Source organism: Podarcis filfolensis (genome assembly GCF_964270895.1).
Source record: "Podarcis filfolensis genome assembly, chromosome: 8".
Lineage (NCBI taxonomy): Eukaryota > Metazoa > Chordata > Lepidosauria > Squamata > Lacertidae > Podarcis > Podarcis filfolensis.
The window spans coordinates 21,761,164-21,830,870 of record NC_139611.1 but is presented as its reverse complement, the minus strand read 5'-3'; the positions used below and the strand labels follow the sequence as shown (position 1 = coordinate 21,830,870).

The 69,707-nt window shown below is 46.6% G+C and overlaps 4 protein-coding genes across 6 annotated transcripts in view; 3 read left to right on the top strand and 1 right to left on the bottom strand.

Annotated features, from left to right (window-relative positions):
- The window catches only part of LOC310767652 (transcription factor HES-5-like), a 3,309-nt gene extending 3,240 nt beyond the window's left edge, over nucleotides 1–69 (top strand). The window contains exon 3 of the mRNA XM_083624813.1: nucleotides 1–69. This exon is cut by the window's left edge and continues 1,038 nt beyond it. The gene's annotated coding sequence lies outside the window, so the exon portion shown is untranslated.
- Nucleotides 70–9,341: 9,272 nt separating this feature from the next.
- On the top strand, nucleotides 9,342–11,827 carry HES5 (hes family bHLH transcription factor 5). Its single transcript, XM_083625774.1, has 3 exons — nucleotides 9,342–9,433; nucleotides 9,730–9,895; nucleotides 10,232–11,827. Exons 1-3 carry the CDS (start codon nucleotides 9,380–9,382, stop codon nucleotides 10,486–10,488), a joined length of 477 nt encoding a protein of 158 aa, XP_083481900.1. The 5' UTR covers nucleotides 9,342–9,379; the 3' UTR covers nucleotides 10,489–11,827.
- Nucleotides 11,828–15,198: 3,371 nt separating this feature from the next.
- On the top strand, nucleotides 15,199–46,550 carry PANK4 (pantothenate kinase 4 (inactive)). Of its 3 annotated transcripts, none has more exons than XM_083628640.1 (19): nucleotides 15,199–15,428; nucleotides 20,704–20,786; nucleotides 21,487–21,695; nucleotides 23,071–23,254; nucleotides 23,754–23,846; nucleotides 24,123–24,276; nucleotides 25,174–25,355; nucleotides 26,762–26,843; nucleotides 28,005–28,105; nucleotides 28,397–28,552; nucleotides 30,428–30,540; nucleotides 32,594–32,681; nucleotides 33,624–33,775; nucleotides 36,841–36,896; nucleotides 37,857–37,906; nucleotides 40,065–40,169; nucleotides 40,520–40,620; nucleotides 41,135–41,203; nucleotides 43,215–46,550. In XM_083628640.1, the coding sequence occupies exons 1-19, from the start codon at nucleotides 15,293–15,295 to the stop codon at nucleotides 43,426–43,428; spliced, it is 2,328 nt and encodes a 775-aa protein (XP_083484766.1). In that variant the 5' UTR covers nucleotides 15,199–15,292; the 3' UTR covers nucleotides 43,429–46,550. The 3 variants fall into 3 exon arrangements, with proteins under 3 accessions (XP_083484766.1, XP_083484768.1, XP_083484767.1); XM_083628642.1 differs by lacking the exon at nucleotides 15,199–15,428 and adding an exon at nucleotides 15,931–18,243; XM_083628641.1 differs by lacking the exon at nucleotides 15,199–15,428 and adding an exon at nucleotides 16,880–17,002.
- On the bottom strand, nucleotides 44,472–68,805 carry LOC310769425 (putative glutamate receptor). The gene is made up of 12 exons (XM_083628774.1): nucleotides 68,474–68,805; nucleotides 68,123–68,187; nucleotides 65,566–65,673; nucleotides 60,333–60,364; nucleotides 59,452–59,514; nucleotides 58,141–58,320; nucleotides 56,250–56,476; nucleotides 54,238–54,329; nucleotides 53,844–54,061; nucleotides 51,322–51,547; nucleotides 47,690–47,937; nucleotides 44,472–45,905 (listed from the first exon to the last, which is right to left on the bottom strand). Exons 3-12 carry the CDS (start codon nucleotides 65,636–65,638, stop codon nucleotides 45,810–45,812), a joined length of 1,455 nt encoding a protein of 484 aa, XP_083484900.1. The 5' UTR covers nucleotides 65,639–65,673; nucleotides 68,123–68,187; nucleotides 68,474–68,805; the 3' UTR covers nucleotides 44,472–45,809.
- Between the last annotated feature and the right edge of the window lie 902 nt (nucleotides 68,806–69,707).

Genomic DNA, 69,707 nt, shown 5'->3' with positions numbered 1-69,707 from the left:
TGCATTCATCCCCATGTGGTGTTGAATATAATTTGAATTTCTTTGATGGAAATGTTAATAAAGAAATCATTTTTTCTTCCACAATGAATGAATCCTTCCTTTCAGCTCTGGAGTAGTATACTTAATAACCTGCACAATAACAACAACAGCAACAACAGCAACAGCAGCAACAAGAAAACAACACACACCTGTTCAAATCTTAAACGAGCCCATTAGGTATAAGCCACTATAAAATCATAGGGTTGTAATCCAACTACCGTAAGTTCTACTTGAGACAGACCAATTGAAATTAGTGAAATTACTGAAATTGACTATCTTGGATCCATTATTCTCAGTTCCATTCTGAGCAAAACTTAATTGGATATAATACATTGGCTGTGTTCACAAGGCAGTTTTCCATTTTCATACAATCCACAATCTACTCAGAGTAGACCCACTGGCCTTCATCTGCATGACTAACCTAGCCCATTCATTTCAATGGGTCTACTCTGAGTAGGTCACAATCCGATACCTTCCTCCACTAGTCATTTGCTATTAAGCACCACGGCTATTCACTTGCTAGCCCTGCCTCCATACATATTTGCTTTATTTTTTCATGGCATTTATACTCACACACACATAATTTTATTTGCATGCTGCCTTTCCACAGTTCAAACCATGCTCAAGGCGGCTCACGGCATGACAAAGAATGCACAACTACAACCTAACAAAAGTAATCATAAACAATATCTAAAACATTAAAAGATATGCAACAGAATTGAACAATTTCCACATTAATAACAATATCTGAAATAAAGGTACAAAAAACCAACAGCAACAACAACTGCAAGAATGTCCCCCCAACAACAACAAAAACCCAGCAACACCCCAGCCCAGGAATCGCAGCTTTTGTAGCTGGAGTCCATCCCTCCCAGGCCAGGTGGGGAAAAGCCTGCAAGGCAAGGGAGCAGATCTTCCAAGGCTCAGAGCCAAGATGACAGAGTGGAGTTACTTAGCTAAAGTATTTGAATAGTTCAATATGGGTGCAGAATTCAGCAGCTGGATTGCTATTAAGCACACTTGTGTCCAAAGGATCTGTCCAACATCAAACTGTCTAGAGAGGCTGGTTGTGCCATGCGGTCCTAACCATCCTTGCAGTGTACCAAAACTGAACTCTGTCTGCTACCTGAATAGCACCTGTCAAAACATGCTAGATAAGTTTGAGCCAGTGGGTTTGTTGCAATCAAAGCTTGCACTATTTCACGGGGTGACTCTAGACTCGATACCCAGTGGGATTTTTCTACATGAGGTGTCCTTCAGCTTTTTCAAGGATTTGTGCGTGGCATGAATATTATGCATATCTAGAGAAAGCAGTTCAGCATTGGGAAAAGCAGTTCATCATCCCTTTCATACCCTCCTCCAGCTGCCTGATTAGCTGCAGCATTAACACTGCGTCTTGTATCACAGATAGTTCTGGATGGAGCCATTACAATACTGGAGTTCTGCATCGGGATCTGAAAGCAAAAACCTCCTTGAGATCATCATCTGTGGCATTGTATGGCACTACCAAGAGGAATGGGGAAATGTCACGCAGTGCATAACGTTCATTGAGAAATAGTCTCCTCCACTGTTTGTTAGGCAGACCTTGTCTTCTGTATTCAGCCATGGGAATTAAAGACAGCCAGCCATTTTCAGAAAACTTATCTTCATTTGCGAATTCAAAAAAATATGAGTTATGACCCTGGAAAAGCACCTTTGGTCAGGACCTCAAATCCATCTCTTCTGCTGTGGCCATCTTGTTTCAAGGCAAAGCGTAAATTTCTCCTGTCCTTACAAATAACGTCTAATCCATAGGAATTCTGTCCTTTGCTTGAAGCGCCTTCCATTTTCTCAGTCCTTTAAACTACAACCAAAGGAACATCTAATACCAATGGCCCCAAGTTATTGCTTCTCAAATATGGTCTGTAGTAGCTTGTTCCTCCTTTAACAAGGCCATTAAATGGGCACATACTGTATAAATGACTTCCTTGTCTGTGCCTTCATTTTCCCCTGCTAGATGATGTATTTCTTCATTGCTTTCCCAGTTCGTTCCATCTTTCACAGACTTTTAAACTGAGGAGCTTTCTAATGAATTTGAGTTACATCCCAGCATTAATTAGCAGGCGGTGGTTGTGGAAGAGGGGATAAGGATGTCTATTGGGTGAAGGCACTTCCAGCTGAAGGCAGGGGCAGGAAAACCCTCCCTCCTCCTGTGACTCCAGTTCCTGCTATCCCATCAGCCACTTGGTTACAGGACACCCCCTGTCACTCATCCCCTGGGTCCCTCGTTAGCCCTACAAAAAGGTTCAATAATCAACCTTACAAGATATGGCACATGAGAAAAATGGAAGCTCAGGCACAACTTCTGAAAATTAACTTTCTTGTAACACATTCCAGCCATGCAGATTCTGGCTGTCTCGAAGAGCAACAACTCCTTACCAATGACAGTGGCTGTTCGCGCTGCCTTGCCCTCTCTGAAAGCACTGTCTCCCCCCCCCACCCACCCAACCAAAAAAACCCCACATCAGATCCAGGAACAGTGTCCATCTAGAAGGCTACAGGTTTCCGACCCCAATCTATCCTATTTGAGAATAGTAAGGAATTAATGTGCATAAAATTTGCACCTGCTATTATTTATAAGAACACATATGACACAGTAGTAATAGTAGTAGTAGTAGTAGTAGTAGTAGTAGTAGTAGTAGTAGTAATTCCACCCTGCACTTTCCCCCCAAAGAGTCCCAGGCACAATTAGAAATAGCTGCTAAAATTGAAACAGGCATGCAATCCATTTCATCAGATTGGGGGACATCAAGGTCAGTGGTCTTTAGCAGGTGGGTCAGTCCCACTGCTGGGTCTCAGCCTAACCTAAGTTGGGTCACAACAGCAGCATTACCAACATACATATACATGTCGGAAAATTAAGAAGTGGGTCCCCAAATGCATGTTTGGGTTAAACGTGAGCCCTTGGTCTGAAAAGGTTGAATACAACTGGTCAAGGTGACCAGTCTAGTGTGCTGTCCAAGGTGCTTAACTATTGAAAACTAGCTCTCCTGCTCTCCCTTCTTAGGTTTCTTATATTTTAAGATGCATTTAGTCCTGACAGCCCTTCTCCCACCAAGAGCAAGAATTCACTTCCCATCAGCCCTGACCACACTGGGCAACAATATCTTGAGAGGTTGCCTAACCTATGCCAAAAAAAAAAAAAAACCCGGACACAGTCACACCAAAGTCACATTTCAGCCCACCATCTTGGTTCAAAATGGCATCCAGCACCCAAATGTCAACATAGACCACCACCACCTCAGGAACACTCGAAAGGCAGCTGTACCCATGCCAATAAGAGGAACAAGCCATACCAAAGTCACACCAAGTTCCGGTCTGCCATCTTGTTTCAAAATGGCAGCTGACGGCCCAGCATTGATGAAAACCAACACACACACACTGCCTTATGTCAAGTTTGGCAATGGTCTATCGACAGGCTTCTGAGCTCAAGGAGGCTCAAGGAAAACAAAACTAGCAAACGGACGGACAAATAATTTTGCGAAATATATAGTTGGCTGTTGTTGTTGTTGTTCCCTTTAACTCTGAATGGCTTTCCCCAATGCTGGCAGCTTTTCTCCTGGGAGACCCGGGTGGGGGTGATATTTATTATGTTGATCCTGCGGCTCAGGGGGACTCTTCCGACAATGCCCCTATTAACCTCCAGAGTGTGGGGCTGGGTTTCTCGGTGTTTCCCACACTTTCGAGCCCATTGATGACATTCATGGGGAGGACAAATGAAGTGTGCCTGGGCCACAGCGCCCATTAGTGCCGCTGTGCAGCTCACTATTGTGCTGGGCGGCAATTTCTGTCCTGATAGGCCATCTGGAGAGCTTCGCTTTCCCAGAGACCACATTGAGCGATCGGCATTATCCCCCAGACTCTCTCTCTATATATATATCAACAACAACAACTCTGGGAACTTTATGCTCTCTGACACCAAATCGCTGGCATTGGGGAGGCCTTCCCAACTCATTTCAAACCCTCTTTAAAAGGTCTAGAAATTGAGTGGGGTTAGAAAGGGGGCTCAGAGAAGGGGAATAATAATGATATTTTATTTTATTACAGTTCAGCTTGCCCCATATTGATACATTTGACGGAATCTATGGGAGGCATTTGGGACGTGGGTGGCGCTGTGGGTTAAACCACAGAGCCTAGGACTTGCCAATCAGAAGGTCGGTGGTTCGAATCCTGCGACAGGGTGAGCTCCCGTTGCTCGATCCCTGCTCCTGCCAACCTAGCAGTTCGAAAGCACGTCAAAGTGCAAGTAGATAAATAGGTACCGCTCCGACGGGAAGGTAAACGGCGTTTCCGTGCGCTGCTCTGGTTCGCCAGAAGCGGCTTAGTCATGCTGGCCACATGACCTGGAAGCTGTACGCTGGCTTCCTCAGCCAATAAAGCAAGATGAGCGCCGCAACCCCAGAGTCAGCCATGACTGGACCTAATGGTCAGGGGTCCTTTATGGGAGGCATTGGGAAAACAAAATCCAGAGTGTGGGGTTGTAGTCAATGATAACCCTTCTCAGAGTAGACCCATTGAAATGAATGTCCATCATTAGCTTAGGTTTGATAAAGTCAGCGGGCCTACTCTGAGTTGGATGCAGCTCAGGGAAATTCTGGTTCAGACCAGGCTCAAAATACTTGGGGAAATGTGGGGATTGAGGAATCGGATCGGGTCGAAGCCAGCTGAGCTGATTCCCCACTGAAATCAATGGGCCAGGAATGACTTGCCCCATTGACTTCAACAGGACTCAGACTGGATGAAGTCCTATATGTTCTTACCTGGGAGCCAGTGCCGCTGACGTCACTAGGACTTATATCTGAGCAGACCTCTGCAACATCGCTCCATAAAGGACATGGCAGTTTGGGCAGAGGGAGGGAAGGAGGGAGTAAGCAGAGTTCTGTGTGCTTGAGTCAGAGCTCTCTCCCACCCTGCAAACATCCAAACGATTAAAAATCGGCATCAGGTGACCTGGGAGGCCAGGGTTCAAAAGGAGGGAGTAGAGCCATGCGCAACACTTTGAGTTCCTTGGAGAGGCATATATGTACATAAATTACTGTTTTCATGTAGAGCAGCGCAGGCATGTGGCTGTACGGACTATGACTGGTAGTGGTGTGGTGTAGTGGTTAGAGTGTTGGACTGTGGGAGGCCAGGATTCAAAGCCACCACTCAGCCATGAAACTCACAGGGTGACCTTCAAGCCAGTCGTTGCCTCTCAGCCTAACCTACCTCACTGGGTTGTTGTGAAGATAAAATGGGGAGAGGATACCGTGAGCTGCTTGGAGGAAAAGGCAGCATTATTAAGAATAATTTTGTTTGTTTGCTTGCTTGCTTGCTTGCTTGTTTGTTACCTATCATTCACTTCCTCTGTCTCCTAAGCATTGCATATTGTATTTCTAAAAAGAAAAAGAAAAAACCCAATACAGTGGTACCTCAGGTTACAGACGCTTCAGGTTACAGACTCTGCTAACCCAGAAATAGTACCTCGGGTTAAGAACTTTGCTTCAGGGTGAGAACAAAAATCGTGCGGTGGCAGTGGGAGGCCCCACTAGCTAAAGTGGTACCTCAGGTTAAGAACAGTTTCAGGTTAAGAACGGACCTCCAAAACGAATTAAGTTCTTAACCCAAGGTACCACTGTAAAGTCATCAAATAAATTATCTAACAAAAGGAACAGTTGTGTTCGAAAATCTTCAAACTTAAAATGTTTATGTGTTTATTACGTAAATAAATAATTGAACATTTAATTATATAAATAAATAGGATGCGGAGCAGGACTCCTTCTACCAGCACTGCTGAAAGACCAGCTGCACCAGGAGCCTCCTACCCCTGAATTGCTATGTTTAAGCCTTGGCACCCGAGTTTGTGGGGGTTTTTTCTTCTTCCTCTTCCCTCCTTGTCCTTTCCCCCTTGCATATCGTGTCTTTCAGGTGCTAAGCCCACAGGCAGCGACTGTCTTGTTTTAAAATGATTGTATGTAAAAGCCACCCGGGGTGCATTTTTGGCTGAAGAGCAAGGTGCAAATGCTCTTAATAAACAAATATAAATAAATAAAACCTTTACCCAACAAATTTATCCAAACTTCCACCAATGAGCTTAGTGGCTGAGGTGGGAATTCGAACCCACACTGTTTGTTTTTTGGCACGCCTGCTAATCACTTAGGTAAGTTTACCCAGATATACAATGGGAACATCTCTTTTAACATACCATTTTATTTTATAATGAATATTTTTAAACTACTGACCTTTTTATGTCCTGTAAAATTTAGGTTAATTTTTTATTAACTCTTTTAACCATAAGTTTTAATGGTTTTTATATTAGGTAAAAGCCCTTACAGTTGTTGTTTTTTGCTTATTTTTACAAAAGGGTTGTATCCAACGCCAGGCCTACTCTGAGTAGACCCATTGAACTGGACATGTTACTTTCGAGGGGGTCCACTCTGAGAAGGGCTTCGTTGGATACAACCCAAATCCAGTCACACAAATTTAAAAGAAGGGTCGAGTTGATAACGACAGTGCCTCAGAGCATGGACAGAGTGCAATCCCTCCAAAGGGAAAAGCTAAACAAAAAAAGATGGAAACGAAGCACCACTTTTTTTTTTACTTTTTTTTTACCCTGGGAATTAACCGCCAGCAGATGGAAGAGCAGAAAAGCTCGTTGGTTTAATGGGCCTATAAAGTGAGTGTGGAAAGGAAGAGATTTTTGCAGTGGCGGGAGAATTGGGGGGGGGGGGTTAGGTGGGAGTGTGTGCAGCCAACCCACCCACCCCCCACTCGAAAAAGGGGGTTGCTGTTTGGGGCATGACTGCCTGGTTCACCTCAGATGGTGTGAGCCCGCAAATCCCTGTTTCCCACACATTGATCCATTCATGCTGTTAAACTGCAGACAAAAGACGTGTGCCTCATGAGTCCTTTCATGCCATCTGGCCTGTACTCCGGAGGGGTGATTTGGAGAGGAGAAGGAGTTGGGGGGGGGGAGAGAGAGATGATGGAGAGAAGGAAGGAGAGTTATTTCATGAAGAGGGGCGAACCCACCCACACACCCACTGCCCCCTGCTCGGGAGTCCCTAGGGGTCTTTGTGACGCGGGTGGCAGTCGTTGCTGAAATCCACTCATTTCATATTTCCCCCCCCCCCCCAAAAAAAACCTGTACATCCGATTTTTTATCCGAACCTCCCGCATCGCCACCAGACTTTGTGCAGCCTGCCTGCCCAGCTGGTGTGCCCTCAGCACCATGCCAAAGGCAGCGGTTTGTGTCCGAAGGCTGCAATCCTCACCCCACTTACGACGGGAGTAAGGCACCTGCCTGGATTCGATAGGACTGGCTTCCGAATGCATAGAATTGCACTGGCAGAAGCAGTAAAACAATGTTATTGCAAAGGCTTCTGCCCGTGCTGGCATATGCAAGCTTTTGCATCACACAGGATTCTTCGTCAGGTGGCCTGGTGTTGAAACTGCATGTGTTAAGCTAGGGAAGTGTAGCCTTCTGTGTTGCACAGAACTCCATCACCCTGCTTTGGTCAGATTTTGCTCCATTTGGCAGGAGGGACACACATTCTTTAAAACCAGCCAAGTCCCCAAGGTATACAGGTTTCCTGACCTCACAGGTTCGAGAATATACATCACCACTGCCTTCACTTAAGAACCTGTCAGCTATAACTGAGGCTTCAGAAAGGGGAGGCAGGTGTGGTCTCTTTGCTCTTCAGAAGCAGAGAATCACAGAACTGTCGAATTGGAAGGGATCCTGAGGGTCATCTAGTCCAACCCCAGGCAAAGGAGAGACGCAGTTCAGTGGCTGAGCATCTATTTTGCACACAGAAGGCCCTAGGTTCGATTCCTGGCCCGGAGATCTGCTGCTAGTCATGGTAGACCTTTTATTTGCCAAAGTACTAGAGACAGTGAAGAAACATTGAAGGGTGATTTCGTTTAACCAAGTGGAAACCAAGGGAGAGGCGGGAGGAGAATAAAGTGCCTCACTAAGGACTACCTGCTTGAAGGGACATGGTACTTGCTAAGTGCTACTTGCTTAAAATATCATGACACTTACGAATTATTTCACCTTTTTATCACTGGCAATGATCACATTATACTCCCCCCCCCGCCGCCCCCGTCTCTCCCTCCCGCTGCTTTTGTGAGTATTTTCCTCTCTTTTCTTTGATTTGGGAACTGAAAAAATAGGTGTATTTTGACCTTTGTGGGCTTTTGTTTTTGTTTTGTTTTTAAGGCTAGGTGACTTTGCTTGCTTTGCTTTTAATGACACAGCAAGGCTACCTAAGCGTGCAGTATGGCTGGGGATTCTGCTTGTGCTAATTAGCCATTATGAAAAAAATAAAAATGAAATTGTTGAATAATTCCGCAGAGGAAGGGTGGGGATTTAACACTATGTAAGTACCCATTGCATTGCGGCCTGGGGATGAAGGGAGGCACAGCTAAATACAAGAACTGGTATGTGTGATTTTGAGAGGGGGGCTGGGAGAGATGTACCCGACCAAGTCCTACTCACTCAGCCTAAACCCATCAATGGACCTAAACTAGTCAAGTTCATTAATTGCAATGGTTCTACTCTGAGGAGGCCTATAATCCAGGGTGGATGCCAGCCAGATGCAAACAGAAAAAGAAAAAGTCACAGTCCTTGTGCACCTTTAATAGAAGATAATTTTTGCTGACCAACTTATGTTCCAGAACTCCCTGCACCCTCCCCAGAACATATGTTTTTCCTTTTACATTTTGGTTGCTATTCTTTAAAAATCGACCTCACTGTATTCATTCAAGCACACTTTGATGTCAATGGGAAAGCTCCGGGTCTCCTAAATCCTGCTAGCCCCCCACTACAACCCCTTTCAAGGGAAGCTTTTGGAAACGGGAAAGTTGAAGGGGTGGGGGGAAGGTGTGCGCACACACAGAGTCTTCCTGGCACTTAATTTCGCTGCATCCTGGGAAAAAGGCAGCATATTGAGATGTTGACGTCCCTCCGGCTCCCAAGGCCGAAGATAATGGCCGTTCCCACATTCCCATCCTCCTCGAAGCTGGTCTCTGTTGTTACGCGCCCCCCACCCCACCCCAAGCTCCCCAGTCCACCTGCTCCTTGGGGAACAGTGGTATTATCCCAAAGCGATTCACAGTCAATTTACCATGCTGTAATAGATGCCTCCCCTATTGTCCCGGAGAAACTCCCCCATTGGCCAGGGAGTGTGGGAAACTCCAAGACGCTCTGGACCCAGGCATTTGGAGGAGGCTGGTGGATATAAATAGAGGCCCCCACTCCCTCTCGCTTCCACACAGCAGACCTGAAGCCAAACAGTTTCCTCGCTTTCCTGGGTTAATCATGGCAACAGCCGGCGCTTTGCTGGAAATCCAGCCATCCAAAGCGAAAAACAGAGTAAGTGTTTTCTTCTGTTGTCCTGCTTGGAAATGGTCAGATCCTGCCCCGTCAAGAGAGAGGGGGTTGTGTGGAAGGCTAGCAAAATGGACTTACTGTACTCAGCTTCCTTATACTGAGTCAGACCAATGGGCGCAAGAGTCTCCCCAGACTTACCTGGCAATGTTTGGTGGGGTGGGGATGTTTAAACCTGGGTTAAATTTTGCACGCAAGCAGACGCTCTTATCGCTGAGCCATGGTCTTTCCCCATGTGCGATTTGCTAACTCTCTTTTCTCCTTTCCTTGTCCCCTCACAGCTGCAGAAGCCGCTGGTGGAGAAGTTGCGCCGCGACCGCATCAACGGCAGCATCGAGCAGCTGAAACTGCTTCTGGAGAAGGAATTCCAGAGACACCAGCCCAGCTCCAAGCTGGAGAAGGCTGACGTCCTGGAGATGACCGTCAGCTACCTAAAATATAGCCAAAGTGAGTGCTGGTCTTGTTTATTTATGCTAGAAACCTGTATTGGTTTAATGCCACATTCAGTGCATGGATCTCTACCACTACTGAATTCTGGGAGGGGTAGTTTGGTCAGGATTGCAGCGAAGATCCCATGTGCCACTCAGAGAATGACATTTCCTATGGCTGCCTAGGTACCTTGGCACAATGACAAGTCCCCTAGGTTTCCTAGGGAGAAGAGGTGGCTGTTAAGCTAGGTTTAATGTGTTGGGTAGCTATGCCCTTTACATAGCTAGTGTGTGTTAGGTCAAAACACCACTGTGGGCACCCTCACCTCTAAATCCCATCTCTCTTTCTTCACAGCATTGGCGACATCGTCTGTAAGCAGAACCCAGGATTACAGCAAAGGCTATTCCTCCTGCCTGAAGGAAACTCTGCAATTCCTGGCCATCCACTCAACGAACTCCGAAACCCAGAGCAAGCTCTTAAGTCACTTCCAGAAGCCTTGGGAGGTGGCTAGCAAGGACACCTCTCCACTTTCTACCCCCGCTCTGCTTCAGAAGGGGTCACCCCAAGGCGCCATCTCAAAACCAGCCTACAAATTGTGGAGGCCTTGGTAGGAGAGAGCTCTGATTCTCAACATGTGTTTAAGACACCCAGGAGGAGATGGCAATTTGCCATGCAAATCCTGCACCGCTCCTCGGGAGAATATGTGCGGCTTAATATGTATTGATATCTGACTGACAAAAGCCTTCCGCATTCAGAAAGGCAAAGTGCTCAGAAAGGAAAAACCATTCTGAAAGAATGAACCAATGTCATCCTTTTATTGGGAGAATTCCGAGCAGCTGTTCCAAGGGGAACAACAAATCATTATAATTGTGCTGTGTTCGGACTATGATGCTTATTATTAATTGTTAGAAAGTGTGTGTGTGTTTGAGGTTTGTTTTGTTTGCAAAAAAAAGAGTAACTTCTAAGAAGTTTTTGGGCCGTTTTCTTTTTTTCAATAGTCTCTGTGCTTTGTGTGGCCTCCTTGCAGCTACAGCAACAGACTGGCCAGATTTTGGTGGCCAGGGTGAATACCAATGAAGGCTAGGGAACTGAACAAATCCTCAGCTTGCTTACTTCACTTAATTCTCAGGGCCACCTTCTCTTTGTGGGAAGCCCTTGGGGGCTGCAATTCAGCGAGGGGTGGGGCCAGAAGTAGACGGAGTAATGGGGTGTGAATGTTGCCTTTGCATGGCAGGCTACATTCCAGCCCTGCAAATACTAGGTTTCGAAACACACAAATATCCCCACGCTTCATCCAAGAGGGGCTATTACGAGTTCATGGACATATTTCAGTCAGATGAAAGAACTCAAGGAAGGTGTGATGAAAGGCTGCAATGAAGTTCTGTAACATTTGTAGATTTCCAACACACATGTAGCCTGTGAAACAGCTATTTAGCTGCGCCCACAAATGCAAGAGGCTATTTTGAAAAGAGAAAAAAAAAGGCCTTTGAATGTTGCTGCTGTGATGAAGTTCTATAACATTTGTAGACTGTACAGAGTGTGGCAAGAGAAAAGCGTTACCCTGTGACGATAACGTGTAGAGGATGTTCTTCAAATTGGTTGACTCTCCAAGGCAGAGTGTTTGTGTTCGAGATGCTGAACGAATGCTTTTTATAAAGGCAGAAACATAGTTTTCTATCCTTATAGGAAGGAACGTAACAGCCCAGAGTGCTGAAATATGTATAACATGAATTGTTTAATGATGTCTTTTATGAAAGGCCAATTGTACAAATTGTATTTACTTTTCTTTCGGTACCATAACTGTTTTTATGGTAAGTTAATTTTTGCTGGCTACCGTCCTTGGAGGATGATGTAATGTTGTTGGGTGTGACGCACCGAATCTGTAATCCGTTGGAAACCACTTTTGCACAATGAATGAGAAACAAATAAAACTAGCTTGCCTTACATGCATTTCAGTGTATCCAGTGAGTTATTCTGATTGAAGATGGGACATTCTGAGCAATCGGCCTCTAACATCAGGGGAGTGTGGAGAGTTTTCACTTTGCTTTACAGCCAGATTGTTACTCGTGAGTTAAGGCTGCAATCCTAACTGCACTTACCTGAGAGAAAGCCCAACCAAGTTCAATAGGACTTACTTCCCAGGAGACATGGTTACTAGGAACAAACTGTTAATCCAATTGTGTTCAATGGGGCAGACTCCCCAAATCTGCTTAGGAGAGCAGTTTTAGTGAACTGTACGCACACATAACAGAGCATTTGTTAGTGGTGTTGAGAATTATTTGGAAAGGCCCCTATTCCCCTCAGAGAGCTACAATATCCAGAGTTCCCTGCGAGAAGAGATTGACTGTTAAACCACTCTAAAAACTGTAGTGGGGGGAATAGGGGTCTCCTAACAACAAGACTACAGCTCCCAGGAATCTTTGGGGGAAGCCATGACTGCTTAAAGGGGTAGGACACTGCTTTAAATGTACAGAGCAGATGTAGAGGAGCCCTTGTATCCTAATCCCAAATGTGTGGAGGTGTTTGTGGTTCCCCAGGGGTGCAAAAACGACATACTGCACATGCACGAAAGCTCTCCCTTCTTTCTTATTGCATTGCTTGTCTAGGCTAGGGCAAAGCCCGCTTATGACTCCAGGAAAGCCTGGCTCCAATTGCAACCTGAAAGAAGAAACCCGAAAGAAATAATCAATTAACCAAAAACCTCTCTGTTTCACTTATTATTTATTCAGTTTCTTACTTATCCTTCACTAAAAGGTCCCAGGACAGAATACAATATTTAAAATTCATTACTGAAAACTCTTTAAAACAAATTAAGAGTCACAGGACGGATGCATCTCTGCAAAGAGGGAATTCAACAACCTTGGAACTGCCACAAAGAATGTCCTCCCCTGGGCCACTCACCCCCCTCCAAAGACCACCCATCAGGTAGAGTGTGTTGCAATAATCCAATCTGGAAATCCAAACTTGTTAAAGTGCTTCCATGTTCACTCAAGGCATTCTCTGTGGCAGCCTTTAAGTTGTGTAATTCCCTTCCCAAACACATATGTCGAGCATCTTAATTATGCTGAAGATTTACCCTGTCCTTTGAAACCTCAGGTGTGTGTTTTTAGGACCCACCTTATTCCCGTGACTGTAATCTGTTTCAATTATCTATCTAGTCATTCATTCATTTATTGAATTCCTATACCACCTTCCATCTGAGGATCACAGGGCAGCTAACAATATAAAAACACAAAAATACGTAACATAACAAACAAAACAATAAAATAAGAAACAAAACAATAATATCCCCTGCCTCCCAACACCACTATGTTTTTATATGTGCTGTTAGCTGCCCAGAGTGGATAATAATGGTAGCCGCCCGCTCCGTAAGATTAAGAACATAAGAAAAGCTCCCACCAGCCACCCCCAGAAAGGAGGAACAGCAACACTGTCAAGCTACATTGCACCACCTTGTGGGCATTTCCCTTTTAAAACAAAAACAACCCTGACAAGTGGGAGCTGCAATGAAATGTAAGGTCATTTGCTAGCAAGGTTGTCCAGCCAGTCATGACCTCCACCAAGATATTTATTCTACCCTCCTATCACTCATCTTTTCTCCTTTGTCAACGTTTTGCGGCTATAGAGCATGCTCGACTCCAATTGTTACTGTGGGTTTAATTGTCAACATCCAACTGTATATTTTAGTGTGATTTACTCTGTATTGTTCACAGCCCAGGGAACATTACTTACTGGACAGTGTACAAGCATTGTTATTAAATACATTCTACCGGTGGGGGGGTGTTGCCCTTTATTATCTCAAATCTCAAATGTGCAAATCTCAAATGCATCATTTTTCAGAGGCCTGCTCAGCTAGTCCTTAGGGGAAGGGCCACATCGAGGTGGTTAGACAGAACCAGCCCACCCGTGAGGCCGGGTGGAGCAGCTGCCTCAGGCGTTGCAAACGCAAGACACAGCACCCCACCTGCCGCACTGCTTCTGTCGTCACTGGAGAAGCAACCCAGGCAAAGGAGGCAGAGCAGTCCGCCACTCCACTTTGCCACCAGTCACCCCCCACCCAAAGGGGTGGCGGGAGGCCCTGACAAAGCTCTCCTGAACATCTCCCTATCGCCAAGTCGTCATGAGATGTTCCAGACATCCTTGCAGTGTTTACCCCCTTCTCCACCCACAGGCAAGGATTTGCAAGGGGTTTTCCTTGAGGGAAAGTACTTGCAGTGCCTCATGCCTGCCCCCCATATCACATGCATGGCCGTGAGACATCTTGCCTCAGGAGCAGAAACGTTTCAGGCCGCCCCTGTGGCTAGAGCATCTGTTTTGCATGCAGAAGGTCCCAGGTTCAATCCCTGGCATCTCCAGGTAGGGCTGGGAATGTCCTGTCTGAAACCCTGAAGAGATGCTGCCACTCAGCAAGTACAATCATAAACCAGACGGATCTGTGGTTTAATTCAGTGTAAGGCAGCTTCCTACATTATTATTTTTTTTAATGCACTCTCCTCTGGATTTTGTAATGCATTTCTCCAGCCAAGAAATGTGGGCTAAAGTGCATATGCCATCATAAAGTCTCCATAAAAATTCAGAAGGGCTTTTTTTTCCAAATCCAAACTCTCCTCTGCAATGCATTTCTCCAACCAAGTAACGTGCACAGAACTGCATATGGTACTCTAAATTCTCCATTAAAATGCATGTCTGTGAAAACATACAAAACTGCCTTATGCTTTGCAAAATAAAAACAATAAGAAACGTGTATGCTAGGAATAACTGCATACAAATATGTGCAGAACAGGACAAATTCACACTAAAATAGTGAAGAATATTCAGGAGGCCAACCCTTTTTTTTCTTGTGAAAACTCTTCTCTGAATTTTGCAATGCAATTCTCCAGCCAAGTAACGTGCAGGGAAATGCAAATACTAGCGTGAAATCTCCATTAAAAACGCATACATCATACAAAAAATGCAACATGCTGCAGGAAAGTGCTTTGCAATACATATATATATATGTGTGTGTGTGTGTGTGTGTGTATGGAGAAAAAACTCGCTAAAAAGTTGAGTAGTATAATTTTCGGGAATGCTTTACAAATAGTAATGATGATGGTAGTGGATTTGCAAATCTAATGTAGAAACGTGGAGAACCGAACTGAAGGAATCTGGCAGATCCATCTGTCCCTACTCCCGAGTAAGCGCATTTCCAGTGGAGGCAGCCTAAATCGTTTTCATTCCCTGGGCACGAACGGCGAAAGGGAACAAGAGGCGTGGGCGGAGCTTCTGGAAAGCGCCGCCCAGTTCCCCCCCTTTAGATGTATGCGGAGCCTCTTTCTCCTCCTCCTCCTCCCTGGCATTTAGCACGCAAAACATATGCGCATAAATTTGCATGCCTAAAGAGGCCGGGCACGCAGAGAGCGGGTCGATGCGTCCAAAATGGCGGAGCGGGGCGGGCGAGGCGGTGGTAGGAACAGCGGCGGCGTCAGCGGCAGCCTGGACAAGAGCATCACCCTCCCGCCGGACGAGATCTTCCGCAACCTGGAGAACGCCAAGCGCTTCGCCATCGACATCGGTGAGCCGGGGCTGGCGGGGAGGGACGCCGCTGAGGGCGGAGAGGCGGCGGCAGCCAGCGCCGCTCCTCACGGCCACTTCACCATCTTCATTTGAGAGAGCAAAAGGGAGGCGGACGCGCGGAGGAGCTGAGGCGCCGCCGCCGCCGCGCGAGGGACGCCGGGAACGGTAGTCCCGCTTCCCATAGCGGCCCGTGGCGGCAGAGGGAGAAGCGGACGGCAAGTCCCGGCGTGCCCCGGGGCCAAGCGGGCGGCGCGGTGCACGGCGGGAGGTGTAGTGCCCGCTCTCACCGCGGCCGGCGCTGGCTAGCGGCGAGGAAACTACGAAGCCCAGAGTGCCTTGCTCAGGGGCCGGGAGGGGGCGGGGGAGAGGTAGAGAAGAGAACGTATAAACAAGGTTGCCTGCTTTGGCTGTACCTTCCCTGCCATTAGGGGTGGGAAACCCCGCTAGGGTTTGGGGCTGGGGGCTGCGTGGGTATTGCCCCCATACTTGGGGTGGGGGAATTGGAAAGGAGTTTGACCTTGTTTTCTCCCCAAGTGAGGACTGGGAAATGTGCTACCCTTGGAGGAAGGGGAAATAGGATTGGGCAGGTTTTCAGAGGTGGCCCCCAGGGCCTTTCTCCCCGGCCCTCATGGCTCTCCTCAGGCTACACCAGCCCAGCATTGCACACATAGGATCAGAGAGTTGGAATGGGTCACGCGGGTCATCTAGTCCAACCCCCTGTGATGCAGGAATCTTTTGCCCAAGGTGGGCTTTCGAACCCACAACCCTGAAATGAAGAGTCTCTTGTGCTCTATTGACAGAGCTATCCTGAGTTCTGTTTTTTGCTTTGCTGGAAACGTGCCCTTGAAATGCGCCTCTCATTCATCTTGTCAGAGGGCAGGCGGATGGGTGTTTTGTGCGTGCCAGTGTAGAAACTGACCTGTTGTGTAAAGTTAAACTTTGCATTCGTTGCTCTGCCCACTTTCGCTCCCTCGGCCCGTCCATTGCTTGAATGTGGCCCTCAGAAGGTTGCCTGGGAGGGAATGTGGCCCTCGATCGGGGGGGGGGGAGTTCCCCACTGCTGATATGCAGGTGTATTATTACACAGTCATTTTATGTAACATGCTTTAAACATGTTCAAAGCCAGTGCACTGTGGTTGTGGTGTGTTGGAATAGTACCTAGAGGACCAAGGTTCAAATTCTCCCTCACCCATGAAGCTTGCTGGATGACCTTGAGCCAGGTGCTACATATCAGCCTAACCTAGCTCACAGGATTGTTGTGTGGATAAAAGAGAGAGAGGGAGAGCTATTTTAAGCTCCTTGGAGGAACGATGGGATACAAATGCAATAAACAAATAATAATAATAAAAAACTGAAAGTGCTGCTTATTTGGTATAACGTTATATCCTATCTATTTATTATTAAATTTATATCCTACCCTTTCTCCCCAGTAGACTTTGGTGTTTAAAGTGCTTTGCATATATTCGTATATACTACAGTGTGGGATTAAGGAATTTGTGGCTGAAATTGGCAGATGATTCTTCCCCAGTTGAGGCAGGCCAGGAAATGGACAGTGGGCCTAGGTTTGGGAGAGTAAGTAATACTGACCTGCCTTTATCACTTGTCTTGCATTTGTCCCTGGTTTTTCATCCCTGAACGTTTGCGTGTGTGAGGAGAATAGGACATCGGAGATTTTGCTGCATCCCTGTCAATGAGGGACATCCAGCTAAATCATACTTAAAGCTAAATCATACTTAGATTTAAACGTTCCCTAAGTCAATGGTTTCAGTGGTTCTGCTTTGAGATGGACTACTACTGGCTATCAGTCGAACCTTTTACCTGTCTAAAAGAGAAAATTTTCATATTATGTGTGGGTGGGGATAAGCCATAAACCTCATTTCAAGAAGAGGTCCTTTGTCACATAATTATGCTGATTTATAAAGAACTAGACATCTCATGCCATTGCATGTTGTTCCTGGAACTGCTGCTTAGCAAGCGTTGGTGCCTGTGCCTTACTTTTGCTCTTTTGTTCGGAGAATTATCTGAGTTGTGTTTCCTCAAAAGTCATTTAAAACCTGAGTCCTGTTGGAACAAGATGGTGTTTCCTGTTCTCATTTTTGTCTTACATTTTGAATCATCTGTAATCCAAGCCCCACAGTAGATAAAATTATACCATGCAATTAAAATCAAAGGATTGGGTTTGCATTAAGAGCTTGAGCTGGTATCCCCTGCCCCCTTGTGGGGTGTAACTTCTCCCAAAAAAGAGATGATGATAGCTTTGTTTTTCACATTTAACCAAAAATGTGGGTTAAATGCTAGAGCTTGATTTCTTCTCACTAGGTCAGAGTGGAATTAAAGCAAGGAGATTAGCTGTAACCTCAGACACAAGAGCATCCCACAGTGGGTGTCCGAAACAGTGTTTGGACACCCACTTAGCTCTGCCAATTAGACATAAATCAGGTATCACATGTTGTTACGCTCTAGAAAGTCCTCCCCCCCCCCCACTCACAGTTGCAGAACAGTGTCACAGCGGACATCAATATAGGTCTTTGTTTTTAATAGAATCTTATTCAGTGCTGCTTGTTGTGCATTTGTCACTTCAAACACAAAGACAAAATAAAAAACCACAAAAGCAAACTCCCTACAAAGAGTATGTATGTTAATTCAGCAGATGTAGTAAAACTGGGTTCAGATGCCCAGGCTGTCTTTCCTGGTGACATACTTGCAGAATTTTTTTGTGGAATCTGGTATAAATTGGATGCTGGGAGATCTTCTACCTTGCACAGCTTTCAGAATCTAGTGGTGCAACTTTTTTCACAGACTCCAGGTTGCAGGTGGGAGTTTGTGGGAATGTTCCCCTGATTATTATTAAAAACAAACCTCTGTATTTGGTCAAGTCCTCGCATTCTCCCTCTCGTGTGACATTTCTACATGTAAGCCTTTTGCCTCCTTGGGAACATTTAAAATGTACTTAACAACAACAACAACCACCTGAGAGCACATGTACCTTGAACAGACTTATGATGCATCCCTGTTCACCCCAACTCAAATTCTGGAGTGCATACTGTTTCTTTCAATTTCAAATCTTTTAGGAAGGAACTATGTGCCAGCTTTAAAAGTGTACTGGAGCAGCATATTTCATAAAAATAGGGGAGAACCTAAGAAGAGACCTGCTGGAACCAAAGGCACATGTAATCCATCCAGTGGCAAGCCTGGCAATGCCCGTTATGGGAATCCCACAAGCAGGACCTGAGTGCAGGATCACGCCTTCCCTTCTGTGGTTTCCTGCAACTGGCACGCAGAGGTACAATGCCTCTGACAGCAGAAGCTGAACACAGCCATCCTGCTGTGTTGGTCTAATCCTTTTCTAAAACCAGCCAAGTTTGTGGCCACCGCTGGACCTGTGGGAGCGGATGCCACAGCCTTAACTATGCGCTGTGTGCAATATTAATTTCCTTTGTGTGTCGTGTTTTCCTGCGGAAGGCTGCAACTCCCTTATCTCAATGGGGAAGAGGAAACGCTTCAGTTCAGCATTTTCTGCAGCTTTCTGGAGATTAGTCCTGACAAAAGGAAATAACTACACGTTGGGCAATCCTGAATATTGTGGGCGGGAACTACCAAATAACCCGTGGCGAGGGTGGGCTTGGAACGCTCAGAGCGGATTAAGCACATCCTTTGGTTGTAAAATAATTGTCGCTTTCCTGGTTCCTTTGCTGATTAGCTTAAATGTCAAGTTCAGCCTTTTGGGGACCTCTTCTGGTGCACACAGGAGAGAGAGATGAGGGTGCAGCCATAAAGGATTAATATTTAAAATTATTGCCTCTTGGTGTTTGTATTGGGTTTTTTAAAAAAAATCTGTTGCTACTTCCAGTGCATATTTTATATTCATGTTTAGTTTTTCTGTATTGATATTTTATAATGTGAGCTGTTCGTAAATTAATGTCGGTCCAGCTCGGAGGACACCTGCTGAAATTAATGCGACTGGCCTTTTCGGATTTAATTTTAGTAGGTCTACTCTGAGTAAAGCGTTGTTGGATACACCCCAACATATTTTAGACTGAAAAGAACTCTCCAGTTATAACATATGTAATAGGCTTGCAACTTTTCACCGTCTAGCTATAGTGTCTGAATGAATGTGGTCCTATGGCAGCAGTACCTAACTCTGGTCAAGTTCGAAATTAGGTTGAACTTGTTGGACTAACACATGCTGACCTGCCACTTGTGGGTGCATAGTAAAATTTATCATATGCACAGTGTCGCTTTTGAAGGCAATGATATGTGGGTCCCTTGCAGTGAATTGCCATGTTATTTGCAAGAAAACCTCCCCCCCCCTCAGTTTCCAAAAAACATTACTGTAAATTTCAAACTTGCCCATGAACTATTAGCTCTGTGCATATTGCTGCAGATGGATTTCCCCACTGCCCTACAATTATCGCAAGTTACGGGAAAATAATTGAGGTTGCCCAACAGTTACATTGCTCACAGCTCAATTAAAAGAAAGCACTTAAACTGCTTGTGGCATGCTTCTTGATTGTTGTTGTAGGGAGGATCAAGCTGGTCAACAATCAGTTTACTGTTAATTGGAGTTCAAATGATATCAGCTAAAACAAAATATTACGTAAAGAAGCTTACAAATGTTATGTTGAAACAAAAAAATTTTTTTCCTTCCAGTAGCACCTTAAAGACCAACTAAGTTAGTTCTTGGTATGAGCTTTCGTGTGCATGCACACTTCTTCAGATACACTGAAACAGAAGTTGCCAGATCCTTCTATATAGTGAGAAGGTGGGGAGGGGTATTACTCAGAAGGGTGGTGGGAATGGGTGATTGGCAGATAGCTGTGATGAGCCTGTTGACGACTCTTAACGATTTTTTCCCCATTCTCCTAGCCCCTAGCGACGTTTCCCCCCCTTTCACTCCCCTCCTTTTTTTTGCCAAGCCTGTAAAACTGTGATTACACAAGTAAAACGTGCATAAGCTGCAAATCCATTGTATCTTCAAGCAATATAACTCTGTTTTCCTTATCTGCTTAATTTTAAGGTGGGTCACCACCTAGGACGCATGCCAGCTGAGGCTAGCTTGGTCTAACTTAACAAGTCTCTGCTATCCCTGCCCTAATCTTGTAGACCAGAGGTAACCACTGCAGTCCTCTCCTGATGTTGCTGGACTACAGCTCCCATCATCCTTAGCTAGCTGAGGCTGATGGGATTTGTAGACCAAAAACTTCTGGAGAGGCACCACGTTAGCTGCTCCAAATACTTATCTCGCTGCTATAATATTTTTATTTTGTCAACAGGTGGGTCGCTGGCCAAATTGGCTTATTATTCAACAGTACAGCATAAAGTGGCGAGAGTGCGATCTTTTGATCAGTCAGGAAAGGTAAGGTTACTATTATTTTTATTACTGTGCAGCCAAAATCCTTACTGTTTTTGTTAATGTTCATTTGAAGATAGTGACAATAAAAACATACTCAAAATGTACGAATGTGTGGATATTGCAATAGTTTTAAATCATGCTATAGTGGCATTTTGCGGCAGATTGGGACTGCTAAATTTAGACTTCCTCAGTGGGAGAGAGAGGAAGCGGAGCTTACTCCCATCAGTTCTGCTGTGACAGGCCAGCTCCATCAGACCTCCTCTCCCCTTGACTGTCACTTGGGGGCAGCCATTGCGTCAGGCTTCCTCAGAGGGAGAGATAGGCGTTGGGCTCATTTAATTAGTTTTGCTGGAGACTCCGCTGCATCAAGCACCTCCTGCCCTTGAATTGTGCCAGCTGGTCCTTATAGGAACAACTATTTAGAAATTGGTGCCCGAGTTTTTGCTTTTCCTCTTCCCTCCCTATCCCCGTTTCCTTGTGTGTCACTTTTTTTTTTAATTGGAAACCTGCGGGTAGGGACTGTCTTGTTTTACTTGATTGTATGCAAGCAGCTCTGGGAGCCTTTTTGGCTGAAGTGTGGGGTACAAATGCTCCAAACAAGTAATAATAAAAAAATAAAAAAGGAAAGCAACCTCTGAATTTGCTTTTCGTTTTAGAGTTGGGGCTGTTGTTCACTTCTTCTTTTTGTTGCTGTTCCCCAAAGGACGTAGAACACGAATCGCCCTACGAAATCACGGTGCAGGAAGAGATAACGGCTCGGCTGCATTTCATTAAGTTTGAGAACGCCTATATTGAAACCTGTCTGGACTTCATCAAAGACCATCTTGTCAACACGGAAACGAAAGTGATCAAAGCCACAGGAGGTGGTGCGTACAAATTCAAAGACCTTATTGAGAAGAAGCTGGGACTAAAGTAAGTGGAAATGCAGAGGCATCCTTTGTGTTGGAAATTATTATTATTGGCTTTGATGGGCTGCTGTATGCTTTGATCACTTGGCATTGGCGCAGGCCTTGCCATGAAGAAGAAGTAAACCACTTGCTTTGGGAGGCAGATTCTCTTCACTTATTTTTACCTTGTTCTTCAGCCCCCAAGCAAGCTTCTGTAGCAACATACAGATATATACATATACACATATATCTGTTTATGCAGTCGTACCTTGGAAGTCGAATGGAATCTGTTCCAGAGGTCCGTTTGACTTCCAAAACCAAGGCGCGGCTTCCGATTGGCTGCAGGAAGCCCTGCGGAAGCTGCGTCGGATGTTCAGGTTCCAGAGAACGTTTGCAAACCGGAACACTCACTTCCGGGTTTGCGGCGTTCAGCAGCCAAGGTACGACTGTATTTCTAAATAAATCTGTTACCGTAAGCCTGCAACTCACATGCATTTAACTTGTGCGCATCCAGCCTTACATGCTTGGCAAATAAATAAAAAGGGAGCGAGTGTCAGGAGGATAAAGGAACTCTGGCAATCCCACCTGCCATAGAACCCCAATTTGTTTTGACTATACGCGATTTTTGCTTTAGGTGCAATCCCTGGAACGTAACCCCTGCGAAAGTTGTGGGCTAACTGTAGTTTACTTGCACATAAACTTGGGAACTGGCCGGCTCTGGGCTGCAGAATCGGGCACCGCGTAGACTTCTTGATTTTTTTATTCTAACTAGATGGGCTGGGTGGAGGGGAGACTGGTAGGTTTCACAGGGCATGTGGAGGTGGTCTGTGAGCAAACAGAGACCAGCGTAGCTGCGGAAGGAGTGATGCCTCACCTAGACTTGAACGAAGATGCTTCCTTGTTCACCTGTGGTGAGAGGAAGCAACAGAGCAACCTGCAATACAATTGTGTTGCAGAGTTGAATGTGTGTGAGGTCCCTTGAAAAGAATGAGATCTCACTGAAAGCGGGGTGACCCACGGCCAAGCAAGATTAATGCTATCAGTGGAGCACAACGTAAGGGACAGTACTTTTTCACCTGTCGAAGAGAATTCTCTCTAAGTGATCAGACGGGGAGACTTCACAGCAGGAACTTTTTTTGGATTATGGGTACTTCTGGAGTTTTGAGCAAGTTGCTGTGGGTACCACCCGCTTCTGGTCCCTTCCCTCCCCCTCCCCCAGATTGATTCCCCACCAACACACACACGCCTGAGACAGAAATAGACAACACTTGCACACTTCAGTTTTCAAAGTCATTGGGGTAAAATTGACAAATAAACTGAACAGCAGAATTAATCTGAGTCTTGTAAAGCACATGGAGCTGAAAGAAAAGGAACTTTATTATTTTTTATTCATATTCTAGGTTAGATAAAGAAGATGTCATGACCTGCCTAATTAAAGGGTGCAACTTTGTGCTAAAGAACATCCCCCATGAGGCGTTTGCATACATGAAGGATGCAGACCCAGAGTTCCGGTTTCAGATGAACCACCCACATATTTTCCCTTATTTGCTAGTCAATATCGGCTCGGGAGTTTCCATAGTGAAGGTATGTAAAATCAGCTTAACAATTCAATTGATATGCAGATATCAAAAGTGTAGTTCATATTGATGAAGAAAAGGCCTGGTGTCTGGAATCTGGCTGGTGGCTCTCCATCCAAATGACACTTGTCACCTTTGCCTGCGGCCCCACCCATCACTGACATGCTGCCCCCAGAAGGTTGTGCAAAAGGGAATGTGGTCCTCTGTCTGAAAAAGGTCCCTCACTCCTCATCTAAAACATGCATCTAAAATATGGCTCCCTTTTGTCTCGCAATTGAAGATCTTCCTGCTGCTGCTCCACCTGGTTAAACCATGCATGGTTTGCATAGGTCACCTGTCTAGGCTGTTCATCCCATACTGATCCCCACCTTTCTCTCTCTCTTCCTGGTTATTTGAAAGCTGGGTTTCCCCAAGGGAAAAACATGTCCAAACAGGCATATACTGAGATATGTGTTCTTGTCAATATTACAGCTGTAATCTCTGTGTGCTGTTGTTGCTCCTGATAGGTGGAAACGGAAGATAAATTTGAGTGGATTGGAGGGAGCTCAATCGGAGGGGGCACTTTCTGGGGTCTCGGAGCATTGCTTACACAAACAAAGGTAATACCGGAGGCTACAATTTTGTCATGACTTGGGTGTGTTGCTAATAAGGGAAGATCTCTCGGCCACCATGGTTGCCCCTCTTGTCCTGCGTGAGAAGTGCAAATTGGTGTTGGTGCTTCCTAGACCAAGGCCTTGTTCTTACTGCAGGTAGTCAATCTGTGTCTGCAGTGAACAGCTTCAGGTGGGGAGTCCACGGGACCTAAGAATTATCCATCATGTCAAGAGGTGCTCAAGCAACGTTTGCAGGGTGTTGTTTGTTTGGATTTTTTTTAGAAATTTGATGAGTTGCTGCAGCTCGCTTCGAAAGGACGGCACACAAACGTCGATATGCTTGTGAAGGATGTTTATGGTGGGGCCTACCAGACGCTGGGGCTAAGTGGAAACCTGATTGCCAGTAGTTTTGGGAAATCTGCCACAGCAGACAAAGGTACCACTTGAAAATTCACTTCGTTGTGCTGGTGCGGTGATCAAACCTGTGAAAGAACCCATGGGTTTGTCTGCTGAGTTGCTGCCTTGCTCTGTCAGTCTTTTAAAACAAACAAAGTGTGTGTAAGGCTCTAGCCAAGTAGGTTTTACTCAGAGTAGGCCCATGGACAGAGCTCACCATGTAACTTGATTCTGATGAGGCTACAGGTCTAGTGTTGAATTGACCAAACCAAGCCCCAGAGTTGCTGCTGGCTTCATCCCTGATTCATTCCACAAAACCACCCGAGTTCCCTCCAGAGTGAATTCTGACCCGTTCTTACTCATCTACAACTGGGATAGCCAATGGGGTGACCCTCTATCAGCTTTTCTCAACCTGTGGGTCCCCAGATGTTGCTTGGGGACTACAACTCCCATCACCCCTAGCTAGCAAGGCCAGAGCTCAGGGATGATGGGAGTTGTAGTCCAACAACATCTGGGGACCCACAGGTTGAGAACCACTAGATCCTGTTGACCCACGACCCCCATCAGCCTCTGCCAGCATGCCCAAAAGATGGGGATGAAGGGAGTTGTAGTCCAACAACATCTAGAGACCACCGCATTGGCTACTCCTGACTCTAAAAGAGTCCTCTTGGGTATGTTTGCCTATCCCTGGATTAAAGGGACAGTCTTTTATTTTCTTCTGGGTGCCATATGCGAGAGGTAGGGGCAGGGCCAGAGCCAAATTTTTAGGGGGCACATTTTTTCCTCTCTGTCTCTTTCTTTCTCCTCACCCAGCAGGTTGTCTGCTCTTCCCAGAGACCCAAACTGATTGCAAACGACTTTTACAATTGTGCTGTGGGCCATGAGTTGTTTATCCATACTTTTATCTCTTTCCCCCCTCTATCCCCCTCCTTTTTAGAATTTTCCAAAGAAGACATGGCAAAAAGCTTGCTTCATATGATCAGCAACGATATTGGGCAGCTGGCTTGCCTCTACGCCAAACTCCACAACCTGAACAAAATTTATTTTGGAGGCTTTTTTATCCGAGGCCATCCAGTCACCATGCGCACAATTACTTACAGTATTAATTTTTTCTCCAAGGTAATGAATTACTATTATTATTATTATTATTATTATTATTATTATTATTATTATTATTTATTGGTTTTAGTTTTCAGGGAATGACTAAAAGTGTTTGTTTGGTTTGCAGCTGTTTGATTACCGTATTTTTCGCACCATAGGACCATAGGACGGTTTTTTGGGGGGGAAATAAAGAAAAAAAAATTATTTCCCCCCCAGGCGCTTGTGGGGCCGGCAGCGGGGAGAAGCGCTCTTCTCCCCGCCGCCAGCCTTCAGACCAGGTCCGGGGACAGCGGGATGGCGCGCTGCGCCTCCCCGCTGTCCCCGGAGCTTGTGGGGCCGGCAGCGGGGAGAAGCACGCGTCTCTCCGCCGTCAGCCTCCAAACCACATCGGGAGACAGCGGGATGGCGGCGTTCCGCCTCCCCGCTGTCCCCCGAGCTTGTGGGGCTGGCGCTGGGGCTCTCCTGAAGCCTGGAGAGCAAGAGGGGTCGGTGCGCACCGACCCCTCTCGCTCTCCAGGCTTCAGCGAAAGCTTGCATTCGCCCCATAGGACGCACACACATTTCCCCTTCATTTTTGGAGGGGGAAAAGTGCGTCCTATAGGGCGAATAATCCGGTAAGTCAGGGGTGGGTAATCTGGTGCCCACTAGATGTTGTGCAACTCCAGCTCCCATCTCCCCTGGGCTTTGGTTATGCTTGCTGGGCTGATCGGAGTTTTGAGTCCAACAATATCTGCAGGGCCGCAACCTCCCCATTCCTGGATTGTGTAAAGCAGGGTGTGTGTGGGTGTCCTTTCAACCTTTTCCCCAGAACCAGGACTCAAGGCAGCTCACAAAAATTAAAACAAACAAAGATAGCTGAGAACATAAAGGTTAAAAAGTAATTAAGCTATAACAGAATTAATAGCTGCGACCCACCCTTTCAGCTTTGTCACGCTTGATAATGCCTGTAAAGAAACAGGTAGTCACTGATCTAAGCCATGCTAGTCTAGAGACACGGCTTTCTTTTTAATGTGTCATTTATTGGAAGCCCTAAATAATGTCCCTTAGTTTCTGTGCATTTGAGTAGTACTAGCATGTGATACAACGCAAAAACGAGCGAGTCAGGCAAAATTAGTGCCCTCTTCACTCCTCAGTGGCTGCCTGGTTTGTTCATTTTTGCAAACTATCCACTGCAGTATTTGCCCACGTTGTCTTTGTTTACCCCAAATGTGGCTGGAGGCAGCAAAAAGCCCAATTCACGCGCCGTGTTTACGCTTGCAGAATTTCTGCGTTGAAATAGGTCTTGGAATTCCTGCACAAAGTCAGGGTTGCAGCTTAAGATCTGTGCTTGCCCTTTTGTTAAGAGCTGTAAACACAGTAATGCAAAAAGAGCTTTTCAAGCCATTGGAGACCGTCCAAACACAAACATTTTCATGTTGTGGCAGGGAGAGGTTCAGGCCTTGTTCCTGAGGCACGAAGGATACCTGGGAGCCATCGGGGCGTTTCTGAAGGGAGCCGAGCAAGACAGTAAGTACAGAACACCAATACAGCGCTCTGAAAAAGTTCACAATCCTCTTTGGGGGAGTCTGAACCCCCTGCCGGGGGAAATTAAGTCTCCTGCTCCAGCCATTCTTGGACTTCTGGGCATGGAGCTCCCAATTTATCACTCCATTTACTGTGGTGGGTTTTAAAAGAGATTTGGCCTCCTCCTCAGCCCGCCTGTTTGTGCCAGAACATGGCGCCGCCGCCGCCACCTCCTGCCTAGAAAAAGGAGGGGGAAAGTCAAGCCTCCAACTGTGACTTCTCCCCTAACAAGACCCAGTTGTGACAAGGATAATCGGCCAACAGAACATAGGATTGTCAACTTGGTCGTCTGCCCATGAGAAGTCTCTCCCTTCTTCTCCTCCCCCACTCCCCTCGCCGGGGTATTAAGAATGTTTACTCATGTTCCCACTGTTTTATTATTGGAGAGGGTAAAAGTCTTTCTTCTTTTCCCAAATTCTGCTTAATTGTTCTTGTGGTTTTCTAGCCAGATAAAACCACATAGGCATCGCTTGAAAGCTTCCAGGCACTCACCAGTAGGAATTCAGGTTTTCACACAGCTTAAAGCTTTACTGCTGGCAAAGAGTCAGGGGCATTTCATTTGGGCTGCATCCTTCTCAGAGTAGACCCAGTGAAATTAATTAACCTTGGTTGGTTCTATTCCCTGCATTGGGTTTACTCTGAGTAAGCCTAGTATCAGATGCAGCCCTTCGTGACCGTGACTATGGTCATTCACCATCAGAACATTGTAATAAGTAAATATGATTAACTTTCATTCGTTTCTTCCCTAACCTTTTTATTTTTTAAACCAGGGTTTCCCAGACTTGGGTCTCCAGCTGTTATTGGACTACAACTCCCGCCATCCCTAGCTAATAGGACCAGTGGTCAGGGAAGATGGGAATTATAGTAAAAAAAAACAGCTGGAGACCCAAGTTTGGGAAACCCTGTTTTAAACCCAATTGTATGATCCAACAAAGTTCTATCGCATTCCCCAAACACCTGGCTTTATTTGCTGTTTGCTTTTATTCTTTGTACAAGAGATTGTAAATCTGTGGCATGTGTGGCAGAATCTCTCTTTCTGCGTCTTCTTGTATGTTCTTGCCTTCAGCTAATGGTTCTGTTTCTCTGCTCCCCACCATCTCCTAGATCCTAATCAGTACAGCTGGGGTGAAAACTACGCTGGCAGTTCTGGGCTCATGAGCACGTCGCCGGACATCTGCCCCATGCAGCGAGAAAGGAGCGGAACGGTGAGTCTCCTTAGGATAGAGCTGCGCAGGTAAGAAGAGGCTGGCTGCTGGACCAGGACAAAGGCCCACCTGATCTCTCAGTGGCCAACCAGATGCCCATTATGGGAAGCCTGGCAGCAGGACCTGGGACTTAAAGGACATGTAGTTATGCAGGATTGCCGCTAATGCACAGGTCCCCATCGCGTTCCTCCCCCCCCAAGTTTCTCCAGGCGTAAACCACGTGTGTTAGTGCAGGTCTCCTGTCTAATCTCATTCTATACTGATCGCAACCTTTTCTCCCCGCTTCCCAAGTTTGACATGTTGGAAATGGATCGTTTGGAACGACCGCTTGTCAATCTTCCCTTGCTGAAGGATCCATCCACCTACATCCCGGACACAGTTGACCTCACCGATGATGCCATGGCTAGGAAGTACTGGCTCTCATGCTTCGAGGAGGCCTTGGGCGGGGTGAGGGCCTTCTATTAAATGTGTTGCCACATATATTGCATGGTTTTGGAGGGTGGGTTGCAGATTTCTTAATAGGAAAGTGAAGCCCATGGAAGTCCACCAATTCTACGGAGCGTCTGCGGAAACCCAGTGGGCTTAAATGGAGATCTTGTGCTTAAGCCCCCTTTTGTATTATTATAAAGAAGAAGAAGAAGAGTTTGGATTTGATATCCCGCTTTATCACTACCCGAAGGAGTCTCAAAGCAGCTAACATTCTCCTTTCCCTTCCTCCCCCACAACAAACACTCTGTGAGGTGAGTGGGGCTGAGAGACTTCAGAGAAGTGTGACTAGCCCAAGGTCACCCAGCAACTGCATGTGGAGGAGCGGAGACGCGAACCCGGTTCCCCAGATTACGAGACTACCGCTCTTAACCACTACACCACACTTTTCTATGCACTGGCTTGAAGTTTGCATTTTGTGCCCTACACACTTCTGAAAGAGATCTCAAAAGGTAGCAGGGCAGTGAGAGAGCTCTTGCAGATTTGCTGTGATGGCACAAATCCACTTAGTTTTCTGGGACACCCAACAGCACGCGCGCACACACACACACACACACACACACACACACACACAGAGAGAGAGAGAGAGAGAGACACTCTTCTAAGATCCCCCTTGTTCTGCAGTTTGGAGAAGGATTTTTGAAAGGTCTGGCTGGCCCCTGTAGGGAAACAGGATGCTGAAGGAGGCCCCACATGTGCCTTATATTTAAAGCAGTATCATACTACTTTAAAGAGTCATGACTTCCCCCAAAGGCTCCTGGGAAGTGCTGTATGTTGGGGTGCTAAGAGTTGTTAGTAGACCCCTTCAATTCCTAGAGCAAGTTAACTGTCAGTCCCTCTTCTTGGGGAAACTCCATCTGGTGCTGATGGAACCCTAGATAGACATTTGCTCCAATCCAGAAGGGCTCTTCGTATGAAGCTGCCATGTTCCAAATCGGACCACTGTTCAGAATTCCCTATATGAATTGGCAGCTGGTTTTCTCCTGCCCGGAGATGTGGGGGATTTGAATCTGGGACCTTTTGTAAGCAAAGCAGGTTCTCTGCCGCTGAGTGACAGGTCTCCTCTGCTTTTCTTCTACTCTAGACATTGGTGAAAGTGGGAGAGCACTCAAACCCTCTTTCAAACCATCTTTACACATCAGAGGGATTTGGTGGGTTGCAGAGATAGAGTTTAATTCAGGGAAGGGAGACATTCTTCAGCCAGGCAAGCAGGGTCAGAGCCAAAAATAGCTAACGTAATTTTTACCTTTTGTACATTAGGCTAGTTTCTACAGTCACACACTCACTCACCCCTCTGTATCCTCCCACCCAGGCATTATCACAGTCCAAGGACATATTCCACGTTCCAGCCAAGCAAAACTACTCAAGGAGTCTATGACTCAGGGCTGGTGAGGGTGTGACCAGAAAGGGTCCAAGGGGCCAGAGAGATCTGAAGGGCCACATCCAACCCCAGGGCCTCATTTTCCCCATCTCTGGGTTAGCTGGTAAGCTAAGCCAGTGTTTGTGGACCCTTGGAGAAACTTGAGATTTCTTTAAATAAATAAATAAAAATATGTCAGGGGATTTTTTTTTTGCCCTCTTGCATCTTTGATGTGTGTTGCTGTTTTGTTTTGTTTTTTGGTCAGCTGCTTCCTTCAAACTAGAGCAACTATTTAGCCTAATCTAGAGGGTTTGCCGTTGCCAGGGCCCGGTTCTGACATTTATCTCTGCCTCCTGCTTCATCTGCTTTCGTTTTCTATTGAACAGCAACAGAAGCCGCAAAGTCTTGGAAGCGCAAGCAATAATGCCCTTGGCACTGTCTCTCCCTCCCTCTGCTTTCCTTCCTTCCTTTGCCAGGTCGCAAAGCGAGCTGCAGCCAGCCAGCCAGAGTCTGTTGATGCAGCTGAGCGAGCCGAGAAGTTCCGGCAGAAGTACTGGGACAAACTTCAGACGCTCCGGCAGCAGCCTTTGTAAGTCGGTGCGTGCGGGACGGCAGTGGGTTGACTTAGCTGGAACCTAGTGCACATTTTAAACACTGCTGGGCGTCTTGATGAGCTGCTTGCTACTTTTGCATCCTGAGTAATTCCCACCAGTTTTGTAAATGGCTCTAAAAGACGTCTAGTCTTTATCCTCCGTAAATTTTGTCTGTCGATGGCCACTAGCCACGATGGGCATGTTCCAGCTCCAGAGGCAGAACACCTCTGAATGCCTGTTGCTGGGAATTGCAAGTTGGGAGAATTATGGCTGTAGTTACCGTATTTTTCGCTGTATAAGATGGACCAGACCATAAGACGCACCTAGTTTTTGGAGGAGGAAAACAAGAAAAGAAATATTCTGAATCCCAGAAGCCAGGACAGCAAGAGGGATCGCTGCGCAGCAATCCCTCTTGCTGTTATGGCTTCTGGGATAGCTGCGCAGCCTGCATTCGCTCCATAAGATGCACACACATTTCCCCTTACTTTTTAGGAGGGAAAAAGTGTGTCTTACAGAGTGAAAAATACGGTATGTCCTGCATTCCAGAGGCCTCTGGTTGGTCGCTGTGGCAACAGGAGACTGGACTGGATGGGCCTCATTTGGCCTGATCCAGCAGGGCTTTGGGGCTTTCTGCTGTGGCCAACTAGATCAGAGAAGGGAAGCTTTTACAACCTTCTGGGGGCCACACTGGGCAAAAAGTCAGCAACGCCTTTGTGCAGTAAGCACACCTCTGTCCTCCAAACAAGCAGGAGGAGTTATTGGAGTTCAAGGACACATTCAAGCCAGTGCGACTGGGGAAGGGGTGTGGCCTGGTGCGAGTCCCGAGGGCCAGATTCGGCCCCCAGGACTGAGTTTCCACACTCCTGAACTGGATATATTCAGGAAACCCACAAGCAGGGCATGAGGGCCATAGCATTCTCTCTCCTGTGATTTTCCAGCAACTATTAATTCAAAGGCTTTCTGAAGGAAAGCACATGGGGAACAGAACTTGTAGCCATTGATAAATTACCCTCCATGACTGTTGAATCAGTTAGTGGCTGTCAGTGCATTGCATGGTAATTACTTCCATAGTTGGGATATGCGCTGGAAATCTTTCCTTTTGTCTGTCCTTTTTTTTCCTCTTTTTTTTTTTTTGTTCTCCGTTCAGCTCCTATCCACTCCTCCTTTAGTTTATTTCACTATATGTGTGTTTGAAACTCTCTATCCCTTGCTGTTTGAATAACTTCCTCCCCAAAGCAGCTGATGATCTCTTTAAAAAACCACCACCAGCAGCTCTGCCGCAGTGACATGTAAAAATAAGATACAACCGAACAGCAAGCTAGCGTAAAAAGTGAAGAATGGAATATAAAGCAGGATGCCAATCATAAAACGCAGTATGAAGCTCTTAAAAACCCAGCAAGAAGTAAAACGTGCACAAGGAAACAGACTAATTTGGAAAGATTAGGGAGGGAGGAACATTTTCAACCCGTGTTGAAAACAACAGGGCTGGCTGCTTGCTTCACTCCTAAGGGAATTCCAGAGAACCATGAAATACCTTTTGAGAGCAAGCCACTTAATTATCTTGAGATGCATGAGAGATGCATATAACTAGCAGAGCAAAAGTTGCCCTTAATTACCCTGCACGGCTAGAAAGGGGAAGGGCAAGAGCTCAGTGGCACACAGAAGATTCCAGGTTCAATCCCAGGCATCTCGCAAGTAGGACTGGGAACATCCCCTGTCTGAATTCCTGAAGAGCCTCTGCCAGTCAGTGTAGACCAGGGGTGGTCAACCTTTTTATATCTACCGACCACTAATGCATCTTCCTTGATGGTCAAATTTCCTTACTGCCCACCAGTGCTCGATGGAAGGAGGATTCAGCTTGTGCCGTAGAACCCCCTACCGCCCACCTAGAATCCTGAAACACCTGCTAGTAGGCAGTAGTGACCAGGTTGACAACCCCTGGTGTATACAGTACTGGGCTAGATAGACCAGTGGTCTGATTCAGTATAAGGTTTCTGTGTTCTCAGCTGACCTATGTCCTCCCTGTCCTTTCCCTTTCATCTTCCCCAGTGCCTATGGCACCTTAACTGTTAGAAGTCTGCTGGATACAAGGGAGCACTGTTTGAATGAGTTCAACTTCCCAGATCCCTACTCCAAGGTAAGTGTTTCCTCCTTAACCTTCTGGCTGTGCTCAGGTAAGCCTTAGCTAAGTCCTACTCAGAGCAGATCCATTGAAACTAATGAACCTCAGCCAGATGTATTAACATCACTGGGTTTACTCCAAGTACAACTAGCGTTGTATACAACCCATAGATTATCAAATCTTTTCTTTCCCATGAGCAGTGATAGACAAACTGCAGATTCGGGTCCCTGCCCTGAGGATTTTCCCTTCAGAGCAGTTGATAAAGAAGAGTCCAGAGTAATGGGGTAAATGTACAAATGTACATTTGTAAACGTACAAATGGATGCCCTGCATGTATGTAAGACTGGGAGTGAGAAAGTGCTGTGAGATACCTAAAAGAGGTGAGATGTTGCTAAAAGATGGAATTGTTTTGTTGAAAATTGGAACACAAGATGCAGGGATGTAAGACTAGAAAGGTACCTGTTTTTGTAAATAACATTTTTTAAAAAACAAACAAACAGACAAAATAGGCAACACTCCTTCCCCACCCTCCAAAAAGCAGTCAGTCAAAAAAAAAAAAAAGCATTTCCATTTGAAAGCCTGTACAGCAGGGGCCCAGGTATAATGCTTTTCATGATTTCTATAATTAGGGAGCCAACACCAAAAAGACCCCGTCTCTGAGTTCTGTCAAACTTATTGTTTTTCCCAGCACCAAACTCACATTGCTGCTTTGTAACGAAGAAGTTACTGCTGGGTTCTAGAAACATCCACCTCTGAGCATTTTTAGCAATTTCTGTGAAAAATGGCTCTTTTTATATGCTCTTGTCAGCTGTGGTTATTCAATGATCCCATTGGAGGCTACAAAGCAGAGAACTTGGGGTGGAGGGAGGGAGGGAGGGAGGGGTAAGGCTCTGCTAAAGGAATTGAGCCTTATCCTTCCTCCTTGTACATATTGCCTTGTGCCTTACTTTCTTGCAGGTAAAACAGAAAGAAAACGGCATTGCACTAAAGTGTTACCAGAGCGTTATCGACTCTTTGGATTCATTAGGCTGGGAGGAGCGGCAGTTCGCTCTGGTGAAAGGACTTCTTGCGGGGAATGTCTTTGACTGGGGAGCAAAAGCAGTCTCAGAGTAGGTGTTATGTCTTTGTACAGCTCTGCATTCCCCCACAAAAAAGACTTTGAATGCCCCTTGTATTTTATTTACAGTGGTGCCTCGCAAGACGAAATTAATTCGTTCCGCAGGTTTTTTCTTCTTGCGAGTTTTTCGTCTTGCGAAGCACGGTTTCCCATAGGAATGCATTGAAAATCAATTAATGCGTTGCTATGGAGACCGCTTGCCAGGCTGGCGGTGCGGAGAAGGGCTTTTCTCCCCACCGCAAGCCTTCAGGACAGGTCCGGGAACAGAGGGGAAGGCGCGCAGCGCTTCTCCTCTGTTCCCGGGGCTTGCGGTGGGAGGAGGGTTTTTCCTCCCCACCGCCAACATTCAGAACAGCATTCTGAATGTTGGCGGTGGGAAGGAAAACCCTCCTCCCACCGCCAGCCTTCGGGACAGCCATCCGAAGGCTGGCGCGGGGAGAAGGTCTCTCCGCCCCACCGCCAGCCTTCCGAGGAGCCTTCCGAAGGCTGGCGCGGGGAGGAGGTCTCTCCGCCCCACCGCCAGCCTTCCGAGGAGCCTTCCGAAGGCTGGCGCGGGGAGGAGGTCTCTCCGCCCCACCGCCAGCCTTCGCAGGAGCCTTCCGAAGGCTGGCGCGGGGAGGAGGTCTCTCCGCCCCACCGCCAGCCTTCGGAGGAGCCTTCCGAAGGCTGGCGCGGGGAGAAGGTCTCTCCGCCCCACCGCCAGCCTTCGGAGGAGCCTTCCGAAGGCTGGCGCGGGGAGGAGGTCTCTCCGCCCCACCGCCAGCCTTCGGAGGAGCCTTCCGAAGGCTGGCGCGGGGAGGAGGTCTCTCCGCCCCACCGCCAGCCTTCCGAGGAGCCTTCCGAAGGCTGGCGGCGGGAGGAGGTCTCTTCGCCCCACCGCCAGCCTTCAGAGGAGCCTTCCGAAGGCTGGCGGCGGGAGGAGGTCTCTTCGCCCCACCGCCAGCCTTCGGAGGAGGTCCGAGGATAGTGGGGAAGACGCGCTGCCCTTCCCCGCTGTCCTGGATATTTCCCTATGGACTTTCGTCTTGCGAAGGAAGCCCATAGGGAAATTCGTCTTGCGAAGCGCATCGAAAAACGGAAAACCCTTTCGTCTAGCGGGTTTTTCGTCTTGCGAGGCGTTTGTCTTGCGGGGCACCACTGTATTCTTTTTCCAGCAAGTGCGCTAATGACTTCTGCTTTGCCATCTGCAAATCGTTTTACGTTCCATTAATGGTATATGGGTGTGGCTTATTCTCCCCATGTGGCTGAAGTGGGCAGATTAATTCCCTTAAAAAAACACACACACACCTCATTGCATGAGAGATCCCTTCATTAGCACTTAACCTGGTTGGTAACTTGCTGACATGATAAATACAGAACCTAGCAGTATGTGTAGCTTAGGGCTGCCATACTGGGATTTCACCGGAGAGGGGGCTTTCCAAAAGGTGGCGCTTTGTGCAGGATCTTAGGCAAGTCAATAAAAAAAAAATTGGCTCAACAACTTTGGAGTTTCCAAAAAAACCCAACAGCAACTCAGGAACTTTTGGGGTGCCCTGGTTTTTACTTTTTGAAATATGGCAACCCTAGTGTAGCTGTAAGACTAATCAAGCATTTGTTTCCCTAGCGTGATGATGATAGGGGCATGCTAGGAAGTCTCACCCCCTCCAACACATCTGAGTCCCTGTTTTTTAACATCCTTGATGAACTGAAGCCATATTTCTGAAGTGGGGAGTCTCCTCCTCTTAGAGGTGGACTTCCTCTCCGATTTTTGAAATGTGTGTGTGCGGATACACTGATACTTGACGAAATTAAGAATTGCAGTCCAGCCCTACTTCCTCTCAAACTGGCGCCTATAAATAGGGCTGGATGGATTATATATTAGTGGAAATAACTCTGGCAGTGGCTGGTAGGGCAGGAAGCAGGAAGCCCAAACAGGGAGTGGAGCAATGCTGCCATCTGAACTGGATGTAAGCAAGAAGGCATGCTGGTGAAGGTTGGCAGGGCACAGCCCTTTTCACAAGCTGGAAGGAACGTAAAGGTAAAGGGACCCCTGACCATTAGGTCCAGTCGTGACCGACTCTGGGGTTGTGGCGCTCATCTCACTTTATTGGCCGAAGGAGCTGGCGTACAACTTCCGGGTCATGTGGCCACTGATGAAGCCACTTCTGGCAAACCAGAGCAGCGCACGGAAACGCCGTTTACCTTCTCGCCAGAGTGGTACCTATTTATCTACTTGCACTTTTACTTGCTTTCAAACTGCTAGGTTGGCAGGAGCAGGGACCGAGCAATGGGAGCTCACCCCATTGCGGGGATTTGAACCGCCAACCTTCTGATCGACAAGCCCTAGGCTCTGTGGTTTAACCCATGGCGCCACCTGCGCTATTACCTTCATTTAGGGATGGACTGTAGCTCAGTGGCTGGAGCCTGCTTCGCATGCAGAAGGTCCCAGGTTCAGTCACTGCCATCTGCAGGTAGGGCTGGGAGAGACTCTTGACCATAACCCTGGAGAGCCACTGTCAGTCAGTGTTGGCAATACTGAGCCAGGTGGACCCAATGCTCTGACTCAGTATAAGGGAGCCTCCTGTGTTCCTGTTTTGTGTCTGTTGTGTGGTCCAGTGGCAGAGGAAATAATCCTCTGCATGCAGTTTCAATTCCCATCATCTACAAAGAGCAAGTCATGGGAAAGACCCCCCCCCTTTGCCCGAAACTGTGGAAAGCTGCTGCTAGTTGAGATTTAGGCCAAACTGGGCTAGGTGGTCTGATGGTCTGCCGCTGCAGGTGACTCTTTCATGTGCCTCCCTGCCAGTCTTCTTGCACCGGGGCTCTCTTCTTCCTTCTCGAAATGTGACCTATTGTTCATGGTCTCTCTACACTTTTTTTATAATTTGGACACAGTACATCTGCTGTCCTCTTTTCCAGGCTCACTACTGAGAGATGTTTATTTCTTAATAAGTAAATCCTGGAGGGGTAGCACATGCCTTGTTCAGCTGCAGAGCTGTTTGGACCAAGCATCCCTGCAGAATCTCACCACCCCCAATGTTCACATTCTTCCTTCTCTTTCTCTTCCCTGATACCCAGCGTTCTTGAAACGGAGCCGCAGTTTGGATTTGAGGAAGCCAAGGAAAAACTGCAAGGTATTGGGCAGGAACTCTCCCTTTTGCTATCTTTCTGTGATATCTGTCTGTATCAGGTAGGGGGCGTCCCTATCATTGGGCAGGGGGAGGGCGATACGGCTGGTTGTGAATGCAGAGCATCCTTAAGAGCAGATAGCTGTGTAAAAGCCTTTAGACTAGAGATGGGGATGTTGCTGGACCTGTGTCTGAAACCAAGAAGTACTACTGCCAGACAGTGTTGGGACATCACCATCATCATCGTTATCATCATTATTATTATTTATTTCAATTTATATACTGCCCTTTATCCAAAGATCCCAGGGCAGTGTACATTAAAATTTACATAATAAAAATAATTTAAAAAAATCAATAAAACAACCACCAAAAAAATCATGATAACAGCCCCTCCCTTTTTTTTTTTTTAAAAAAGGCCACAGATTGTTTAATGGCCAAAAGCCTAGGTAAAGAGGAATGTTTTTGTTTGGCGCCTAAATATATGTAACAAACATGCCAGGTGAGCCTCTCTGGGGAAAGCATTCAAAAGGTCCCAGTTTCAGTCCCCAGCGACTCGCAGTCGGGCTGGAAGAGACCCCTGCCTGAAATGCTGGAGAGCTGCTTCCAGTCAGTGCAGTCAATACTGAGCTAAGTGGACCACGGGGGGTGAAGCATATTCTCATGCAGTAGAGCTTCTGCTTTTCATGAGCACTGTCCCAAGTTCAGTCCCCAGCATCTCCAGGTGTGACTGGAGATGTCACCTGTCCGTAATCCTAGAGAACGGCTGCCAGTCGCTGTAGTAGACAGTGTTGAGCTAGATAGAGCAACATAGTTTCGGGCAGCTTCCTATGTTCCTCTAGGACAGGGGTCGTGGCCTCCAGTGCTCCTTAGACCTCTGGCCAATAGAGGAGCCCAGAATGCTTCCCTTGAGCGATTGACCTGTCCATGACATTTTGATAACGTGTTGGTTTTTGTGCCATTGTACAGAACGCCCCTGGCTCGAAGATTCCTACAATGAATGGCTGGCACGACTCAAGGTATATTATCATTATTTATTGCTGATGCCAAAAGGTAAAGGACAGTTAAGTCCAGTCGCAGACGACTCTGGGGTTGTGGCACTCATCTCGCTTTACTGGCTGAGGGAGCCATGTGGCCAGCATGACTAAGCCGCTTCTGGCGCGCAACGGAACACCAAAACCAGAGCAGCACACAGAAACACGTTTACCTTCCTGCCAAAGCGGTGCCTATTTATCTACTTGCACTGGCGTGCTTTTGAACTGCTAGGTTGGCAGGAGCTGGGACCGAGCAACGGGAGCTCACCCCGTCGCGGGGATTTGAACCGCCAACCTTCTGATCGGCAAGCCCAAGAGGCTCAGTGGTTTAGACCATTGCGCCACTACTACTACTGCTACTACTTATCAAAGGTGCCAAGGCAGATTACAACAAGCTACAAGCAGTCATTCTTAACTACTGAATATAATGCAGCTGGACAAAAGAAAGGGGGGGGGTGTCCCCTTTTCAGCTGCAGATCGTTGAAACTGTTAAACTCTCCCTTTTAATATTCCTTATTTTAAGACAAGTTAATTTCATAAAAGAAGGATGCAGAAGAATACAGCATTCCGCAATAAACAAGAAGACTGTTTTGCATGCAATCAGTAACTCAAGTACTAAAGTGAAACAAAATGGAGCAAAAGGGGTTTGGAGGATAATACTTTGATACGTGATTACCTAGAAGCAAAATGGTTTTGAACATGCATTTTATGAAGTAAGACCCAAACAATGTGATATTAGAAGAGGACGATAGACAAGATTCTCCCTAGATTTCTGATTTCCTCTCTGGAGCAGCTGCTTTGTACAAGAAAGGAAGCCACTTTAAAAAAAAAAAGTCATTTGTACTTTACCTATGGCAGAATCTCTGGGTTTTGCTCTACATTAACAAAATCCAAAATCTTCTCAGTCATTGTCCCTGCTAAGCATCTGCTTTTTGTGAGATTCCTGTGTTGACGTTTCAGCCACTTGGCCACCAGCCACAGACCTACGGAATCCCATAAAATAGCCTATTTAGAAAAGCCCAGTGGAGACAGGACTTGGCCCAGACCATTACAAAGACTATCAAAACACTGTTTTGAAATGTGAATCCATGGAAATAACTCTGGATTTTGCAATGTGCTGGTGTCCAAGGGGGCTCTGGCCCAAGTAGTTTGAGGGAAAACTGGCCTACACCCTTAAAAAAAACAAAAAACCCTTAATTATTGTGACCTCTGCCCCACCCACACAGATTTGGACTGGAGATCCCTCCATATAGAGCCAAAAGGAAGGTGATGTGGGTTCCAACTGCCTTTCGGACTGTGCCATAGCTTTGAGCTTGTTGAATTCGAGGAACAGCACAACAACAACAAACCTATGGTTACGTGAAACATACTTAATAAACACACAAGACGTAACCGGCTGTACTTTTGAATAAATAAGGTATACTATTCATTGTATCAAATGGTAGATTTCAACGGACTGCAACCACTACCATGCTATAAGATCCACTATTCTGTAATATTACATATGAGCCTGTTCTACTCTTGAAGCCTAGGATGGCGAAAAAAGGCTAATATTCCGGAAATCCTTGTCTTAGACTCTGTGAAAGGATTCTGTGGAACTGTAACAACCCTTCATGTGGATTATTGGACTCTTTGAACAGACAGGTGGAATAGATACTTTCACATGTATGGACCTTATGCATGAACTGACTAGAGAATGAACTGATCGATCCACTGGGCCTTCTGCTTTTCTCGTTGAACTTTATGAGACTTCCGTTGAAATCTACAATTTGATACAATGAATAGTATACCTTATTTATTCAAAAGTGCAGCCGGTTATGTCTTGCGAATTCGAGGAACAGGCAAACTCAGAGCAGCCGATGGACATCTTTTGCTCTAGGGCAGACATACTGCATTTTCCTACAGAGGTCATTTTCTCAGGCAGAATCTGTTGAGCGGAAAGAGTAGCCTATAGACTTTCCAGCAAAAGTGTTTTTTTGCTTACAGTCCTAACTCCACTTACCAGAGAGTAAGATCCATTGAATTCAATGGAACTCACTTCTGAATAGACATGGTTTGGGTCGCACTGCTAACTCCGTGTACATATTTTAACCTGCAGCCTGTTGGTGCTTCTCTGAATAATACTTTTCTTTTTCTTTTACAGGCCTCCCCTCATAAATGTGCCTTAATTTTTGCAGATAACAGTGGAATAGACATCATATTAGGCGTCTTCCCCTTTGTCAGGGAGCTGCTCTCTAGGGGCACAGAGGTCAGTTGAATTACGGTGACAGCCTAAGGTAAACTGCCTCAAGCTAGCTCATCACTGTTGGTGTTGTTATTTGAGAAGATAATGGCATAAGTAACTGGGGGGAAAGATTATTTCAGCAAACCTGCCTTATCTCTTCAAGGATCGGATAGAAGAAACTATCCTATACTGAACCACTTGGTGACTGGAAAGCTCTAGTGGAGGATATATTATTGGACTAGGAGGTTAATCCCACCTCCTGGTGCTCTCCTACTGTTTATTTCTTCACTTCAACTCACATACAGACATGTACATTGAACTTTTCACACTTGGCCAATGTGACACTTGCCTTTCCCCTCTGTGTGTGTTCACAGGTTATATTGGCTTGCAATTCTGGGCCTGCGCTAAATGATGTCACCTACAGTGAGTCCCTGCTTGTTACAGAGAGGATAGCAGCTACAGATCCTGTCATACGGTGAGGAACAGTATGGTGTTGCTTCTCTTTGGGCCAGCACACTCTTAAAAGCGAAGGTTTGAGACTGTGCTAAGTTTGGATTGCTGGTGGTTTGTTGAGTGATCAGAAGCAAAGAGTTTAACGATACTCTGCTAAATAAAAGCTTAAGGTTTTGTGCTGTGATATTTGAGACCAGGGGGCCCTCCAGATGTTGCTGAACTTCAGTTCCTATCATCCCCAGCTATGCTTTCTGGGACTGATGGGAGTTTTAGTTCAGCAACATCTTGCTGGGCCAAAGGTTCTCCACACCTGGTTAAGACCAAGGGTTGCTCCAAATCCTGGTTTTGTTCAGAGTAGACCCATTGAAATGGATGAACGTGACTAACTTAGGTTCATAATTTCATCGGGTCTGCTCTATGTAGGGCTTCGTTGAGTACAACCCATAATTTTGCATAATATAAGCCCAAGACCTGGCATATTTGTAGCACATGAACATTGAAGCTGATCTTAAAATTATGCATCTGCCTCCTTTTAGAGATGCCTTGAAGGAAGAGAAATTGCTCTTGGTACAGACAGGCTCAAGTTCACCCTGCTTGGACCTCAGGTAAGAGGTCTCCCTCCTGTATATTGCAAGCACAGAAAGCTGAGATGGTGTTAACAGTCCGGGGGAGGGGAGTCCTCCTTCTCACCACAAGGGGGCAGCAAGTGCTTGCTTTTTAGGGTCTGTAGAGCATTGTGGTTCCACCGAGTTGTTCTGAGTTTCCAGAAGCACGGCCAAAGCAAAGCCTTTAGATGATGCGTGTCAGTTTCCTGCCGCTTGCAAAGAAACCCAGAAGCAGAATGGGGCAGCCGTGAAACTGACATGCATTGCCCCAATCTGAAGTGTCACTGAGATAAGAGCTGTGTGAATGGGACCATAATGCTGGGATTCCCCTTAACCTAGGCAAACTGTGGGTGGCCTGTATAAAGTGCTGTTGTCTAGGACAGGGGCAGGGCCACAAACTTCACCGGCCTTGCTTCGTGTTGTTGTTTAGTCGTGTCCGACTTTTCATGACCCCATGAACCAGAGCACACCAGGCACTCCTGTCTTCCACTTCCTCCTGCAAAAACTCCCTGCTTCGTAGCCTCCTTGCTTGTTTTTGCCTGGCTGGAATAGGCCCTTGAATTCTGATGATGCTGATGAACTAACCGACAGTAGAAAGGGTGACATTTGCATTTATTGCTCCGCCCAGTTTTGCCTCTGGCTCCACCCACCACTGACCTGCAGCCCCTCGGAAGGTTGCCAGGCACCATGGACTGGATGGACACAATGTCGGGAGGCACCAGCTGGGGAACCCCCAAGGGAAGAAGGCTCAGAGCCCAGGGATTGGTGGTGGGATGACGATGAGTGGCCAGAGGGAGAAGACTGGGAGGAGGAGGAGGTGTTGGAAGCTGAAGAGGCCACAGGGCTTAGTGAGCTCGGAGAGTCGGTGGTATAGAGCAGTCCAGAATCAGAGGCAGAAACTGAAGCAGGCAAATGGGAAGAGAGAGGCCAAGAGGCGCAAATGAGTCAGGCTGGTGTAGAGTCATGGGGGGGGGGTTCTCCCCCTTCTGCTGTGACAAGCTCTCCTCCCCCTGCCCTTGTCTCCCAGAACCAGAAGAGAGTTGAAACAGATGGAGCTGCTTGCAGGCACAGTCTCCTGTTGCTTGGAAAAAGCCCTTGAGTGGAAGAGACTTGGGCAGCTGTGGAGAGGCAGGGACCTTCAGTCTCAGAAACTTCTTCATGGGAGCAATACTTAACGGGAATGAGCTGCTGTGCCCATTAGGCCTGACACTCCTGTGCAGATTGTGGTGGGGCTTTTTTGCTAACTATTAGCTCCAACTGGCACAGTGTGATTTACTGCTGGCTCGCGGCTGACACCAGAAGAGAATAGGGAAATAAGGTTCCCCATCCCTGGTATATAATCCGGTATTAGCTGTTCACCATGATGTACAGCACTTGTCTCCCCCTCAACCTGTCCTGGGAGTCATGTGATACAGTGAGGGGGGGAAGTATTTGATCCCCCTGATAAATTTGCCCGTTTGCCCTCTGACAAAGATATGACCAGTCCATAATTTTAATGGTAGGTTTATTGTAGCTGTGGGACACGGGTGGCGCTGTGGGTTAAACCACAGACTTTAGGACTTGCTGATCAGAAGGTCGGTGGTTCGAATCCCCATAATGGGGTGAGCTCCCGTTGCTCAGTCCCTGCTCCTGCCAACCTAGCAGTTCGAAAGCACGTCAAAGTGCAAGTAGATAAATAGGGAAGGTAAACAGCGGGAAGGTAAACGGCGTTTCCGTGCGCTGCTCTGGTTCGCCAGAAGCGGCTTAGTCATGCTGGCCACATGACCCGGAAGCTGTACGCTGGCTCCCTTGGCCAATAAAGCGAGATGAGCACCGCAACCCCAGAGTCGGTCACAACTGGACCTAATGGTCAGGGGTCCCTTTACCTTTACCTTATTGTAGCTGTGAGAGACAGACTAACAACAGGAAAAACCCCAGAAACCCAGTTAGGTGTGAGAAGGCCTGCCCAGGTTTCGTGGAGTTGAGCGCTTTCCCTTCCCCCTCTCACCAAGCTCTCCGCATCTTATTTCAGCCGTCTAGACAAAGGTTTGGCCAACCTGGTCCGGGAGCGGAAGACCGACCTGGTCATCATCGAAGGAATGGGCCGCGCCATCCACACCAACTACTATGCAGCCCTCAAATGCGAGAGCCTCAAGCTTGCCGTCATCAAGAACTCTTGGCTGGCCGATCGCCTCGGCGGGAAGATCTTCAGTGTCATTTTCAAGTACGAGGTGCCCCTCAAATGATCCGGGCGAGGAGAGACTCCAGGGGGTGAGCGGCGGCTGGAAACAGGACTTGCACTAGTTTTACTTTAATTGTAAAGAATGTATTTTTATTACCACAGGGAAAATGAGTTCACACAATTCCGTATTTATATTGTGCTTTTATGATTTAAGGAAAGCGACAATATGATTCATTATTTATATATATATATATATAAAAACACACAAACACACACAATTGTTCATATATATATATATATATATATCTTTATATAGATATATATGTGTTTGTGTGTGTAATGGATTATGTATCTCACTCATATTGTTTTGGGTTTTCTCTTCATTATTTTTTTTTTGTAAGTGCTTATCTTAATGCTGTGGTGTTTGCGATGGGAAAAGACTTGATTTTTTTCTTCTGTGAGACATTCATATTGAAATATTTAAATGCCAGTGAAGAATCTCTTTTTATATTTTGGCCTAAATATACACCAGCCATTTACTTGGCAGATACCAAATAGAGTTTTTAAAGAGCTGGAGGAGAAGTCTGTTTTTGCTTTTGATCCAAATCCTTCGCTCCCATTCCCCACCCTCATGCAATAGGATTTTCTCAGAGGCTGCAGGCCTGGAAGAGTTGCTTTAGAAATGTGAAGCAGGAAAACTAGCTCCAAGGGACTGTGGCCCTCAAGCTTCCCCTACCGCTACCTCACTCTTTAAATCTGAAGCCCCACAGGTTAAAATAATCCACAAGGTCTGCAAAGCCAGCCTGAACCAGCAGGCAAAATTGGCAGCTGCTCGTGAACCAATTGCGTATCACATCTAAAAATGAAACTTTGAAAGCTGACTTGAGTTGAAAGTATCTTGTCCCTTTTCCCTGTTCCCCAAAAAATCAATTTGCTTTCTCGTTTAATGCATTTATATCCCACTTTTTTCTCCTAGCAGCTCCCAGATTTGAACCTTGGTCTCCCAGGTCCTAGTCCAACACCCTTAACCACCGCAGGACACTTGCTCTCTCTCACACTTGGCAAACTACAGACTTTGACGTGTAGATATACATACAAGGAGGCAGCTTGGTCATAACTTGCTTTTATTTAGATGACTTTTGTGATACATAAAAATGTTGCTAATTCTTTTGTTCCGTTTGTAAGGCAAGGTGGTTGGCTTGCAGAAAGGGTTTTAAAAGAGACTTCTACAGGGAGAGAAAGAGAGAGACAGCTCTGTGTAGCGGTAGCTTGTATCCTAACTTAATCTGCCCTTTCGTTTTAAATCCCCAGCACATATTAAAAGATGTAACTTGTAGCAGACCTTTGTGCCCTCTGCTGTTACAACCTGGGCCAATGCTGCTGTCTCAAAGATGTTCATCTGCTACTGCGGTTTGTGAGCAAGCTTGAACGCACACACAAAAAAGGAAAAGCTGTCGGAACTCTAGATCACACAATGCAACACAGACAGGGACACTGATCTCAGTGAGCTTAAGCGCATGCAAATCTGTGCTGCATTGAGGCATTTGGGAAAGTTGGTACTAGTCCTTAACTACAGCTGGGGGCACCTGCCAGCTCTTTTGCGATGGAAGCACTTCCTAGCTTCATCTGCGAAACCTAGGCTTCCGTTAAGCATTTGATTAAAAACACCACCTCCTTCTGAGCAACTTGTCAATAACGCAGCTGAACAGGTCCACAGGAGTGCCATTTAAGGCTGCTTATACTCGGCACTAAATGCAAATAATGCTCTGGGCCAAGGAAAGGTCAAGAAACGCTTTCTACCTGCATCTGTTCTGCATGTTGAGCACACTTCCACGATTTATGTTTCTTGTAAGGGAGGAGATCTGCAAACACCTGAAACAACACATGCAACCCTTCCCCCCCCCCCAAGTCTACAGCATTTCCTTCTTTCATAAGACTAGCAACTTGCTCTCAAAAAAGCTTGCTATGGAGCTCAGAACTGCGCTTTACTCGCCACTGTGTCTGCCCACCCGCACAACTCCCTAGAAGCCCAACGGTGCTGCTGCTTCCCGTTAGACTTCCAAATGAATTATTTGCATAGCTTTCACTAAGGTTCTTCCAACAACTGCTATCAGCATTTGTCATCCTGCCAAGGCTGTGGTTTACAGACACTGGTAACATGTACTCTGGAAGAGTGAAAATGTTAAAACACCCAGGACCCAGGCGCTAGCAAGCCCCCAAACAAACTGGTTCAGTCGCCTGCAGTTTGCAACGTTACATATGGGAAGAGGGTTTTAGGGTTTGTGTTATTACAGAGAACCTACGCTAGATTTTAGCCCGACACCCCCTCTATTGTTAGGAAGAGCTCTCAAGCGAGCACCACTAAGTAATGCATAGTAGAATTGCTTTTAAAAAAGGGGAGAAGAAGTTCATTAAGGTTTGGCCTTTTGCTTTTCCTACGTCGACTCATGGCTTCGATTTCCCTGCGCTCTCTTGCGGCGTCCCTTCTCTCGGCCGGAAGCGTTGGCTCAACTCCTTGGTGAACACGGCGCAGCAAGATTTCTAAACACAAGGAAAGGCAGAGAGAATGATAGTGCTGGTTTTTTCCCCTTCCCCTTAAGGATGGGGAAATATGTGCCCCTCCAGATATTGCTGGTCTCCCAACTCGCATCATCTCTGACCATTAGGCCTGCTGATCGGAGCTGGAAGTCCAATGAGACCTTGAAGGGCCACAGACTCTCCACACCAACCTTCAATGAAGCACCACCTCAAAGAGTTTAAATGTAAATTCCACACGTGTATTACTTTTTTGTTTTTTGTTTTGTTTTGGTAAGCCATTAAGTTTCTAGTACAAGGAAAGTGGGCTATGATACATTGCTGTGTCGCAATCAGCTAACTGTGAACATCTGTAAAGTTAGAGGGAAGGGCAGTGTGACAACAGGAGGCTGGGAGACCTGTCAATTAGAAACTGCTGATTTCCTTTACAAACTCATTAAGGTTTGCTGAGCAGTTGGAGGTGATTGATGGTGGTACAAAAACAGTTCGTAATGAACATTTCTCAAGGGAACCCCCCAATTGGCAAAAGAGTGTCCTGCAGGAAATCTCTTTTTTTAAAAAAAAAAAAAAGTAGAAGAAGAAAAGTTGCAATGTTCCCTAATAAGCACCTTCATTGGAAACAAAAACGCAGTGGCAGGTCAGTTCACATGACCCTTAGCGTGTGATGGAATGTTGTTTTTCTGGGTATGTGGCAAGCACTGAAAGCCTCGCAGGAAACAGTGTGAGAGCAACAGATCAATGCACATCTTTGTGCATTGTGTGACTTAGCTGAAACACTGCGGAAATTCGGTAGAGTGGGGGGATGAGGAGGGGCAGTTAGCTCAGGGGTAAGATGACATGTTTTGCATGAGCAAACCACCAGGTGCAATCCCTGCCATCTTGTCAAAAGCATTATCAGGTAGGAAGGCTGGGAAATGCCCATGGGAGATCAGAGGGGTCACTCCTGAGCTGGAAGGTAGTCTTTCCCCCACATGTTGCTTGTGGCACAAAGCATCCTACTATGGGTGTGAACCAAGCACCAGGAGCACTGGGAAATTTTGCTTTCCTAGTGGTAGGGAGTTATGGGGAAATTGGATTTACCAGTGCTCCCGGCACTTGTCTTATTGAGTCAGGTGATCTGCTCACAACAGCAGCACTACTGCCATGCAAATATATGTTCTTCAAAAACAAAAACAAGTTGCGTTTGGGAGTTAGAGGTGGAGCTTGTGTCTGAAAAAGTTGAAGATTTCCTGCCCTAAAACCCACCCCCAAATGCTCGATGACACACAAGGACTTCTCACTTGTCCAGTTGAGGGGTTTCCTGAAGTTAAAATGAAATTTCTGGAAAATGTGCTGGGAAGGATATTAGTAAAGGATCCAGTTTAAAAGCATCCTTTAAACCTTGTTTAAAATACAGGGTCAATTCCAGCCCTCTGAGGCAGGTCTGCGGAACCTTTGGCCCTCCAGGCATTGCTGAACAGCAACTCGCATCATCCCTGCCCATGCTTGATGGGAGTTGTTGCTCAGGAACATCTCCTGCTCTGAGGGGTGCTATCAGCCCTCCCCACTGGCAAGAGGAAAGTGCAGAGAAATGGTTCCTACGCACAACAGAATATGCCGGAAGCCCCCCAGGGCTTTAAATTATTCAGTTTCTTTAAAGGCAAGGGGGAAACCTATTGGCCGCCCACATCGCAGAAGTAAAACACTTTCTCCCAGGTAACCCTGCAAGTATACGGAGCCTCTGACCACATCCTAATGGATGATAAGCATTGCACTGATGGTCGGTGCAAGAAATCCAACGTGCAACTCACCTTCTCCTGATCTGCAGTGTGCCGGCTCTTTTTGGATAGCTCAACCACAGCGATGACCATTCCCAAGGCAAGGCCCAGGGCAAGGAAGAGGAAGATCCCTCCCAGCGCTTGAGGCTTCAGCGGGCTCCACTTGTCATGATCTTCGTCGGAGCAGCTGCTCTCCCACCACTTGCTCTTGAGGTAGTCGAGATCGCCAGATTCTCCGAGCTTCAAGATGGCCACGGACAGTTCGTTAGTCCAGGGGGATCCTAGGAGTGGACACGGATTAGTAGAAGGGTCATCACTTCTTGGCTTAACCCAGGAGTAGGTCACCTGGTGCCCCCTCTGGACGCTTAATTCCCATCACCCCTGACCTGATGGAAATCCAGCAATGTCTGCAATCACCATTTAGGCCATCCCAGCCTTAAACAATTTACAGGCAAAGCTTGGAAGATGGCTACGTGCACCCAAACGTCAGGCTAGAAACTAGATAAGGTATACGTCCTATCAGTCTGCTCTCCCACTCACACAAGGATTTTAGATGTAGCATCAACAACCACCGTTTCAAGAAAATCTCAAGCACTTTACTCAGCAAGCATAAAAAGATGGCTGCTCCTTTTCAGAGTTTGTGGCACACTTTTAGTCTAGCCATATGCAACCCTTGGTCCCAATTCTTGAACACAAGGTGGCTTTGTCACAGGATGTCTAGCTCTAAGGTGCTTCAGAACTGGCTCTGTTGAGCAGCTTTGCTTCCTTGACCATGCCTTGGCAGGCTACTAGTCCTGAGTACTGTGGACATCTGCTTGAAAATGCCAGCTGTGATGGCCGTCGCAAGGCTGAGCAACGCGGTCTGGGATTTTGCCTTCAGGTCATCTCCTAACGCTCCCATAGCTATTGCCCCGCAGCCGTTATAGCCCTATTACTCTCAGCTTCCACCCTTTATGTTCCTTCCATATCACATTTTATTTTCATGACACAAATTCCCCACTCTTTGAGATAGGGGGTGGGTGGGGCGGAAGAGAGGTTTTGGAAACAGAGTAAGCAATGCAAAGTCAATAATAAAATGCAACACTTGTTTAGTTTCCATTCATTACCCTAAACCCATTATTCCCCCCGCACCTTAGGTTTCGGTTTATTTAATCTCCAGCAAAAACGATCTTCAATGTTCAACTACTAGCCATAGACCTCGCGACTGGTTTTACCAGGTATTGCCCCCAAACTTTTTTTCAAAATTATCCCTGCGCTACTTTTATAAAAAGTGAAAGCAGAACCGGGATGAAGAACTCGGTGTCATTTTCTACGCAGTACTGGAAGTGCAAGACCCAAGTCCAATGCCACAAAACAGAGAACAAGCCTTGGGTTTTATGTCAATTATTCATTTACGCTGGGTGATAAGCCAAAGGGTGGGGGCAAGAAGAGGAGAGAGAAAGATGGCGAAAAAGCCCAATTCTGTACTTAAGTGATTAGAAGGTGTCAAGCAGGCAACAAGCTAACTCTCCACACCCAATTCATCACTTTTGCCAAGCCTGCTTTGACATCCAGAAGGTTGACTATAGCTCAGCAAAAAAAAAGGCCAGCCACCCTTAGAATATCTCCTGGTGTTCCATTAAGATTCCCATGTGTTCCAATTAGAGCTTGAAGCAGATACAAATAAGTGCTGGTGTTGATATTTTCAGCATTTGATGGGCTTTGTCATCAATGGGCAAAGCAAAATTGCGGTTCTCCAGAGGGCAGGACCTGAACCAACAAATTCCAATTACATGGAAGGGGTTTTTAACTAAGCACCAGGAAGAACTTCCTGGCAGTACAAAAAGCGTTTGACTGTGGAACAGACTGCCATAAGAACATAAGAAAAGCCATGCTAAATCAAGCCAGTGGCCCAACTAGTCCAGCATCCTGTTCTCACAGATGCCTCTGAGATGCCTGCAAACAGGACCTGAGCGCAGTAGCAACTCTCCCCGCTTGAGATTCCCAGCATTCAGAGGGCTGTTGCCTCCAACAGTAGAAGCAGAGATTATGCTTCTTGGAAGATGGAAGTCCCCTCTAGATATTGGTTGGGCTCCAGTTCCCATCAGTCCAGCCAGCAGGGTCAACAGTCAGGAATGGTGGAGGGGTTGTAGTCCAATAACATCTAGAGGGCAGCCTGTGGTAGACACTCCTTCGCTACATATATCAAAGTAAGGACTGGAAGGTCACCCATTGGGGATGCTGAAGCAGTAGGTTACCTGAACCAGCAAGGACTAGATGTCCTATGTCGAGGCCCTATGAGCCTAAAGAAACAGCAGCCCCTGTGCTTCATGGTCCTTTAGAACAGTGTTTCCCAAACTTGGGTCTCCTGCTGTTTTTGAACTACAGTTCCCATCATCCCTGACTACTAGTCCTGCTAGCTAGGGATGATGGGAGTTGTGTTCCAAAAACTGCTGGAGACGCAAGTTTGGGAAACGCCTTAGAGCTTTTGGTGGAAACTGTATGCATACTTCACCAGATTTAAGGCTCCTATCTGCAATGGACATTTAAAGCAGTATCCTACCACTGGTGGCAAATATGGCTCCCCCCCAAAGAATCCTGGGAAATGTAGTTTTTTAAAGGTTCTGAGAGTTGTAAGCAGAACCATATCCACAGAGTTGCCTGGGAAGAGCAATTGCCTTTTAAACTACTCTGCAAATTGTAGCTCTGAGAGGAACTACTAATAACTCCCTGCACCCTTAATGAACTACATTTCCCAGGATTCTTTGGGAGAAGCCATTAGTGGCATGATGCTGCTCTACATGAATAATCTTAAGCTACTGACTTTTCCATCACACCTAGCAAGGTTTATTCCACCCTCCCTGCTCTCCTTTATTTTCCTTTTTTAGCTTCACATCCAGATTGAAGAAGATTCCAAGTGAATTCAAAGGGGTTGGAGCCAATGCAAGCCCTGCTCAGAGCAGACCTGCTGAAGTTAATGGGCATCACTAATTATGGTCCGTTAATTTAAATTGATCTAATTCTGATGAGAACTTAGTTGGGTGCACTCCCAAAAGCCAACTTGCTACCTTTCAGTTGGCCCTAATACAAACCAACACAGCATTAAAAAATAAAATAAAATATAATAATAATAATTAATAATAATAATAATAATAATTTTTTTAAAAAATAAAGAATCACCAAATTCTACCCAAAGACTGGGTAGGCAAATGCCAAAGAATGGGACACACTGCAAGAACAGAATCGCTGCTGAAGATGGTTGAGGAACCCCTAGCACACAGGGCAAATGTGGCCCTCCAAGCCTAGCTATCAGGCCCTTGGATTCCCCCCCCCCCAGGCTATACCTCCTTTTTAGCAACATCCTTTACCAGCCCTGACTCACACCCTTCTTGAGTGTTTTGGCCTGGCTGGAATGTGTCCTTGAACTCTGATTGTGCCTCTTGCTTGCCTGGAAAGGGAACAGAAATGTGTGTGTGTGGGTAAATCTAGCCTACTCTAGAAAGGGAACATTTTGCTTTGCCCACTAAGGCCTCCGGCACCACTTGCCACTAACATGTGGCCCCTGGAAGGTTGCTCAGGAGGGAATGTGGCCCTCTGTCTGAAAAAAATTCCTTAGCCCTGGCTTAAGACAATCAGCTTGCGATCTGAAACATCTCAGGTCCAGTTCTTGGTTCTTTGTGGCTTACCTTTTGGTGTGGCGATGCCAAACCCCCTTGCTCCTATGACCTCTGGAGAGCGGATCAGGTTGCAGTGCTGGGCCACAGCAAGGTCTTGAGAGATGGATTCTCCGATGAAAGCATAATTCGAATCCAGCACGCGCTGAACTGCCTCCTGGTAGCTCTTTGCGAAAGCGGTGTCCTTCTTCTTGTTCATGGACTCGTAGACCAGCTGCTGGATCGGGTTCTTGGAGTTCTGCAACCACAACAGAATCACATTAGGAAGGGCTTCCTGGATAGCTCAGTTGGTTAGAGCATGGTGGTGATAATGCCAAGGTCGCAGGTTTGATCCCCATATGGGACAGCTGCATATTCATTCCTGCATTGGAGGGGGTTGTACCAGACGTTCCCCAGGGCCTCTTCCAAATCTACAATTCTATGTGTGATGGCCTGGGATTCGGAGTCGGATGCTGAACCTGAGGGATCCCAGCCTGCACAGGATTCCCCGCCTCCAGAACCAGCTGAGCCGGGGCTGGGGCATGAGCCTGAAGGGTCCTCAGCTGTGCTGGATCCTCAGGTGCAGGCTCCAGCTGAGTCTGCTCTGGCTCCTGAGGTGATGGAGGACCCATTGCCTGCAGGTGCTCCACTCTCAGCCCCATCAGAGGAAGCTGAGGTTGCCTCTGGGTCTGGTAACCCTCTAGCCTCTCCTGAGCTGCAGAGGCTCAGGGCAGAGAGGCGGAGGGAACTAAGTTCCCCGCAGGAGGAGTGCTTGCCTCCAGGCCAGGAGAGGCGAGTCACCTGTGGACCAGGGCCGCCCTATGTCTCGGGGCAGATAAAAGCCAGCCAGCCCCAGTCCCAGGTTGCAGGAGCAACATTGTTGGTAGCCTGTTCCTGCCTGAACCCTGCCCTGCACCCAGCCTCAGCTTTTACGGTCTGCCTCCATATTGCTCCTTCGACCTCGGACTGGACTTGGACCTCGCTTCTCAATCTACCCACGGGACAAGCACACTATGATTCTATGAAAAAGAGCTGCCATTTACACAAGTACGTGCTGAGCAGTTCGCACAAGCGTGTCACTTGCATGTGCAAACAAGCCTTTGTAACTCGAAGAAGCCACAGGGTATTCAATAATGTCAGGGGTCGCCAAGGCACACCCATGCATACAATGGTACCATTTAGGTGTTCCCCTGGCACCCACAGACCCCAATTCCTGCCCCACTTGATCACGAGGTGACGCAGAAAGTTACCTTCTTTTCTCTTGAAAACTACACAGAGCCAAAGGAGGACTTTGGAAGAGTATTTCCTACTTCCCCTTTCAGCTCTACATGCTTTTCAAGGCTACGATTATTTATACTTTTACCCAGATTCCCAGGGGAAAGCGAGCAGGTGCAAATTGGCACCCCTGTGCTATGAAGAGCATGCATGGGACTCACAACGACATGGGGCCCACCAGATGTCTGAGATTTTAATTCTGATGAATTGACCTGGATGGGCCAGTCCACTACAAGTGGCTTGCTGAGTCTAGGAGCGCCAACTTGAATAAAATATATGGGGGAGAAGCAGGTGAGGCCCACCCTGCATAACCAATCACATGACACGGTGCATGCACACCATCTGAATGGCAATGCCAGTCAACTTTTTTGGGGGGGAGGCCCAGCCCCCTCAAATATTTTATGGGGGGGGCAGAGGGAGCTGAGCCTCTAGGAGTTGGCTCCTATGGCTGAGACCAACCATATGCCCTCCTCCTTCAAAATGACATTCAATCTTTCATTGTTCATTTGCTTAGTCCGTTTATATAGTGCTATAAATGGGCACGACTCTCCACAGAGTAAAATAAGGAGCCACGAAAGGCAAAAAAGAAAACAAGTAGCAGCAACATGTTACCATGATAAATTGTGTCGGGGGATGCATAGACGGGTGGAAGGAGCCCTTCAAAGGAGCAGTGTGCATGGAGGGGGCAAAAAAGCAGCCCTCTAGATTCCCAAGTTTATTCCCATTTAGAACCTGTGAAGAGCATTGCTGGATGAGGCCAAAGGCCCATCTAGTCCAGCATCCAGTTCTCATTTTGGCCAACCAGTTGCCCCACTGGGAAGCCTGTCACCAGGACCTGAGTCCTCTCAGAGGACCTGAGGACTCTCAGCACTCATGTTTTCCAGAAACTTGTATTCTATACCAAAGTTTCCTAAACTTGTGCCTCCAGCTGTTTTTGGACTACAACTCCCATCATCCCTAGCTGGCAGGACCAGTAGTCAAGGATGATGCTGGAGACCCAAAAAAGCTGGAGACCCAAGTTTGGGAAATCTTGTTCTATACCAGGCATAGGCAACCTTGGCCCTCCAGATGTTTTGGGACTACCATTCCCATCATCCCTGACCTGTTAGCTAGGAATGATGGGAGTTGTAGTCCTGAAACATCTGGAGGGCTGAGGTTGCCTATGCCTGTTCTGTACCAACCGCATTTGGTATAGAGTCTGCCAAGGTCTCCATACAACTGGTTTTTGCTGTCTTACCCCAGGGCTGAAATCCCTGTCAGCCAAACATAGCCAAGCCCACCTTGAAATACTGGAGTGTCGAAGAGCTTTCCATGGTCCCAAACTCCAGATGGCCCTGCTTCACCAGGTCTTCAAAGGTCTGGATGGAGACCTGCTCAGAGCCCGACTCCAAAACAAAGCTGAAGCCAGCGATGTACGCGGTCAGTAGCACAATGCTGAACAGCCACCAGATGGCAGAAATTATCCGTACGGAGAGAGACTTGGGTTGGGGCACGGTACCTGCAGGGAGGAAGCAAGAGCATGGGAGCATCAGAAAGCACATCAGAAGTGCTTAAACGTCCAATGGAAGTGAATGCTAGAAGATTCGGGACAGTCAAAAGAAAGGACTTCTTCATGCACAGTTGGAACTATGGGACTTTGGAGAATCTCCCAGTGCCTCTCTTGATATGGCTTACCTTGCAAGGTGAACGCCCCCACTCCAAACCACAGGCTGTTCATGAGCGTGAAGCTGGTCTCTTCATTTCCATCCCATTCGCAAGGGCTCATTCTGGAGTGGGGAGGCAGAAAGTTAAGGCAGTCATTCACCTGCCCCTGGTGGACACATGGCCTTCTGGCGGTTCCCTCATTGCAAGAAGTGAGGTTACAGGGAACCAGAAAGAGGGCCTTCTCGGTAGTGGCGCCCGCCCTGTGGAACGCCTTCCCATCAGATGTGAAGGAAATAAGCAGCTATCTTATCTTTAAAAGACATCTGAAGGCGGCCCTGTTTAGGGAAGTTTTTAATATTTAATGCTGTATTGTTTTTAACACTCGATTGGGAGCCGCCCAGAGTGGCTGGGGAAACTCAGCCAGATGGGCGGGGTATAAATAATAAATTATTACTATTACAATTATTATTATTATTATTATTATTATTATTATTATTATTATTATTATACAATACAGGAGCACACAAGCTGTGTGCATCTTGCAAAAGAGAACAGGTGGTTCCTTTTCTTTTCAGATGAAAAGTGGCTGTTCCTAGACTACGGGTTTGTGCAGCATTCAGGAGCAAGAAAAGGGAGGAGCTTCACCCCCCCCAACTCCGCTTGAGCCCAGCAGTGACTGGCACCCACTGGATGTGATAGGGCAGAAGGCCCAGCAGTGGGTGGAGTCAAAATCAAGGACAGGTACAGCCGCAGCCAAAGGAACTAAACTATGGAACTCACCCCACAGCCACCAATTTGGATGGCTTTATAAGAGGTGGGCAGAATGATCCACTGTGAATGAATGGCTGTGAGTAAGAAGGGTCAGCTGGTGAGGGGCAGGCTGCAGTTGGTGGAGCAGGACCCCATGAGCCTGAAAGGACCATCCTCCTCTGTGCCAGCCATTTTTTCCCATTTAATATTGCCCTCTCTGTGGGCAACTGCAGGTGGAAAAGCACCCTTGGGGAGGGCAGTTGTTACCAGAGAAGGGAAAAACTTAAGCACCCACCCCAGTAAAATGTATCACCTTCTGCGTCTGTTTTTCATTTTGTTTTTTTAAGTATTTCATGAAACATGAAATATACAACTCTGCACTAGAATACTGAAAGGTGGACCAAGCAATAAATAAAACAAAGCTGTGAAGTCATTTCTGAACTTTTGGCTCATCTTTTGGGATATACAGTGGTACCTCGGGTTACAGGCGCTTCAGGTTACAGACTCCGCTAACCCAGAAATAGTACCTTGGGTTAAGAACTTTGCTTCAGGATGAGAACAGGATGAGAGCAGGAGGCCCCATTAGCTAAAGTGGTGCTTCAGGTTAAGAACAGTTTCAGGTTAAGAACGGACCTCTGGAACGAATTAAGTTCTTAACCTGAGGTACCACTGTAGACAGTATATCCCAAAACAGGTTAGAAAAATACATAATCATGCACACATCAGGTGGAGATGTGTGGTAAAAATCACTGAGATTTCCTGCATCTGCCAATATGTTTGGAATATGGTGTGCTTTAATATACATACTGTGGTAAAACATCCCAGTTGTTGTTGCTTTTATTTAAGTAATAGGCCTCTTCTGTCAACCTGAGAGGAGAATTTTACCACACATTCCTCAGATGAAGGTGTGTGGTAAAAAAAAAAAATCACTAATAATATTATTTTATGAATCCACTGATGTGTCTGGTCTTTGTGATGTGTTTACAGGCACATGAAGTAAATTATCAAGGCTGTAGGGTTGGGGAGGTCACCTGCTTCTATCAACCTGAGAAGAGAATTTTGCCCCATTTCCCTCAGCTGAAGATGTGTGGTAAAAAACTGGTAATATTTTGTGTCTCTGCCTATTTGTCTGGCTATCATGTCTTTACATATATGTACTGTGCTTAATAATAAGTCACTTTACTCATAAAAATGTCTCAAAGCAACTTACAAGCACAACTATTGCCATTTTTTAAAAAAAGAAAGGGGGGCACTTCCTTTCTATCATCTGGAAGAGAGAAGAGACATTTCACCTGGCAGCGAGGAACAAGCAAAGGCTAGAGAACAGGTAAGCCACCAGGATGCCACACCAGGTCTCCTTGCTGAAGGGGGTCAAGAAATGGAAGAGGGAAGCCTCCTCAAGGGACGTGTCCTTCTCAAGCAAGATCCCGATTCCTGTGTACAGGAAAGGTTGGGTGAAGTCAACGACATCCTCTCTCACCGACGTGATGGTCAACGGAGCAACCGCCAGGTCAGCTTCCTACCAAAAGGGTAGATAGAGGGGGCAGAGGACTGTTTCTCATACAATGTCATTAGATTCCACACACATGCACAGAGCTCTGTTCCCCATCTTCGTTCCCAGTCAATAGCCGTGCATTTCACAGTTTCCCAAAGTAGAATCATGACACTGAGAACGGGGATCCAACAGATTGGGATTTTCAGCCCTCAGGGTTGGGGGGGATCTACTTCAGAAATCCAGGATCCACCCATGCATGTGTCATTCGATCCTAAATATTTGGGATACTTAAAAAATAATAATAGAGCGGCATTTGATGCATTCCTTCCTTCAGCGCAAAGTATTTTGCCTGCACAACAGAGCCTCCCCTCTGTTGAATGGTCTCTTTAAATTTGAAGGTTCATTATTGTTCCACAAGATGTGTATGTCTTGAAGGGCCAGAGCAAATAACGTGACCTAGTTTTACAGCTGTGAAGCAGTATAGCAGGTGCTGTTAAGGTGTGGTCATTAAGCTGTTGGATATAGTATATAAAGAGCAGCACCTAGCTCTCTCAGTACCTTGGGGGATGGGTTGGTGGTTGGGTCATGCTTATTGATATATTATAATTAATGTAAAAGGGGTTTTTGTTATTAAAAGCTAGCTAAAGTTATTTTTGCGTTCCTTGTAATGTGTGGTCTCCCCAGCACGCCTTCTGCAGCGCAACTAATCTGCAAATAGCCAACACCCTCTCCATGCCTTTCCCTCCTCTCCTAAATTTGTTCAGGGTCCTCCCCCCCCAAAACCTCCAGAGCAGATTTGGGGAGGGTGCGGGGAACACACAGGGAGAGGAGAGGGAGAGTAAGTTATGCAAATGGAAATCCTTGCACTAACTGAACGAATGTATCAGAGACAGCCTGTATATTCCCAGAAGACCTAGAACTTTTAACAAATCTGTTAATAGCAGCAAAAGTCTGCATTGCAAAGAAATTGTGGGGAGGGGGAATCAAGTAATACCCCGACAATATTAAAATCAAATTAACAAATTCAAGTTTATCGTAACAGAAATGCAGAATCGCCATCCAAATAGCTTTATGGGAATACGGTCTCTGTTCTTTACATACTGGAATGACAAACTTCAAGAAAATATCCACTCGTGGAATGTTTTTAGCATTGCGGCAGTTATGTAAGCATAATCTGTGTCTATGTCAAAACTACAAATCTGTTTCTTTTAGTAAATATTTTTCTAATAAGAGAGACAGCAGATTGGCAGGGGGACAGAGCCAGTTGCAAGATTGCATGGCTCCCCAAGAGTTATACATGTAGAAGACACACATGTTCAAGTCCAAATCTGCAACTGTGGCGCTAGAGGTCAGAGATTCTAATGCAAAACGAATGGCTGGCAGAAGTAAACAACAGCCTTGTCAAAAACGACCCGTTCCTGGAGAAACGCTGCCCACCAGTATAGGCCATAGTTCTTCAACCAGCGGGTCAGGACCCATGGGCAGGTGGTGAGGCCTTCCGAGGTGCTGGGAATATGCTGCTGCCATATTGGACTCCAGTTAAGACTGATCAAACCCAAGATGTCTGGGCTAGAACATGTTCTTCTGATGAGGTTTTCCTTTTATCAATTTCCACGAGTGCTGCAAAGTGGCAGTAGTCTTTTTCAACAGGAAAGATGTGCAACACACACGCTCAGCAGAAAGCTTACCTTCCTCACAATCTCTCCGATCATCCCGGACCAGTTTCCTCCGGCACTCAGCGCTCCATACCTCCCGTCCTTGACGATGCCCACCTTGTATTTGAAGTGAAGCATTTTGGAGAGCTTCTCCAGCAGGTCGATACAGTAGCCCTCGAGCTCTGCGCCTTTGGCCATCACATAAGGCTTTTCCTATGGATGAGGCAAGGGGAACCTAGCTAACAAGGCATGTCCGCACATGGTTGCGTTGACCAGGGCCCCAACATGTGAAAGAAAGAACCACCAAAGACCACAGGCAGAGCTTCATGGGTCAACCTAACCTCAGCTGCCTGCGAGGTGCTGCCAAGTTTTCATCAGCTATAAGACAAGCTTGCTGGATCAAGCCAATGGCCCAACTTCAAATATATGTTGGAAGTGTAAGGAAAAGGAGGGGACATTTTATCATATGTGGTGGGATTGTAAGGTAATTAAAAAAATTTGGGAAATGATTTACAACGAATTGAAGAAAATGTTCCATTTAACATTTGTTAAAAAAACCCGAGGCATTTTTGTTGGGGATTGTAGGGAAAGACCTGCCAAAAAAGTTGAAAAACATCTTCATGTATGCGACAACGGCCGTGAGAGTTCTGGTAGCACAAGGATGGAAGACTGAAGAAACCCCAACTAAAGAATCATGGCAAGAAAAATTGACGGACTATGCAGAACTGGCAAAACTGACATATAAGCTACGGGACAAGGATAACTGTGACTTTAAGGATGAATGGGAACCCTTTACAAAGTATCTGAAGACGCAACAAAGCGAACTGGACTCCTTGGCAGGTTTTGAATAAACATTCACAAACCTTTTATTGATAATAATCAGCTAAATAGTTTGAGGATCTATACAACTTTGTAACATGCAGAAAACAGCATTCTTAGAGAAACCAAAGACTGGAACTGAGGGAAGTCAGGGGTGGGGTGGGGTTTTGTGTGGGAGGGGGGGAGGGAGGAAAAATGGGGGGGACAAGGATGATATGTTTTTGGATAATATGTCTTGTTATAATTTTGATTTTTTTTTTAAGAAACAAAAAGAAAAAAGCCAGTGGCCCAACTTAGTCCAGCACCTTGTTCTTATAGTGGCCAACCAGATGCCTGCAGGAAACCCAAAAGCCAGACATGTGTGCGACAGCACTCTGCCAACCTAGGATTTCCAGCAACGGGTATTTGGGGGCAGTCAGACTCAGCTACATTAGTAAAGAGAAGAAAAAAAACCTTTTGATATGCATTATAACACCACAACACTGTGGAGTCCCATCTTTCAGAAAAGTTGCCAAGCTGTCTTACCAGTATGGTTGTGACATAGAACATTGGGTAGTCCTTCCCACCTTCCCCAGCAGAGGCGGAGTCCTGCAAACAAAATCATTTGTTTACTACTACTACTAATAAAATAATTTTTATTTATACCCTGCCCTTCCCAGTTCAAAAACTGGGCTCAGGGCGGCTAACAACAAATTTAAAACACTTAATTGTAAAAGCAGCATAAAATACAGTATAAAAACATGAATAACAATAAAATTCAAAGTTCAGAAATCAATTTAGAGGAAATCCATCTAATAAGCATTAGATAATCCCCAGGGCTAGCTGGCTGAATCAGTCCTACTTGGGCCAGCGAGGAGGCCAGGGGAGAATTAGGTGTGGGGTCTCAGAACGGGTAATCTTCATTAAAGGGGAGGGGGAAGGAAGAGAAGGGAAATAAAAGATCAGGCTGAATTCAAATTAAAGGCCAGGCAGAATAGCTCTGTCTCACAGGCCTGATGGAAGGAGGTTAAATCCTGAAGGGCCCTAGTCTCATGGGACAGAGCATTCCACCAGGTCGAAGCCATCACTGAAAAGGCCCTGGCCCTGGTGGAGGATAGTGTGACTTCCTTGGGGCCCAGGACCTGTAAACTATGGTTATTCATGGACCGTAAGGTCCTCTGTGGGGCATACCAGGAGACGCAGTCCCTTAAATAGGAGGATTTTAATAGGAATAGGCCATTGGAACAGTGAAGAAAGCTGCACGCACACATGCACACACACAGCACTTGGACAATACTTGCATCTCTTTCTGTTAATACATGGGACCATCCCTCCTGCCCCATAACCTGGCTCAGCATCTAACACTGGCGTTCAAGTCCATTCCTACCCCGGACAATCCACACACACCCAAAGGGACAGACACGTACCCTGCTGACGGAATCCCCATCCTCCGCAGCGCCTGTGAATTAAAACAAAACAACAAAGGAACAGTGAACTTATCGCATTCTTGCAACCATCAATGGAGGCTGCCATCCTGCAAGCGGAAGGTCACCGAACTCTGATAATGCCCCTCGCTTGTCTGGGCGGAGGACAGAAAGTGTGCGTAAAAACTTCCACATTGCACCAAGGAAAATGTTGCATTTGCTGCCCCACACATTTTTCCACCTGTGTGCCACTGGCATGTGGCCTCCAGAAGGCTGTCCACAGGGCAGGGCAGCCCCTGAGCTGGAAAAGCTGCCCCCACCTCTGGCCTGAGGAGATCAAAATACCAGCTTGCCTGGCAGAGAGATGAGGACATTCCAGAATCCTGGGGACCAAATCTCCCTCTCTCTCTCTCTCTCTCTCTCTCCACCCCCCCCTCCCGCCTCTCTTTTTATACTGTTTATAGAAAAGGTTCATCAATTTTGCCTCCTCCGTCTTGGACTGAACTCTAAATTACGCCTCCTCAAAAGGGGCTTTTACTCACACCACGACAGCTCTCCATGGAGCTACAGAAAGGCTCAAAGGAACCCCCTTGTTCCCATTCAGCGCCCGCTCGTTTGAGCCAGCAGGAGTTCCTTCGGGCTCCTTTTTGGAGACCTGCGCAGGGGCCTTGGACGGGAACAAGTGGCCTCATTGAAGCCTTCAGTACCCCCCACTGTGGGAAGGGGAGGCGCTCAAAGCACCATTGTAGAGAAGAAGAAGAAGAATGCCTCCAAGCTTCTTATTATTTAGTTGTTGTTTTTTTTAAAGAAAAAGGCAACGTCCTGAAAGGAGCCATAAATAATTGCATGGCAGCCATGGCCAAAGTTCGTGACAGGGACATTTGTACAGCGCCCAAATCCAAACGCTGATCTTTTCTGCTGGGATCCCAGAACAAGCACCGTGGAGAAAGGAGGCGCAAGGTGGCATGTGTGAGCGGAAACCTCACAAAGCAGGAGAAGTCGCAGAGCATAACGCCGTGTGGCTTTCTGGTGGGGGGCGGCGGGCTGATATGAAATTATGAGACTGTGCCGCAGGCTGTCCTGTGTGCCATATGTCCTGGCCAATTAGGGAGCTGTGCCTGAGAGATCGTAGCCTATCAGGGAGCTTTGCACGAGCAGGGAATGAAGGTGTGATTCATTCAGGGTTGGCCCCCTCCCATGTGTCCTGTTTTGCCCAGGACTGTCCTGCAAAAGAGAAGGGCTGCAGAACATCTGTGTCGTGTGACAAGTTCAAACCCTGGCATCTCCAGATTGGACTGAGAGATATGTTGGTCTGAAACCCCAGGGAGCCAGTTAGTGTGGATGATGCTGAGGTAGATGGACTGATGGTATAAGACCGTTTAAGGCAACTTCCTCATTATAAGCTTCCTGTGTCCTTATGCATTTGAGGGATCAAGGCTGATTTAAGGTAAATAAGGAAAGATCGCAAGGGCTGAGGCTTCCATCAGCAGCATCAACAGCAAGACTCAGCTGGTGCATAGGATCACTTGCTCCCAGCCTAACCCACCAGGGTGAGATGTATTTAAATTATAGTCTGCTTCTAAATTTGCCAACTATACATAAGCGGCGAACATATGCAAATGCTATGCAAATCTGCATTCTCCTTTCTTCTGATTTTTGGCAATGCCTAAATGGTCACCCTGTGTTCCTACCCAGTTGAGAGCTACCTCCCTTGGCCGGGTGCCAAATACGAATCTTCCATATTATTCCAGGTCATACCATAGTAGACACATCAATAGCATCTACAAGGCTGGTAGCGTTTTTCCAGGGTTTGGGAATGGGAGATTCAAGATTTGAACCCGGGTCCTTTTGCATGCACAATGTGCGTTCCACCACTGAGCTAGTTATTGCCTATGGAATCTCAGGGAGGTTCGTTTATCCATCGGTACGGTTACAACTTATTAAAGAAGATGCAGGAGGAGAAATTGCCCAGGCCAATATACTGCAACCAGCCTGGTCCAAGGAGCAGGAACATAGGAAGCAGACTTGCACTGAATCACACCATTTGTCCACATAGCTCAGCACTGTCTACACTGACTGGCAGCAGCTCTCCAGCATTTCAGGCAGAGGTCTCTCTCGCAGCCCTACCTGGAGATGCTGGGAATTGAACCCAGGACCATGTGAAGGCAAAGCAGGTGCCATAACAATGAGCTATGGCCCTCTCCCCATCTCCCAGTCTCCCTAGCCCCTTCCTGGCAGATCTCCCACCTCTGTTCAAATGTTTTTGGCAAATGCCATCCATCAAACAGCAAGAGGAGCTCCTCTGGGAAGTAAACTCTCGAGCCAAGCGTCAAAAACGTATTTTGGCACACAGAGAAAAACAACAGAGCAGCCTTCTAATTCTGGGAGAATAGCAAACTAAGCTGGACTTTTACCCCTAGAATGGCAGCGTCGTAAATTCTTCAAAGTTCAAACTTCCCAGAGATCTGTGGAGCTGCCAATTATGAAAATTTCCCGCAGAACAACTAGATCAAAGTAAAACACTTTGTACCATTTTCACTGCAGCTGCGTGGAAATGAGCTTCGCAAAACCTGCCTCAATAAATCAAAACCTTCTCTCTTGGGGGTGGCAGGGAAGTTAATAAAGATAATTTTGTTAAGCCGATCTGCTCAAAACAGTTATTGAAATCAGATTTTCACTCCCCACCCCACCCCCAAGAAAAAAAACTTTGCTTTCGGCAAGATAAACAACACTTTATATTTGAATTTGCAAACAGAATATCTGAGTCAGTCTTCAAGGTAATTGCTGGGACTTTAAAGCGCAGCATATTTTTGTTATTATTCATGTTGGTCATGCATGGGAGCAGGTGGCACTGTGGTCTAAACCACTGAGCCTCTTAGGCTTGCTTATTGGAAGGTCGGCGGTTCAAATCCCTGCGATGGGGTGAGCTCCTGTTGCTCGGTCCCTGTTCCTGCCAACCTAGCAGTTCGAAAGCATGAAGCGCAAGTAGATAAATAGGTACCGCTCTGGCGGGAAGGTAAACGGCGTTTCCATGCACTGCTCTGGTTCGCCAGAAGCGGCTTAGTCATGCTGGCCACATGTACTCCAGCTCCCTCGGCCAGTAAAGCAAGATGAGCTCCACAACTGCAGAGCTGGTCATGAGTGGACCTAATGGTCAGGGGTACCTTAACCATCCGGGAGTCCTTTACCTTTTACCTTTATGGTGAATAGGATCTGAATGATCCACATTTTAAAGCTTCCCTGATTGTGGAAGGTTTCTAACGCACCCTTTACCCTGAGGTGCTAATATTCTGCATGCAGGGAGGTACATTTTCTTCCTTCCTTTGTGCCACAGGGACGAGTATGCAGCCCTCCACCTGCCCTCTGAAATGGTATGGCCTCAGGTGTGCTGAGGATTTCCCAAAGACAGCTGGAAGTTTTAAGGAACCCCTTCCTGAATCAAACCATATGGTCCAACATTCTGCTTACAAGGTCAGATATAGAGGCTTCAGGAGCTCAGAAACATAGAAAGCTGCCTTATAGCGAGTCAGACCTTTAGTCTATCTAGTTCAGTGTTGTCTACATTGATGGGCAGCAGCTCTCTCCAAAATTTCAGATGGGACTTTGTCTCTCTCTCAGCCCTGCCTGGCAGGTTGAATCTAGGACCTTCTGCATGCAAAGCAGATGTGCTAACCACTGACTTACAGCCCATCTCTTAAGACGTAGGATGCTGAGTCAGACTAGGATCTGTTGATGCATCTTGTGGCAGGGAGTTCCATATGTTTAGAGTGCATTGGAAGGTGGCGGGCTTTCCTTCATTGGGCGTTTTTGGATGACCATTTGTCTGGGATTCTTTAGCTGCAATTGCCGCATTAAAGGTAAAGGGACCCCTGACCATTAGGTCCAGTCGTGACCTACTCTGGGGTTGCGGCGTGCATCTCGCTTTACTGGCTGAGGGAGCCGGCGTACAGCTTCTGGGTCATGTGGCCAGCATGACTAAGCCGCTTCTGGCAAACCAGAGCAGCACATGGAAACGCCGTTTACCTTCCCGCCGGAGTGGTACCTACTTGCACTTCATGCTTTCGAACTGCTAGGTTGGCAGGAGAATTGCCGCATTACTGGGGCTTGATAATAATAATAATAATAATAATAATAATAATAATAATAATTTATTTATATCCCGCCCTCCCCAGCCGAAGCCAGGCTCAGAGCGGCTAACAACAGTAAAATGATACAACATTCTAAAATCATTTCATTATAAAATCAGTTCAAATCAGATTAACGGCAACCATTGGGCTAGAGTTCTGTGAAGATTGCCAAAGGAGGGGGTCAGGCTGTGCCCTGGCCAAAGGCCTGGTGGAACAGCTCTGTCTTGCAGGCCCTGCAGAAAGATATCAAGTCCCACAGGGCCCTAGTCTCTTGTGACAGAGTGTTCCACCAGATTGGAGCCACAGCCGAAAAGGCCCTGGCTCTGGTTGAGGCCAGCCTAACCTCTCTGTGGCCTGGGACCTTCAAGATGTTTTTGTTTGAAGACCGTAAGTTCCTCTGTGGGACATACCAGGAGAGGCGGTCCTGTAGGTACGAGGGTCCTTGGCTGTATAGGGCTTTAAAGGTTAAAACCAGCACCTTAAACCTGATCCTGTACTCCACCGGGAGCCAGTGCAGCTGGTATAGCACTGGGTGAATGTGATCCCACTGCGAGGACCCTGTAAGGAGTCTCGCCGCAGCATTCTGCACCCGCTGGAGTTTCTGGGTCAGTCTCAAGGGCAACCCCACATAGAGTGAGTTGCAATAATTAAGTCTGGAGGTGACCGTCGGGTGGATCACAGTGGCTAGGTCAGGGTGAGAGAGGTAAGGAGCCAACTGCTTAGCTTGGCGGAGATGAAAAAATGCCACCTTTGTTGTAGCTGCAATCTGCACCTCCATGGAAAGGGAGGTGTCGAAGATTACACCCAAACTCTTAACGGACGGTGCTGGCACTAATTGTGCCCCCGCAAGAGATGGGAGTTGCCCCCCCCCAATCCCGACCCGTCCCGGCTTGGACTAGATGACCCTTAGGATCCCTTCCAATGCTACAATTCTATTATCCATCATGCCTGGCACCTTCCTGTCCTGCACCTCCATTTGTTCAGCTTCTGGCCTTAGCGTGCAACACACAGAGGAGAGGCTTCCAATTGAACCTGAGGCCTTCAGCATCGCAAAGGAAGAGCTTTTGTAAACTGGGTCACAGAATTCAAGACGAGTTTTCTTTTCTCACCTATCCAGTTCGGTTTTCCCAGCAAAAGCAGAGTGGTGCACACGCCAAAGGCGACTCGGAGGGTTTTGTCCATCAGCTCAACTTCACTGCTACTGATCAGGGGAGCCTCTGTTGGCAGCAAAATGCAAATCAGGCTGTTGCAATTTATTGCACAGGTCTAGGGCATATCTGTTGGTGCAGGGAAAGATAAGCGTTGCGGCGGAAGGGAATTAAATCTAGGATGCCTCTCCCCCCAAAATAATCCCCATGGAAATCAAGCACCAAGGAAGATGGTTCTGGCCTTAGCATTCTCTCTCTCACTCACTCGTTTCCAAATGCGGGAAAGTTTTGCGTCTCTATGTTTTGTTAATTTTCAGGGAGGGTATTCAGTCGTGAGTCTGAAAAGATCTCCAAAGCGATAAAGTCCCAGCAGCACTGTACTACAAGATTCTCCTGCACCCCCAGAATTATGCGAGTCCCTCTTGGGAAATGTCACAGTGGCACGAGGGGATCTGCTGGAAGAAGATTACTTTTGGGAGTTACACATCAGTCCTCTTCCAAAACTATGATCTGTGTAGAAGGAGGGCATGCATTTCAAATGATTTGTACTTGTGTACATGTACAGAGAAAGAGAGAGAGACTCAGGGAAGCAGGAGAGTTAGAGGAAGAGGCAAAGGTACAGATGGCCGAACCTGTCAATTTCTCTACAGTGGTACCTCGGTTTAAGAACAGCCCTGTTTACAAACTATTCAGTTTACGAAATTTGCAAAACCAGAAGTAGAGTCCCGGGTTGCAAACTTTACATTGGTCTAAGAACGGAAGCCGAATGGTGGAAGGGCACCGGCGGCAGGAGGCCTGATTAGGGAAAGCGCGCCTCAGTTTAAGAATGGTTTCAGTTTAAGAACGGACTTCCAGAACGGATTAAGTTCGTAAATCGCAGTACCGCTGTATTTCCCAGGGTTGTGTCCCATGCTAGTCCAACTTAGAGTTGACCCACTGAAGTGTCAGAGGCAAAGTGCTTTTGAATTACCAGTTTCTGGAAACTGCAAGGAGGGAGTTCTGTTGCTCACTTCCCACTTGCAGGATCCTCACAGACACCCAGCTGGCCACTGTGAGAACAGGATGCTGGTCTAGATGGGGCCATGCTATTATAACATGGATCTGTTAATTTCAATGGGTCTGCTCTGGAATTTAGTTGCATGCAGCCCTTTGTTTCTCATTTTCCAATTTTAAGGTTAGTTCTGCACATGTACACAGCAGTTTGCTATTTTTAAAAATACATATAAAAAAAGTCCTCTTGAAGATTCAAAAGCATTTTAGTGTGAATTTCTTCCGATGTACACATTTTTATATGCAGTTTGCCTAAGACACAGATTTTTGCAAAGCAATTTTCTCCAGTACAGTGCATTTTTTGTACGCTACCATCACAAACAGATGTGTTTTTATGCAAAACTTTGCTCAGTAACTTGCATTTGTTTACATGGCTGGAAAACTATATTGCAGAATCTGGAGAAATGTGATGATTATTTTTTAAAAGAAAAGTATCTGTTTCACTTTTGCATTTCATTTTCCAACATGCCGATTAGGGAGGGTCACCTTGAAATGCAAACTCGATCAAATTTGCCCCTCCAGTCCTACTGTGTACAGGTGGGGGGGCGGGGGGAATGATATTCTACATGTGAAATCTCACAGAGCTTTAAATAATAAGATTGAGGCAATCGGCACATGCGTAAAGTCCAGAAAAATGACCGTTCCCTGGGACACCCTGGAAAATGGGGAGGATCCAGGCTCTGCAAGAGATTCCATGAGCTTCAAATTGAACTCAACCCCTCCTTTGCAGATTTCACCTTGACATTTTGCACTGGGTCACATTGGACGACCACTTTGCTACCCTCAACTGATAACCTGGAGGCCAAATTAATCAGGCTTCCACAATTCTGTCACACATCCGCCAACCCAATGTAGATTAAAGCACTTATAGGACAACCTGTGCAACGAAGGCACTTCAAGACAACTCCACTCCCCCCTTCATCCTGATCTGCTTGCGGCAAGATTAGGCACTGTTGGCTATATAGGAGGCACCCATTCTGAGCTGCTTCCAGGGAGGCTACCTTGCAATTTTCCACCCCTCTTTTTTATCCAAAGTCCTCTCTGTCTTTTTTGAGCATAACAGGTAAGTTGCACACTGAGAATTGTGCAACCTGCATTTACTAGCATGTGATTGAATCCGACCCAAATATTGTCTAACTGAAAGTTTCCTGAGTGAGCATTGAGGCACATCCAAACTCCCTTCCAAGTTTGCATTGAAGATGCACATTTTTAAAACGGAAAATTAGCTGGAACGTGAAAGAGTGAAGACAAAACTCTAGCCCCCTACCAAGAGAAAAGAGATTGCATGGAATAGAAACCGGGGGGGGGGGGGGGCGTGTTGCCAGGCAGAAGAGATTATGTTCTTGCTAAGTTCACAGCATCTGGTGCTGAATGTTTGCAAAGGAAAAAAAAAATTGTGTCCAGGCAGGAAAGAAAAATGAAGGGGGGGAATAGAAAAGGCAAGCTGACTTTGTTTCATCTCACTTACAGTTGGCGGCTCCTTTCGGCCCGGGACGGACAGCTCTTCAGCAACAGCAGCCCAGCAAGAAGGAACTGAGGAATGATTGCATAAATCAGCCACACCACAGACCCTCCTGCCCATTTCGGAGGAGGAGGAGCCCCAGTGGGGAGTGAAAAAGTCCCAAAGGGGGGAATGCTGTTTCAGTTCGCAGCTGGGAGAACACTTTGCACGGCGTTTAATTTCCCCATCACTCACACTCAGTTGAGGTCACCTCACTGCATGGTTTAGAAAGAGATGAACCCTCTGCCCTAGTCAGAGCTGCTCACCCCATAAAGAGGGAATCATAACACATTCCTGTACCTGGGGATGGGGCTTTACCTGGGTTCAGTTTCTTAATTGCACCTCTTGTTTTCAGTTAATGCTTCTGTCCGACTCCTCCTGCTGCTCTGCAGTCAGTGTTAGAGATTCCAGGTTTCGTTAAGGTCAAATTTACAAGGAAGAAACAGCTAAAAGCGATGTCACTGCCTGCTGTTGTTGCCAAAAACATGAAGTATTATCTTGGTGTAGATTGATCACTGGCATGTTAAATTACTACATGCAAGGAGCATTTTTTTTAAAGTGAGGCATGCATCCTTTTGTATCCATATGATTCTCCCACCTCCCCAACACTGATGTTTGGCTTTAATTAGTGATGGGGAAAGAGGGGCTTCCTTGTGCTTACACATTGCCTCATTACCCTAAAAATGCTGCCAAAACCCCTAATGGTTAGTTCAGAAAAGAAGGCTGAGATACATGTGCAATATACAGTACACGCACCTCTGTTGCTTCCAAGAGTGTGTTCATCCACACCAGCCTGGCCTCTGTGTCTCAAATAACCATGCTATGTCGAGGGCAATGTATTTTTCATTCACTGTGTTCAGGTGTTAATGGAGGTAGACTTTTGTACATGGTGTGTATTAGCTATGTGGGTAGCACTGAAACACCATGTTCCCCTTACAATTGTATCGTAATTTCTCCGGCCTCAACCGCTGAAGAAATTAACTCCCAATTCTGTGAAAGGTTGCTTTCTAGAGTGCAAATGTCATGATCCCTGTTTTCTGCAAGTGCATTCAATGGTTGAACTAGAAAACTAGACCCAAAGTGATTATGTACTTGGAAAGGTATGTAGTTAACCACACTGGTCACGATTGCTCTAGGCCTCCTAGCCTGCAGCACAACTTGGTCCTCCTTTTAAACCAAACTAAACTTTGCACCAAAAATGGAGAACAATAAAGAAAAGGTGTTTTAAACAATGAAGGCCAGGCATAGGCAAACTCGGCCCACCAGATGTTTTGGGACTACAACTCCCATCATCCCTGACCACTGGTCCTGTTAGCTAGGGATGATGGGAGTTGTAGTCCCAAAACATCTGGAGGGCTGAGTTTGCCTATGCCTGATGAAGGCAATACTTTTGTACTGGAAATGTTCATGAGGATAAGACTTCCATCTCTGGATTGGATGTCTGTAATGGGAATTGGGGTTGCTTGTGCGTAAATTCCAAACTGCTCCCAGCTGTTGGGGTAGCTAAACCTTTCCCTGATTTGACAGCCCTTACAAGGCGACTGTCTCAGTC

Excerpts from the sequence above, each read along its gene's own strand:
- HES5 (XM_083625774.1), top strand. The coding sequence starts at position 9,380 with ATGGCAACAGCCGGCGCTTTGCTGGAAATCCAGCCATCCAAAGCGAAA. Across the intron at positions 9,434-9,729 it reads CATCCAAAGCGAAAAACAGA|CTGCAGAAGCCGCTGGTGGA; the intron begins GTAAGTGTTTTC and ends GTCCCCTCACAG. Across the intron at positions 9,896-10,231 it reads CTACCTAAAATATAGCCAAA|CATTGGCGACATCGTCTGTA; the intron begins GTGAGTGCTGGT and ends CTTTCTTCACAG.
- PANK4 (XM_083628640.1), top strand. The coding sequence starts at position 15,293 with ATGGCGGAGCGGGGCGGGCGAGGCGGTGGTAGGAACAGCGGCGGCGTC. Across the intron at positions 36,897-37,856 it reads AGCCAAGGAAAAACTGCAAG|AACGCCCCTGGCTCGAAGAT; the intron begins GTATTGGGCAGG and ends GCCATTGTACAG. Across the intron at positions 40,621-41,134 it reads GCTACAGATCCTGTCATACG|AGATGCCTTGAAGGAAGAGA; the intron begins GTGAGGAACAGT and ends GCCTCCTTTTAG.
- LOC310769425 (XM_083628774.1), bottom strand. The coding sequence starts at position 65,638 with ATGGACAAAACCCTCCGAGTCGCCTTTGGCGTGTGCACCACTCTGCTT. Across the intron at positions 60,365-65,565 it reads GGGAAAACCGAACTGGATAG|GCGCTGCGGAGGATGGGGAT; the intron begins GTGAGAAAAGAA and ends TTTAATTCACAG. Across the intron at positions 59,515-60,332 it reads ATGGGGATTCCGTCAGCAGG|GACTCCGCCTCTGCTGGGGA; the intron begins GTACGTGTCTGT and ends TTTTGTTTGCAG.